Raw genomic sequence first — 72089 nt, forward strand, 5'->3', positions numbered from 1 at the left:
TTACTTTACATAACCCCATGGAGGTGGCGGAACGACATGAAAGCTTAGCGACCTGTTACTCTACTCTGAGAACCAAGGTTACATCCGTAATGTTCTCTTTCGTTTTCGTAACATGTCACCAAACAACCTATGGGAGAGGRTGTACCAAAGAGTTCTTTCTGACAACAGAGTGGGATAACCCCCCATTTAACTTAGTCCAGATGAGTCCCAGGGACGTCCTTGTATCCACACAGGATGCAGCAAAATATAATTACCCAACAGGGTAACACAGAATTTCACCTGTCATATACAACCTTATACACAAGCAAGCTGAAAGCTAGAACTTAAAACATGAGGCTTCAACTGGGTGCAACAGCACCAAGAGAGGAACGCCACTGTTTAGAACGTCCATCTCACTGATGGTTTACATTTACATTACATTTAAGTAATTTAGCAGACGCTCTTATCCAGAGCGACTTACAAGTACATACATTCATACTTTTTTTTTTGTTGTACTGGTTGATAAGTATGTACAAGGTTCACGGTATCGGTCACTTTTCTGGGTTGAGCTAGTGTGCTGTGTCCAGATTCACACCCCCCCCACTGATGTTGTGGGCATAACATTGAGTGTGTAGTACCTCATGAAAGTCATGGGTGTTTCCCAACTTGCATCAGCACAGATAGAGTCCAGGGAGGCCCCTCTYAACAGGGCCCATGAAGTGACCATACCCCTGGTGGAGCGTATAGTTTTGACAATGCACCAATGTACCAGTCTCTGCTTCAAAACAGTGCAACCTTTGGTGTTCTCCACATAACACACAAAAAACTGTTCCGGTTGACAAACAGTGCTTGTTGCAGCAAGATAGGCAGTCAATTCCCTAACTGGGCAAAGGGTATGCAACTCATGACTCTCTTGTGAGGAGTGGGGAGGCAGGTGAAATGCTGCTATGATTAAGGGCTGGTTAGCATGTGATGATGAAAGCACCTTAGGTAAGAATGCTAGATTTGACAGAAGCACTGCCTTTTAGAGCCATTTTCTGCTGAAGTGAGGCTGGAAGGATGGGTAGAAAGAGCATGTAATTATCCAACACGCTTGGCTGAAACAATAGCCAATTGACTGAGAGCTCACATACACTATATATACAAAATGATGTGGACACCCTTTCAAATGAGTGGTTTCGGCTATTTCAACCACACCCGTTACTGACAGGTGCATAAGATCGAGCACAAAGCCGTGCGATCTCCATAGACAAACATTGGCAGTAGAATGGTCTTACTGAAGAGCTCAGTGACTTTCAACGTGGCATCATCATAGGATGCCCCTTTCCAACAAGTCAGTTTGTAAAATTTCTGCCATGCTAGAGCTGCCCCTGTCAACTGTAAGTGTTGTTATTGTGAAGTGGAAATGTCTAGAAGCAACAACGGCTCAGCCGCAAAGTGGTAGGCCACACAAGCTGACAGAACAGGACCGCCGAGTGCTGAAGTAAAAATCTGTCCTCGGTTGCAACACACTACCGAGTTCCAAACTGCCTCTGGAAGCAACATCAGCACAATAACTGTTGGTTGGGAGCTTCATGAAATGGGTTTCCATGGCTGAGCAGACGCACACAAGTCTAAGATCCCCATGCGCAATGCCAAGCTTCGGCTGGAGTGGTGTAAAGCTCGCCGCCATTGGACTCTGGAGTGATGAATCACGCTTCACCATCTGGCAGTCCGACAGACGCATCTAGGTTTGGCGGATGCCAGGAGAACGCTACCTGCCCCAATGCATAGTGCCAACTGTAAAGTTTGGTGTTGGAGGAATAATGTTCTGGGGCTATTTTTCATGGTTCGGGCTAGGCCCCTTAGTTCCATTGAAGGGAAATCCTAATGTTACAGCATACAATGACATTCTAGACAATCCTGTGCTCTCAACTTTGTGGCAACAGTTTGGGAAAGGTCCTTTCCTGTTTCCTGTTTCTGCTTGACAATGCCCCCATGCACAAAGCGAGTTCCATACAGAAATGGTTTGTCAAGATTGGTTTGGAAGAACTTGACTGTCCTGCACAGAACCCTGACCTCAACCCCATTGACCTTTGGGATCAATTGGAACGCTGACTGCGAGCCAGGCCTAATCGTCCAACATCAGTGCCCGGCCTCACTAATGCTCTTGTGGCTGAATGGAAGCAAGTCCCCGCAGTAATGTTCCAACATCTAGTGGAAAGCCTTCCCAGAAGAGTGGAGGCTGTTGTAGCAGCAAAGGGGGGACCAACTCCATTTTAATGCCCATGATTTTGGAATGAGATGTTCAACCAGCAGGTGGCCACATACTTTTGGTCATGTAGTGTAGGTCAAGTGAAGACAGAGGCTCAAATGGTGGGCTCATAAGTGATCATAGGACAACAGCTAACGCCCATGAGGGTATTAAAGGAGCGTTGGAGGGCCGTAGCCTGTGGGCACCTTTAATGAATTGTAATTCTAGAATGCCCCTGATGATGCACCTGCAATCTGGCCATGCCATATACACTTTTAATGTATACTGAACAAAAATATAAACGCAACAATTTCAACGATTTTACTGAGTTCATATAAGGAAATCAGTCAATTACAAAACATTAATTAGGCCCTAATCTATGGATTTCACATGACTAAGCAGGGGCTTTATTACAGACAGAAATACTCCTCAGTGTCGTCAACCGTCCAGTTGGCTTGTCTCAGATGATCTTACAGATGAAGAAGCTGGCTGTAGAGGTCCTGGCTGGCATGGTTACATGTGGTTGTAAGGCCGGTTCAACATACTGCCAAATTCTCTAAAACGACGTTGGAGGCTGTTTATGGTAGATACATGAACATTCAATTCTCTGGCAACAGCTCTGGTGGACATTCCTGCAGTCAACATGCCAGTTGCGTGCGCTCTCAAAACTTGAGACATCTGTGGCATTGTGTTGTGTGACAAAACTGCACATTTAAGAGTGGTATTTTATTGTCCCCAGTACAAGGTATACCTGTGTAATGATCATGCTGTTTAATCAGCTTCTTGATGTGCCACACCTGTCAGGTGGATGGATTATCTTGGCAAAGGAGAAATGCTCACTAACAGGGATGCAAAAGAAGAGAAACAAAGCTTTTTGTGCGTATGGAACATCTCTGGGAACTTTTATTTCTGCTCATGAGACATGGGACCAACACTTCAGTATAGATGGGGACTTCCCTGCAGACATAAGCTACTGGAGAAAAGTCAAATTACAGAACAAATTCCACTTTCCAGCAAAGAGGATGCCCTCTCTGCCTGAACTGTATCAATTACCAAGGAGGGCAACCCTGCAGCTACAAGGCAGTCACGTTCAGGGGCCACATCCACAACTTCAGTATGCTGGGTTAGGGTGCCAAAGCTTGCCGTTCGCTTGTGACAGGAGGTCCTTTCGAAGAGGGGAATCCCATGATTGGGTGGTTGTCAGCTGTACAAGGTCTGAAAACCAGTGATGCTGTGGCCAATGTGGATCAACAAGTAGAACTGACGTGCTCTCGAGACTGATCTTCCTCAAGACCTTGATGGAGCAAGGGAATTGTTGGAAACTCTTCTAGCAGCCCACTGTATCCGCCAGGCTGAAGGATAAGGGCCTCCACTAGAGAGAAGGTATGCTGCCTGATTCTCCACACCCGGCAGGTGTATTGCTCTGAGGGATGTAAGGTGTCTGTTTGCCCAAAGCAGTAGCTCCATTACTACCTGCTGCAGTGCTATAGACCTCAGTCCGCCCTAGTGGTTGATGTGTGCAACCACGTTGTCCTATAGTACTGGGAGGAAGTGACGGAGTGCAAGGTGAACCGCATTGAGCTCCAGTACGTTGATGTGAGGTGTTGTCCATGGTGCTGACCATACAAGATAGACCCCTGACTAGTTCAAGGCTGTTCCTCATCCCTGTAGGGAGGTGGCTGTGGTCAAAGTCACCTGGTTGTAAACTGTGGCTAGGAGAACTCCACTGGGAGTTTGAAGTGCTAGGCACCACCATTGTATTGCTCTCCAGCAACTCATTGAAATTGTCAGCTTTTTGTGTTAGTCTCTTCTGGGACACCAGCACTGTATTGGCCACATGTGGAGCAAGCCCAACGGTACACCATGGACTGCAGCAGCTAGGAGGCCTAGGAGCCTCTGACTCTCTAGCACTGTCACCTGTTTTCTCAGTTTGAATGTTGAAAGGCAATTTGGCAACGACACCACTCTTTCTGGAGAGAGTGTTGCTCACATGATTTGAGTGTACAGTGTCAAGCCGAGGGGCGAGTGAAATAACTGAACACACAATTTTTCGAAGGCAAATCTCAGGTATTTTCTGTGTGCAGGTAGAATGGGGATATGAAAGTATGCGTCTTTCAGGTCCACTGTGGTGAACCAATAACCTGGTTTTACTGACTGAATGATGGTTTTGATTAGCAGCATTTTGAAGGGAAGTGCTGAATGATTATGATTAAGACACCTTAGGTCCAGGATCAGACCGAGGCCTCTGCCCTTTTTTGGCACCAGAAAATAGATTTCGCTCTCTCCCACAGAGGAGGGGAGGGGGGGGGGGGTCTGCTGGATGATCGACCTTCACACTCTGTCGTAAATTACCAGAGAGGGAGACTCTCTCTCTCTACCCTTTAGTATCAACCAAAGGAATGCCCAAAACTCTAACGTCCAAAAAGTGAACACTGGAACAATATTTCTAACATCCGATTGTGTGGAATGATGAGAGATGGTCTATGGAAAACTAATGTCTATTTTGTGATGTCATTAAAAATGGTATAAAAATGGCAATGTCTTAACAATCCTATGAATAGGACTGGAATTTTTGTTTTCTAATGAGATAATTGTTTTTCCTATAAGCTATGCACGTAACTAGCCACGTCCGAGTGAGCTCAGAGATCGTATCAGCATGACGGAACGTCCCCTTGGCCAGAGTGCATAAAAAGCCTTGGTGACTAAATCAACCTTTAGACCAGGAAAGGTGAGGAGGAGAGAGCTACATGTTTTGAAATGGTTGACGCTTTGAACCTCAACACGAGGTGAAGAAATTAACTCACCTTCCTTCAGAGAGACTAAGAGCTGCAGCTCATGTCCATCGTGATCCAAATCCTGAATGCCAACACGAGGAGGAAGAGAGGAGAAGCTCACCTCAGACAAATCACTGGTACAGTTGATTAGCTGTTTTAAGCCAGGTATCGAGAAAAGTGAATTTAAGTGAGGCTATCTTACTACGCTCATCATCAATGGGAATCATTTAAACTACAGACAATTTAGAAGAGGTACATTGTGACCTCTTGTGGACAATCAGAGCCTTACACCAACAGGAAATCCCACCACAACAACTTTTCGAGAAGGCTTGGTTCCGACTGAGATTAACCATGAATGAAGGAATTTCACACGTAAATACATTCATTATTTCTTATACCAAGCGGGCGGTGGTTTGGGTGCAAGGTATATGATTAATGTGAGAATAGTTATAGAATGTGTCTCTTTTTCTCTGTCTCTCTCTTTTTCTCCATCTCTGTGTAATAAGCCATTATATTTTGTCAGTCCACTAGGGACCCTTGTCTCATGTAAGTGTGTATGCGTATTCTGTGTTATTATTTAGTTAGCTAGTAAATAAATGATTAAACCAATTTGTGTAGTACTGAATAATGTTCAAGGCTGGGGTTCTTGCAGATCCAAGAAGGTTACAAATGTTCAGTATGAGAATTGATAAGAGGTTATGATTAATATGTTGACTGTGTTATGGATGTTATAGGTAAAGACCTTATAGAGTTTAATTCGGGAGATGGTAACTCTCTAAACAACTTCTTCCGTCGTGCCCCAAATCCTAATGAGTTAATTGTTACACAATGAATAGAAATCGGGTAATATTAAACATAGCTAGTGGATTAAATAAATAATCAGATTAATGAAGGTAAAGTCACGACACTTACGATTGGCCAACAACAAGCTACACGCGCCACTCTCGTGAAAAGCAAGAGCAGCAGCATAAATTATAACATTTCTCTGTCTCTCTCCATACTGCAGCATCGCGTTTGGATCTGTACAGGTCCTTCCGGACAACTCAGTTATAATTACACATACCCGAGACCCGTGACAATCATATCAGATTCGACCCAGACCCGTGACAATATATATATATAGAATTCTGMATCCGAACCCGCTCAGGTCCAGGATCTAGTCTCYGGTATTCGGGCACAGGTGGATTCGTGAAGACCTCTAGTCTGAACTGTGACGGAGAGATCAGGCAGAATAAGCGAAGCAAATTATTTGTCCATATGGTGGAAATGGTCTAAACTCTTTGCATCTGCACTATGAACTGTAGTTAAGCTGTACATAGGCTTGGCATGGCTAGGGTTCTGTCATTTGGCATGGTCAAAGTGCATTGGAGCTCACGCACAAAGTAACYGGATGGATGTCTCAGTCTTTGAAGAACTGAATTCATCAAACTTGGATGAGGATGCCAAGGCAGTAGGTGTATGCTACACACTGAGGTTCCTCCTTACACACTCTCAAAGATTTCAGACAAGGATATTTTCTGGTCGACTGTCACTGCCAAGTCGGCAGGCTGGGACTGGTCGATGCTAGAGCTGTGGTTCATAGCATCATCATTAGAGTGCACGTAGTCTCTGTCATAATAGTGGGAAAGTGTCACCCGATTCAATAACCACGCTCCGTTCAGAGGTTGGGTTTGGTACCGGCGGGGGAAAGCTGGCCATGATGTGCACGAGGGCAGACTCAATYGTTGCAATACGACTGTCCAGTGACTTAATCTCCTTGGCATCTCAGTGCATCGAGATTTGTGCCCAGGATGAGGGATGGCGTTTATTGGGTGGTGGTTCACGAGAGGAGTGAGTCGAGATTTCAATGTTCTCGGTTTTAATTTCTGACAGTGACTGTAAACATTGACGGTATTTAGTGTCTCAATCACATTYCAGGAAGGAGTTCCCATAGGTAATTTGGCGACCCGTTACAAAAACGAAAGAGAACTGCTTGTAAAAATTAAAAACCTCTTAGGGATCGGATCTCGCTAGCGGGATCAAATTTGACAACATCCTGTGAAATTGGAGCGCTCCAAATTCAAATMACAAAATCGTAATATTAKACATTCATGAACATACAAGTGTCTTAAATAATTTAAAAGGTTAACTTCTTGTTAATCCAACCGCTTTGTCAGATTTCAGAAGGRTTTACGGCAAAAGCATACCATGCGATTATTTGAGGACATCGCCATTGATTTCAGTAATCCACTCCTTCAACATACAAAGGAATCCAAACATCTACCGGTAAACTTTGTCCAAACAAGTCAAACAATGTTTCTAATCAATCCTCAGGTACCCTAATATGTAAATAAATGATAATATTTCAGACGGAAAGAACGGTGTTCAATAGAAAAGGATAATAATGAATAGCGCGCCCTCATTCACGCATGCCAAAAGCCTACCTTTCCTGATGAGAACACCTTGGATAAACTACAACTACTTGTTAATTTTTCAAGAAACAAGCCTGAAACCCTGCATAAAGACTTGACATCTAGTGGAAGCCATAGGAACTGCAAGCTGGGAGCTATTTATATCCCATAGGCTTGCATTGAAAAGGCCTGTGAAAAAAATTCTGGATGGATTTTCCTCGGGTTTTCACCTGTCAAATCAGTTATGTTATTCTCACAGACATAATTTTAACAGTTTTAGAAACMTCAGCGTGTTTTCTATCCAATGCTACTAATTATATGCATATCATAACTTCTGGGCCTGAGTAACAGACAGTTTACTTTGGGCACCTCAGTCAGCTGGAKATTTAGGATACTGCCCCCTAGCCTTAAGTTAATTTTAAGGAAGTAATTTAGCCATTCATTGTACTCATTGCAATCTGTAGAGTTGTTATTTTCTCAAGTTTTCTTGTGACATTCCTGGATTACTCATTATATTAATAAAGTTTGATTAATCAACAAATACGTTAGTCAGTWGAAAAAAGGTTAAGGGTACAAGACTATGTACATACTGTACACTGCTGTTGGCAAAATCACAAAATATCCCATCAAGCCAAGCGGGTAAAGCTTCCCGTTGTCACAGTTCCAAGACCAGTCAGAAACACCCAGCTAACCCTATGCTAATGGCGCCGCTGCATCTCAAAACTCAACTTGGATCCGCGTTAAGTAGCAATGATATCCTTCTCCACCGTCGTCTTACGACAGATATCTCGAACCWGTCATGACTTCAATAAAACAATACATKATTTAAGTTGCTTTCCAGCGAATTTCTMAGTTACATGTTTATATAARTAACAAAAGAGTTTTGAAGTTGAGGGTGCAGTATTTATGAAGATTCGCAATGAGGACGAAAACAAGCATAGTTCAGCTAGCCAGCTAGTTRAGCCCAGTAGCGGTGCGTGAGTAAAATCCCTTGGGAAGCCAATCCAGGAAAAAAAGCCATAATTGTGTTGTTTGCTCTATAACCTGTTAGTTCATATGCCTTGCTACTGTGACATATAGCGTGATATATAGGCCTAAGGCGGAGACAATAAGACAGTGGCAGAAATACATTTAACCACACCTTTGTTTCATCACAAAAATGAGAGCAACAAAGCATATTACATGGAACAAACAGTTACATCAGTGGAGGCCGCTGAGGGGAAGACGGCTCGTAATAATGGCTGGAACAGAGCGAGGGAATGGCATCAAACCATATGTTTGATGTATTTGATACCTTTACCCTATTCTGCTCCAGCCATTACCACAAGCCTGTCTTCCCCAATTAAGGTGGCACCAACCTCCTGTGAGTTACATGACCTACAGCATGATCAAGGAAGTTAATGTTTCCGTCATTTTCGGATCACTAAACAACTATTGATTTAGAACCACAGAGTTACCGCAAGTCGCAAAGAAAACAGGAGCTGCCTCCACTATTCCAGTACCGTTTCAACTTCAACATTTCAACATCATCAAATCATATATGCTTTGTCTAATACAGTGACAACCAAAAGATACCAAAAACAATTTAGTCCAATCAACGTAAGCTAAATATGATGTGACTGTCTATAGTACTGATTACTGTGTGTGTGTGTGTGTGTGTGCGTGCAAGTAGAAAAAACATGACTCACCCTACTTGTAGCGAAACGCCAATGACATCCTTCATGTTGATGAAACGGTCAATGACTCTGTCATACAGTAGGCCTAAACACTTAGTTGTTGTTGTCCTAGGCTACCTGGCTAAAATGTTTGCTCGCTAGCCTAACTTACTCTCAAGGGCAACAATGCGCCAGGCCAGCTAGATTACATTAACCTACTACATCTAGCTACATATTTAACTTCCATCCTCTCAGGCCAGGGGCACAATGTATGAATTTATGTTTGGATCAGAATCGTCATTGTAATCATTGGCCAGTACGGAGATTTAAGTAAAACCAGCACAAATCCCTATCTCCATCAATGGCTAATTTAGGAACYAGACGATTTTAGCTAGCTAGCCACTGGAGAACAACGACACTACACGATGCAACAATTCAYGTTTCTGTAAATMATGTTTTGCTTTTGATATGATTGGTGTGAAGCCAAATCCAAACGGGCTTTTTTTTGGTATGCCAGGACCACCACAGTTGAGCTCACACAGTTTAGCTCAACGCTGATTGCCTATTATTTTATTTGGTATCAAGGGAGGCCAAATACTTGCTGGCTTTCCTTACATTCAATGCTATGGGCAGCAACAATGTCATACCCTTTTTGGCCAGACAGCATCAGATGGGCTACACATACTGAGACAGAGGGGATATATTTTGCTCACTCGGATGCTTTCTCATTTTTACATTTACATTTTAGTCATTTAGCAGACGCTCTTATCCAGAGCGACTTACAGTAGAGTGCATACATTTTTATTACATTTTTTACATACTGAGACAAGGATATCCCTACCGGCCAAACCCTCCCTAACCCGGACGACGCTATGCCAATTGTGCGTCGCCCCACAGATCTCCCGGTTGCGGCCGGCTGCGACAGAGCCTGGGCGCGAACCCAGAGACTCTGGTGGCGCAGCTAGCACTGCGATGCAGTGCCCTAGACCACTGCGCCACCCGGGAGACCATTGAGATACAAGGAAAATTATGAAACACAGAGACAAATAAATGATTTAGATGTTTTTGGGGGGAGGCCTGGTTTCCTTGGCATCTATGGATAGTGAAGGCCGCTGAGGGTAGAACGGCTCATAATAATGTCTGGAACGGAACTAATGGAATGGCATCAAACACATGGAAACCATTTGTTTGATGTATTTGATACCATTCCACCTATTATGCTCCAGTCATTAACACGAGCCCGTTCTCTCCAATTAAGGTGCCACCAACCTCATGTGATGAATACCTGCCACTGGTTTAGCCAGGGAAACCAGTTCTTATTATACCTCGGTAGGAAAACCGGGGAAAACTAGCTCAGGCCATGTGCGTGTGTGTATGCCATCCCACCCATTCCGCTTCTGTCATTAACATGAGCAGTTCTCCCCAATTAAGGTGCCACCAACCTCATGTCATGAATACCTGCCACTGGTTTAGCCAGGGAAACCCGTTCTTACTATACCTCAGTGAGAAAACCAGCTCTGGCCACAAGACTAATTCAGGAGAACTTTTGTTTTATGGCCTTATATCAGGAGCTGGTGAGGAAAGGTTTGATTAAACAATTCAGACTGAAACAAATAAATCAGATGACTTATATGTAAGTATAGCAAATCAATATACAATCCCGAAATCAGCTGTAATTGTCAATAGTAAAACAAAGCTTAAYACGATATTTGAGTGAACTCTGAACCCTAAACACAGAAAATGAATGGTGAATTCGACTGGACACAGTAGACTCCTCCTCGTATTTATTTACACATTTTYGCGTGGTGTCATTGCACAATGGAACAACTGAAGAAAGATGTGAAATTTAATCCATCAWCAACAGCCAATTTCTTTTCACGGGTGTTTTTCTGGTYAGTACTTGTTTACAGTTAARACTGTAGCTCGATCTTTTGAAAGTAGCCAGTTAATAAAGTGGCTGGCTATTAAGGGTGCGTTCGTAAATTCGCTCTGGCTATCTACTCCGATMTCAGAGCACTCTTGTCTGAGTGTGCSAGAGTTCAGAATAACAGGAATTTACGAACGCTCAACACCCGTTGACTATGGCAGGTGTCAGTAAACGTAGGCCAAAAAAGCGTGATTAAATTGTTGCCAGCAGCACAGTCACCAATGATATGGGTAACATAAAAACAGCCTAACCAGCTCTGCTAGGGCGAGTAAAATGGTCAGAGGTCTCTTCTCATTTGGGTCTGGAAGTAGCTGTATTTGGGTCTGGAAGTAGCTGTAATGTAGTGAACATTATGCCACAATCCAGTCCGTGTATTCATTCTGTGGGGTTCCAGTTCCATGTTTTACAGTAGCCAGACAGTAGGAGTGATATGCCATGTGAACTATAACGCCGGCATACTTAGGAGTAAAGTTAAACTAAAGTATACGAACGCCCGGACATCAGTTCTTCTAAACATAAGACATCTAAACAACTGTGGATGTTACATTTGGCGACGAGTGAAACGCACAAGAGGCGAATGCAATTTTCAAGACGAACTACGTGCCTATGTGAGTAAACGCAGATAGCAACAACAGCCTAGTTAACATTGTACATTACAATACCATGATGTGCACACAGGACCKAGTTCAATCGGCTCGAGGTCGAAAAAATGGATCAACAGATTCAACAATTTTCTAGTGGCATTAGACATCGCGGATAACACACAAAGGGCATTACTSTTACACTATGCAGGGTRGGATGTGTACGATATATTTGACACACTGCAAGATACCGGAGCAGCTGATGGCTATGACACAGCTGTAGTCAAGCTCAATGCATATTTCTGTCCAAAAGTCAACACAGAATATGAAACCTACGTTCAGGCAAACAAGACAAAATGAAAACGAAACCTTGGATGCTTACCACACAAGATTGGGGCAATTAGCATACACATGCGAGTTTGCAAACGTTGATAAAGAAGTCACAGATAATACTAAGCTGCAGTTCCGCGCGCCTCCGCTGGATGGCGCTAAAGGATGGTTCAATGGCTTTTCAACAGCTACTTGATACAGGCAGGGCAGATGTCGGATAAACAAGCTGCAGGCATTGAGAATGCTCAATCAAAATCACAAAAATAACTCTCAGTGCGTGTTGTACAAAATAAAAAATATAACAAAAGCCAGGGCTATGAAAGTGACAAACGTCAAAACAATAACTGTGGAGGAAAATTCCCACATGATGGAGGACAAACAAACTGCCCTGCAGGGGGGAAAAGATGTGAAGGATGTGGAAAGTTGAATCACTTTCAAGAATGTTGTAGATCAAACCACAGAGTCCACTCCTCCATGCTGAAAAACTAACCCAATGGCGTCCGAAACAGTCACATGATGACAAGACACAAAAACAAAACACCTCACCAAGCTTGGATGATTATGTGTGTACACTACAGAAACCGTCGCAACCACACATCCAAGTTACCATTATGAACACAACTGTGGATGTTATTAGTGATTTGGGAGCACGTGTTAACATTGTTGATAAAAAAACAGGCTAAGGCAAATATCTTTGCTTATGGCTCACCCGAACAATTTCCACTGAGAGAAATTCACTTCACCAATCCGCTCCAAGACTTAGACGGTGGATACCACTTTCTATGTAATCAAAGGTGACTCTGGCTCACTACTTAGCTGTCAGACAGCAACAGACATTGGACTTCTGAAAATAATCAACCCACTATCCACCCCAGCTGAACCAACTGATGGTTCATTTATAAGCCAGCTTACCAATGAATACCAGGACCTCTCAACAAAAAAAACAACGTACACCAAATGGCATGTGAGGAGTGCTACCCGAACAAGCATAACACAGTGTATGCATGTATGTATATTTATTTATTTTAACAAAGTCATGGAAACTGGAAAGAGGTGTCCGGCTCGTTTTTCAAGTTAAGTCGCCATTGTCTATTACTCCTCAGTTGAGTTGACTTCACATTTGATAGCTAATGTAATTGATTTGTTTGCCAGAGCAAGTCTAGACCGCACAAGCTGTATTATGCCGACAACAGTGCAGTTTGTCAGCCAGGTGTATCTCTACAGCATGGGCATACCTCTGGGTGAAGTGGACATCCCCATGCATGCACCGTATCAAAATATGACTAATTCAGTACCATCCCGTTCTCGATGCTTTGCCTGAAATCATAACCAGTAGTACACATACCCAGTAGTGCTCTCCACTAGTATTGGCACCCCTGGTAAATTTTTTTTTTTATGCTCAGTCTTTCATTCAAAAGTCTAACCTTTTTAATTAAAATAAAAAATGAATTATCATAAAACATATTGTTTAATTAGGAGTTTTGGCAAGGAGAATGTCTTTGTTCTCCATATGCTCTCTCTCTCCATACTGAGAGTTTCCACCAGGAATTTATGACTGTTGTAAAACCTGATGTGAGAGAGGGAGGGAGCCACGATATACACCCAAAAGAGTCACGACGTGACACATTGTTTTTAAGAGTGTTTAATCATGATTTCTGCTGACAGACTTGATAGGCTACATATGTTTTATTATTAAGTTATTGACGGTTCTAAGTTCCCTAGTGGCCAATTTCAAAGCTGCAAAAAAAAAACTTGTTGAGGCGACCCTCAGATAAACACATTTTTTGTGCCCTCTCGGATAAGTGATCATACCTTCTGTAAAATTTAAGAGTTAATGTGTTGATATATGCACATTATAGTAATTAATACCCATGAAATATGCTATTTCTTACCAATTGATAAAATGGGTTTTTCATGCTAGCATTCGTGCCTGCATGTCACACAGTAGCAACATAACTTGCTGATCTACAACAAAATAATATGCATTTTGTCTTATTTTACAGTTAAATTAACCTTGCATTGTTATACAGTGCCTTGGGATGGTATTCAAATCCCTTGACTTTTTCCATATTTTGCTACGTTACAGCCTTATTCTGAAATTGATCAAATAGAACATTCCACAGCAATCTACACACAATACCCCATAATGAGAAAGTGAAAACAAGTTGAGTAATTTTGACTAATTTCTTAAAAATAAGACATCAATACCTTATTTACGTACAGTCGGAAGTTTACATACACCTTAGCCAAATACATTTAACCTCGGTTTTTCAGTTTTTTAAACTCAGTTTTTATTTTAGGTCAGTTAGGGTCACCACTTTTATTTTAAGAATGTGAAATGTCAAAATAATAGTTGAGAGGATGATTTATTTCAGCTTTTATTTATTTCATCACATTCCCAGTGGGTCAGAAGTTTACATGCACTCAATTAGTATTTGGTAGCATTGCTTTTAAATTGTTTAACTTCGGTCAAATGTTTTGGGTAGCCTTCCACAAGCTTCCCACAATAGGTTGGATGAATTTTGGCCCATTCCTCCTGACAGAGCTGGTGTAACTGAGTCGGATTTGTAGGCCTCCTTGCTCGCACACGCTTTTCAGTTCTGCCCACAAATTTTCTATAGGATTGCGGTCAGGGCTTTGTGATGGCCACTCCAATACTTTGACTTTGTTGTCCTTAAGCCATTTAGTCACAACTTTGGAAGTATGCTTGGGGTCATTGTCCATTTGGAAGACCCATTTGCGACCAAGCTTTAACTTCCTGACTGATGTCTTCAGATGTTGCTTCAATATATCCACATCATTTGCCTACCTCATGATGCCATCTATTTTGTGAAGTGCACCAGTCCCTCCTGCAGCAAAGCACCCCCACAACATGATGCTGCCACACCCGTGCTTCACGGTTGGGATGGTGTTCTTCGGCTTGCAAGCATCCCCCTTGCTACTCAAAACATAACGATGGTCATTATGGCCAAACAGTTCTATTTTTGTTCAGCAGACAGAGGACATTTTCTCAAAGTCTGAATCTTTGTCACGGATGTGCAAGTTGCAAACCGAAGTCTGGCTTTTTTTGCGGTTTTGGAGCAGTGGCTTCTTCCTTGCTGAGCGGCTTTCAGGTTATGTCGATATAGGACTCTGTTTTACTGTGGATATAGATACCTTTGTACCCGTTTCCTCCAGTATTTCACAGGGTCCTTTGCTTTTGTTCTGGGATTGATTTGCACTTTGCGCACCAACGTGTTCATCTCTAGGAGACAGAAGAGTATCTCTTCCTTGATGCGTATGAGAGCTGTGTGTCCCATGGGTTTATGCTTGGACTATTGTTTGTTTAGATGAATGTGTACCTTCAGGTGTGTTGGAAATTGCTCCCAGGAATGAACCAGACCTGTGGAGGTTACAATTATTTCAGTGTTGTCTCTTTTGATTTTCCATGATGTCAAGAAAGAGGCACTGAGTTGGAAGGCAGCTTGAAATGACATCACAGGTGACACCTCCGATAGGCTAATTGACATCATTTGGAGTCAATCAGAAGCTTCTAAAGCAAACATAATTTTCTGAATTTTCCAAGCTGTTTAAAGGCACAGTCAACTTAGTGTATGTAAACTCTGACCCACTGGAATGTGATACAGTGACTTATAAGTGAAATAATCTGTCGTAAACAATTGTTGGAAAAATGACTTGTATGCACAAAGATGTCCTAACCGACTTGCCCAAATATTAGTTGTTAACAAGAAATCTGTGGAGTGTTGAAAAACAAGTTTATGACTCCAACTATGTATGTAAACTTCAACTTCAACTTAAGTATTCAGGCCCTTTGCTATTATAGACTGAATTGACCTCGAGTGCATCCTGTTTTCACTGATCATCCTTGGATTTTTCTACAACTTGATTGGAGTCCACCTGTGGTAAATTAATTGATTGGACATGATTGGAAAGGAACAGACCTGTCTATATAAGGTCCCACAGTTGACAGTGCATGTCAGAGCAAATACCAAGCATGAGGTTGAAGCAATTGTCCAGAGTCTGAGACAGATATATGTCGAGGCACAGATCTGGGAAATGGTACCAAAACATTTCTGCAGCATTGAAGGTCCCCAGAACACAGTGGCCTTCATCATTCTTAAATGGAAGAAGTTTAGAACCACCAAGACTCTTCCTAGAGCTGGCCGCCTGTCCAAAATGAGAAATCTGGGGAGAAGGCCTTGGTCAGGGAGGTGACCAAGAACTCGAAGGTCACGCACCTAAAACGCTCAGACCATGAGAAACAAGATTCTCTGGTCTGATGAAACCAAGATTGAACTCTTCGGCCTGATGTCAAGCATCACTTCTGGAGGCAACCTGGCACCATACTATGGTGAAGCATTGTGGTGGCAGCATCATGCTGTGGGGTGTTTTTCAGCGGCAGGGATTGGGAGACTAGTCAGGATCCTTGATGAAAACCTTCCAGGACTCAGACGGGGCCAACGTCACCTTCAACAGGAAATTACCTTAAGTACACAGCCAAGACAAGCAGAAGTGGCTTTGGGACAAGTCTCTGAATGTCCTTGAGTGGCCTAGCCAGAGCCCGGACTTGAACTCGATTGACACATCTCTGGAAGATCTGAAAATAGCTGTGCAGCAACGCTCCCATCCAACGACAGAGTTGAGAGGATCTGCAGAGAAGAATGGGAGAAACTCCCCAAATACAGGTGTGCCAAACTTGTACCGTCATACCAAGAAGACTCAAGGCTGTAATTGTGCCAAAGTGCCTAGAGCAAGTACTGCGTACAGGGTCTAATACTTATGTAATGTGATCCTTTTTTAGTTTATTTATATATACATTAAAAAACGTTTTGCTTTGTCATTATGGGTTGGTGGGTGTTGTAGATTTGGGGGGGGGGGGGTGTAATCAATTTTAGAATAATGCTGTAACAAGATGTGGGAAAAGTAAAGTGGTCTGAATACCTTCCAAAGGGGATACATTTTAAATTTGACGTTTTTACAAGTTTGGTTTGAAGGGTAGCGTAGCACAAAAGCACTCCCTCTATGCAGAATGTAAATGGCTATAAATAAATATGGTTCAACTGGCATTAGATAGACAAGTTCAACTAACAAGAATAGCAGTACAGCAAATGTGAATCAACTTTCAGATAATGAATTGAAAGTGGTATGTGTTAGTCTTTGTGCATGGCTTCTTATTCACAGAGGGCCAGTGTGGGTACAGGGTTGTGTTCTAACCAAACAAAATCACACCTGATTCAACCAATCAGGTCTTGAGTTAAGTCTTTGATTAGTTGAATCAGGTGTGTGTACTGGTTGGCAAGAACAAAAGCCTAAGTGTACATTCATATCTGTGGATACAATTGGACACCCCCCTGTTACGAGTGCTACTTTCATCATGATGAATAGTAATGATCAGTTTATTTGAGTAACTTTAGGGGACATTTTACTTAAATGTCCGTTTGTAAGTTTTAGACATTTGGAAATGAATTATGTAAGAGGTGGGCTTATTTGGAACACACACGGGCTGAAAGCGTACATTCGGTACCCATTAAGCTCAGTCTGGACTTCACATATTTTATCAAATATTTGTATCTCTTGTTAAAAAATGTTGTAAGTAAAGTCATAAAACTTGATCAGAGATTTATCTTAAATTTTTCTCCACTTAATTTTTTTATTTGATTTCCCCCCCCACACACAAAAAAAATATTGAGGGCAGTATGTATTGGACATTTCTAAACTTAGATTTTGGTGGGCTTATTAGGTACACACAAATACTAAAATATAGTTTTTGGGTGGAATTTTCCTTTAAGTGTCAGTGGTCTTTTTAAAGAGAATCTGGATATTCTCTGCTGTTACATGCTCATTTCAGGTATTAAAACCCCAAATATGGTTGTACTTGTATTATACTTGTTTATATTTTTGTTGTCTTTTGAGTCTTGTAAAGCATCTATTACATTTGAGAGCAGTTACATTTCTCCAGCCACATCCTTCAGTTGAAGTGGCGGGGCTGGCCACAGACAATGCTGCCTGATTATCCATTCAGCGTTTTCCAGGGTTAGGAAATACCACAAAATCAGTAGAGCAAAGCAAGCAAACTGATCACAGGTCAGTCAAAAAGTTAAGCATCTATCCCATGTGTCATAAAGCACCACTAGAGTTCAGAGAGAATGTTGCACAGTGTTGATGCACAGTGTTGATGAACTGGTTGTTTTGAGCAAGATAATGTTCTTTCAAGCTGAAAAACAAGGTAACAGTAGCTAGGTTTCCATTCAATTAGCGACAGATTTCCATGCAAATATAAAAAGAATCTGCATAAAACAAGTTGCACGTTTTAGACCAGAGATGTTTCCATCAAACTGACTTTTTGCGGATAAAAGGCTGTGCATGATTACGCAATGCACATAAAAATAACTTTTGCCATTTAAATTGGGTGCACGTTTTGGTTTTTGCCCTACCACTATACAGCAGATAAAAATAATTCAAGCTRGATGATGAGTTGGTTATTTCAATCAGCTGTGTAGTGGCAGGGCAAAAAACTAAACGTGTACCCAGGGAGGGCCCCAGGACCGAGTTTGGGAAACCCTGCTTTAACCAACAGCTCGCAAATCAAATCAAGTTTATTTTATATAGCCCTTCYTACATCAGCTAATATCTCGAAGTGCTGTACAGAAACCCAGCCTAAAACCCCAAACAGCAAGCAATGCAGGTGTAGAAGCACGGTGGCTAGGAAGAACTCCCTAGAAAGGCCGAAACCTAGAGAGGAACCAGGCTATGAGGGGTGGCCAGTCCTCTTCTGGCTGTGCCGGGTGGAGATTATAACAGAACATGGCCAAGATGTTCAAAATGTTCATAAATGACKAGCATGGTCAAATAATAATCAGGAATAAATGTCAGTTGGCTTTTCATAGCCGATCATTAAMAGTTGAAAGCAGCAGGTCTGGGACAGGTAGGGGTTCCATAACCGCAGGCAGAACAGTTGAAACTGGAACAGCAGCAAGGCCAGGTGGACTGGGGACAGCAAGGAGTCATCATGCCCGGTAGTCCTGACGTATGGTCCTAGGGCTCAGGTTCTCCGAGAGAGAGAGAGAAGGAGAGAATTAGAGAGAGCATACTTAAATTCACACAGGACACTGGATAAGACAGGAGAAGTACTCCAGATATAACCAACTGACCCTAGCCCCCCGACACAAACTACTGCAGCATAAATACTGGAGGCTGAGACACAAGACGCAGATGCAGTGCGGGTAGGCTACCTACATTATGAGATTATTATGGATAACAGCGATTTATTATTTGTCAAACGGCAGCCAAGCATCGATCATGTCGCCAGAATAAGACCCTGGATATTTATTGGAAAGGAGCATCAAACTCCTCATCTTGCAAATTCAGCACCCTGTGAAGTTCATCATAATTGATTTAATCTGTATCTTAAACTGCATGCTTTCCCAAGTCGTAGTGGGAGGACCACACAACATATCTCATGACTCCAAATGTACTACGATATTATGGTTATTATATCAATACTTGCGCATAGAGGGTTTCCACTGACATTTCTCGCATAATTAATTTTACCGACACAAAAAGATCCCACCATGTCGAACAAACAAATTCTATTTTAAATTGTACCGGTGTGGTTTGTGGTACTGAGAGGGAAAAAGTACACAGTGTTCCTTGCATTTAGATGTAAAAACATTGTTCTTGCATGCAAATTGATCACGCAACAGTTGCCACCTGTATCATACTAATTCCTTTATCAGTGACACTGCTGAGGGAGAGTGCCTGGGGTCATGTAAAGTTGGCTGACACAACTAAAACAAATGAGCTATTAGTTAACACTTGAACCCTGAATCAGTAATTCGTAATTAAGAAGCTTTATCTTTCAAGGTACATTTTAATTTGTTACTCTTCAACCAAGTTGTCGTAGAGCAGTGCAAACAAACCAGGCCCTCCTACTACATGTATATCCTAATAAAATAAAAAACATAAAGCAGAACATTTAGTACAGTGCATTTTGACGTTGGGGTTCATGGATTAAATGTTGCTCATACACATCCACTTCCTATTTTGTGTTCTCTTTCCTCAATGTGCATTGGTTAATTATTGCATTAGTTAATTGGTTATTGCACTGGCTAATTATTGCATTGGTTAATAGGTTATTGCATTGGTTAATTAATACATTGGTTAATTAACCTGCTCTCTCATTTTTCTTTATAAGTTGGGTAACCCCTTTATTCAGTATTGGAAATAAGCGGAGGCTAGAGGAAGATGACATGTACCATGTGCTTCCTGATGATGCTTCTCAGGTCCTGGGAGAGGAACTACAGAGGTATGACATACTGTGGCCCAGCTCTATTTTGCTCCCTAGGGCCTAGCCCTATCCCCTAGCCTAGCCCTATCCCCTAGCCTAGCCCTGTCCCTAGGACATTGTCCTAGCCCTATCCCCTAGCCTAGCCCTGTCCCTAGGACATTGTCCTATCCCCTAGCCTAGCCCTGTCCCTAGGACATTGTCCTAGCCCTATCCCCTGGCCTAGCCCTTTCCCTAGGACATTGCCCTATCCCCTAGCCTAGCCCTATCCCCTAGCCTAGCCCTTTCCCTAGGAAATTGCCCTATCCTCTAGCCTAGCCCTTTCCCTAGGACATTGCCCTGTCCCCTGGCCTAGCCCTATCCCCTAGCCCCTTCCCTAGGACATTGCCCTGTCCCCTGGCCTAGCCCTATCCCCTAGCCTAGCCCTTCCTCTTAGACATTGCCCTAGCCTAGCCCTGTCCCCTAGCCTAGCCCTACCCCTGGCATAGCCCTATCCCCTAGCCCTTCCCTAGGACATTGCCCTTTCCCCTAGCCTAGCCCTAATCCCCTAGTCCTAGCCCTTTCCCTCTTCATTGTTTACATCCCTTATTGTATTTTTTTGTTTTCAGAGCATTGAGAGAACTTTCCCTGGCTCTATTTGGAGTTTCATGCTAAACACTGAACTTAGCACCATTGTGTATTTAGGCTCTGTTGTGTTTTCTGATCATAGTCTAACAATGTGCTAATCTCTCCAGGCATTGGGATAAGGAGGTTCGAATGGCTGCCAAGGAGCTGCGGATGCCCAAACTCACCAAAGCCATTGTGAAGTGCTATGGGAAACCCTACGCAGTGCTGGGGATCTTTAGTTTCACTGTAGTATGTAGAAATATACGTTTTCCGGTTCTTGAACATAACATTTGACCTATGTACATATAGTACATAGTAAGTGGGTTTTCTATTCATATATGTCAGCTTTTACAGTGTAAATAAGTGGATTTGAGTTCAGGTTGAAATCTCTCTACCTCTTCTCTTGTTCCTCCAATAGGAGGTGATTAAGGTGATCCAGCCAGTGTTCTTGGGAAAGCTGATCCAGTACTTTGAGAAGTACGANTCTCTACCTCTTCTCTTGTTCCTCCAATAGGAGGTGATTAAGGTGATCCAGCCAGTGTTCTTGGGAAAGCTGATCCAGTACTTTGAGAAGTACGATCCTGATGATATGAACGCGCTGTATGAGGCCTTAGGCTACGCTGCTGGTATCTCTCTGTCCACTGTCGCGCTGACCGTCCTCCAAATTCATTATTACTACCACGTCCTGAGGACCGGCATGAAGATACGAGTGGCCATGTGTCACATGATCTACAAGAAGGTCATTATACGCTACATACCTGCATACAGCATTATACAAACTAAAATCTTTAAGAACAATTTACTAGTAAATGTAATTTCCCCCATAGGCCCTGTGTCTCAGCAGTGCAGCGATGGGAAAAACAACCACAGGCCAAATAGTGAACCTGCTATCCAACGATGTCAACAAGTTTGATGAGGTAAAAGCAGGAAGTAAATGCGGTTACTTTGGATGAAATGGTTGAGCACATCTCCCTCAGTTCATTCCGTACGTTTCTGAAGAGTATGGCTGTAGCTTATATGACAGAGGCCCCATATAACAATTGACCCTTCGTCAAATGTACAGGAATGGAATGCACCAATATCCGCAATGCCTTTGAGCCYTCTGTCATCCTGTCCTTGCAACTAAAGTACATAAGTTAAATCCACAGAGAGAACAAAGTCATGGATGAATGGAAAATGCAGATTGCTGCGTAGCACAAATGTTTACAATTATCCGATGCTAAACTCAAACCAGACTGAAGGTATATAACATGGGGAGCCCATGCAGCTTATGAAGACAAGCGTGGCCTGTTGGCCGCTGTAGTAGGTCATGAATCCAGCTCGAAGGCTCATTATCTGTGTTATGCTAAATGCAACTACATAGAAACATGTTACAGCTAAGTGAACCAAGGATCACTGGTCTTTGCAGGTGACCACCAATCTGCACTACCTCTGGATAGCACCTCTGCAGGCTGTGGTGGTTATCATACTCCTGTGGTATGAGATTGGCCCGTCGTGCCTGGCAGGCGTGGCTGTCCTTGTGTTCCTCCTGCCACTACAGACCATGTTTGGAAAGCTCTTCGGCTCCCTCAGGTGAATTACATAAGTTACATGACATGGCTTGAACTTAGTGGGGTCTTCTTGAGAAGTTGACCTCGTCCTTATCTATAGGGGGCAATGTTTTTCAGTGAGTGGCTCCTATGCTTCATTGACTATGTCAGAGCTACCTGTTCAATGGTAACCCATAGGTCAACCTATATGTTAAAATGATGTCCTTGTCTTAAACCCCTTTTCTGTTTTGACTAATGATTTACCTCTTAGAACATTCCAAGCACATGTGAAGAAAAGTTAGCTTCATATGTTGGCTGGCAATTGAACTGTGAACTCATGCTTGGGCAGTTGTTCACACAATCAACAAAACAAGTGCTGGAAGTAATAGCTTTGATTAGGCGTTATGAAACCCTAAAGCAATGCAGACTTCTCTGATTCTACGAAAGAGTTCTTAGTTGAATGCAATTGAAACATTGCCATCGACTCGTTAAACTCAGGAAACGTCAGTAGTTTCTGTTCACAAAGAGATATGACTGAACTGACTGAGTGACCTCCTTTTCTTGCAGGAGTAAAACKGCTGCCTTGACTGACAATAGGATACGCACCATGAATGAAGTGGTGTCTGGAATCAGGATCATCAAAATGTATGCCTGGGAGAAGCCCTTCTCAGCACTGGTCAATGATGTCAGAAGGTAAAAACTAAGAAACGTCCTCTCACTGTCAACTGCGTTTATTTTCAGCAACCTTAACATGAGTAAATATTTGTATAAACATAACAAGATTCAACAACTGAGACATAAACAGAACAAGTTCCACAGACATGTGACTAACATAAATTGAAMAATGTATCCCTGAACAAAGGGGGGATCAAAATCAAAAGTAACAGTCAGTATCTGGTGTGGCCACCAGCTGCATTAAGTACTGCAGTGCATCTCCTCCTCATGGACTGCACCAGATTTGCCAGTTCTTGCTGTGAGATGTTACCCCACTCTTCTACCAAGGCACCTGCAAGTTCCTGGACATTTCTGGGGGGAATGGCCCTAGCCCTCACCCTCGGATCCAACAGGTCCCAGACGTGCTCAATGGGATTGAGATCCGGGCTCTTCGCTGGCCATGGCAGAACACTGACATTCCTGTCTTGCAGGAAATCACGCACAGAACGAGCAGTATGGCTGGTGGCATTGTCATGCTGGAGGGTCATGTCAGGATGAGCCTGCAGGAAGGGTACCACATGAGGGAGGAGGATGTCTTCCCTGTAAGGCACAGCATTAAGATTGCCTGCAATGACAACAAGCTCAGTCCGATAATGCTGTGACACACCGCCCCAGACCATGACGGACCCTCCACCACCAAATCGATCCCGCGCCAGAGTACAGGCCTCGGTGTAACGCTCATTCCTTGGACGATAAACACCAATCCGACCATCACCCCAAAGTGAGAACCGTGACTTGTCAGTGAAGAGCACTTTTTGCCAGTCCTGTCTGGTCCAGCGACGGTGGGTTTGTACCCATAGGCGACGTTGTTGCCGGTGATGTCTGGTGAGGACCTGCCTTACAACAGGCCTACAAGCCCTCAGTCCAGCTTCTCTCAGCCTATTGCGGACAGTGTGAGCACTGATGGAGGGATTGTGTGTTCCTGGTGTAACTCGGGCAGTTGTTGTTGCCGTCCTGTACCTGTCCCGCAGGTGTGATGTTCGGATGTACCGATCCTGTTCAGGTGTTGTTTCACGTGGTCTGCCACTGCGAGGACGATCAGCTGTCCGTCCTGTCTCCCTGTAGCGCTGTCTTAGGCGTCTCACAGCACAACCATTGCAATTTATTGCCCTGGCCACATCTGCAGTCATCACGCAGATGAGCAGGGACCCTGTTCATCTTTCTTTTGGTGTTTTTCAGAATCAGTTAAAAGGCCTCTTTAGTGTCCTAAGTTTTCATAACCGTGACCTTAATTGCCTACTGTCTGTAAGCTGTTAGTGTCTTAACGACCGTTCCACAGTTGCATGTTCATTAATTGTTTATGGTTCATTGAACAAGCATGGGAAACAGTGTTTAAACCCTTTACAATGAAGATCTGTGAAGTTATTTAGCTTTTTACGAATGATCTTTTAAAGACAGAGTCCTGAGTTTACAATAGTAACATAAATTGTATATGTTTATTTCTATTATGGGGCGGCAGCGTAGCCTAGTGGTTAGAGCTTTGGGCTAGTAACTGAAAGGTTGCAAGTTCAAATCCCCGAGCTGACATGGTACAAATCTGTTGTTCTGCCCCTGAACAAGGCAGTGTTCCTAGGCCGTCATTGAAAATAAGAATTTGTTCTTAACTGACTTGCCTAGTTAAATAAAGGTAAAACAAATAAAATATTAGCTGGATACACAAACGGTATGATAAACTAACAACCCTCAGCTAGATGGGATCAATCTCTTTAACGTTCTCATTCCTTGTACTGTCTCAGTCTATTTTGTCCTGATGGTGGTGCTGTGGAGCGATGGTGCATGAACCCCGCCATGGCTGCTTGCAGCTATATCTTTTATATGAATATCCCTTCTGGGTCAATTAAGATGTATTGATTTAAATTGAAAATAACGTTTGCAAGCTTGCAACTGTTGTTTTCAAAGGGGAATATCAAAAACCTGAAAATAAAAAGGTCATTCCACCAAATTAATACCTTTTGTGTAGTGTAACTTAGGCATTTTTGTGCACATGTTCAACTTAAAGGAGAAATCCATCAAAAACCACTCATTCCTTACATTTATAGTGTTAAATAACACTGTGAGAACAATATTTTTTGTGAACAAATGTTTCATTTTGGTGTTATAATAAGGTTGGTAGCAACATGGAAAATCGTTGTGGAAATCGGTTCCAGCTCAAGTCGACTACAAAATCCGCAATGCTCTCTCTCTATGGGCTGGCTAGCTACCTAGCTTTGTAGCCAAGTTAGCTACACACAATAATACCAAAGACAATATCAGCATGTAAAGTAGCTCCTGTAGTTAGCTTTAAAATTGCCTAAACAAACTGCACTCTCAATTTAGGAGTCTACAATCTCACCATGTTCAAACTGCAGATCGATGTGTCTCTCAGATTGGTCTAACATTCGCAATGACAGATATACTTTTGAGGAGATAGGAAACCTTACCCATGCACGTCACTGGGCCGCGCGGTGCATTCTGGGCGATTCTGGGACAAGGAGCGCTCTCCTTCAAGGACTGAATGGGAGTCTATTGGGCGCTAGCMKAAAAAAACACATTAGCATGAATTTCGTCAACAAAAAGTACAACATTACAAATCCTTTCCCGAGATGTGAGGTATTTAACTTATCTGTCATGTCGTACAGCTTTGTAATCGTGACATTACGTACTTTCGAGGAAAATAGACAGGATTCTTGTCATATACACTGCTCAAAAAAATAAAGGGAACACTAAAATAACACATCCTAGATCTGAATGAATGAAATATTCTTATTAAATACTTTTTTCTTTACATAGTTGAATGTGCTGACAACAAAATCACACAAAAATTATCAATGGAAATCAAATTTATCAACCCATGGAGGTCTGGATTTGGAGTCACACTCAAAATTAAAGTGGAAATCCACACTACAGGCTGATCCAACTTTGATGTAATGTCCTTAGAACAAGTCAAAATGAGGCTCAGTAGTGTGTGTGGCCTCCACGTGCCTGTATGACCTCCCTACAACGCCTGGGCATGCTCCTGATGAGGTGGCGGATGGTCTCCTGAGGGATCTCCTCCCAGACCTGGACTAAAGCATCCGCCAACTCCTGGACAGTCTGTGGTGCAACGTGGCGTTGGTGGATGGAGCGAGACATGATGTCCCAGATGTGCTCAATTGGATTCAGGTCTGGGGAACGGGCGGGCCAGTCCATAGCATCAATGCCTTCCTCTTGCAGGAACTGCTGACACACTRCAGCCACATGAGGTCTAGCATTGTCTTGCATTAGGAGGAACCCAGGGCCAACRGCACCAGCATATGGTCTCACAAGGGGTCTGAGGATCATCTCGGTACCTAATGGCAGTCAGGCTACCTCTGGCGAGCACATGGAGGGCTGTGCGGCCCCCCAAAGAAATGCCACCCCACACCATGACTGACCCACCGCCAAACCGGTCATGCTGGAGGATGTTGCAGGCAGCAGAACGTTCTCCACGGCGTCTCCAGACTCTGTCACGTCTGTCACATGTGCGTGTGAACCTGCTTTCATCTGTGAAGAGCACAGGGCGCCAGTGGCGAATTTGCCAATCTTGGTGTTCTCTGGCAAATGCCAAACGTCCTGCACGGTGTTGGGCTGTAAGCACAACCCCCACCTGTGGATGTCGGGCCCTCATACCACCCTCATGGAGTCTGTTTCTGACCGTTTGAGCAGACACATGCACATTTGTAGCCTGCTGGAGGTCATTTTGCAGGGCTCTGGCAGTGCTCCTCCTTGCACAAAGGCGGAGGTAGCGGTCCTGCTGCTGGGTTGTTGCCCTCCTACGGCCTCCTCCACGTCTCCTGATGTACTGGCCTATCTCCTGGTAGCACCTCCATGCTCTGGACACTACGCTGACAGACACAGCAAACCTTCTTGCCACAGCTCGCATTGATGTGCCATCCTGGATGAGCTGCACTACCTGAGCCACTTGTGTGGGTTGTAGACTCCGTCTCATGCTACCACTAGAGTGAYAGCACCGCCAGCATTCAAAAGTTGACCAAAACATCAGCCAGGAAGCATAGGAACTGAGAAGTGAGCTGTGGTCCCCACCTGCAGAACCACTCCTTTATTGGGGGTGTCTTGCTAATTGCCTATAATTTCCACCTTTTGTCTATTCTATTTGCACAACAGCATGTGAAATTTATTGTCAATCAGTGTTGCTTCCTAAGTGGACAGTTTGATTTCACAGAAGTGTGATTGACTTGGAGTWACATTGTGTTGTTTAAGTGTTCCCTTTATTTTTTTGAGCAGTGTACATATACACTGACTTTGAGAAGGGATTGTGTGATGATTAGCTTAGCAACCACATGACACCGTGAACGCGATTGGTCGACAGTCTGCTGGGTGGGGCGTTATACGTTTCTTCAAATCATTGGATTCCTATCTCTTTCTATACTTTCTCTGGCTACGGCACCATGCAATGCACCCTGAACTAAAGAGGCAGGTAAATAGGAAAAATGTGCCAGAAGACCCTCAGTTAAATTACACATTTCTCGAGGTAGGAATATCATTTTTTATTTATTTATATAGCCCTTCATACATCAGCTGATATATCAAAGCGCTGTACAGAAACCCAGCCTAAAACCCCAAACAGCAAGCAATGCAGGTGTAGAAGCACGAATATCATCAATGGCTCATTCGAGAGAAGACATTTGAGTTATGACATGGGCCAGTATTGAAATCTGACATTATAGACCTTTTCACAATCTAAAAGTATTCCTATTAACTTCCAGTGTAGCGAGAGTGACTTTATCACAGTGCTACGTCATACCGGACGGAGTTCTGCCTGCTTGAACGCCAATGACTCGGATACACACGAAACCATGAAATGACCCAGGGAATCGGTAGAACGTCACTCAGATGCACAAAAACAATATAACATTCAAAATGAGTGAACCTTTCCTTTTTTAAGACTTTTATTTTATTTTTTCAATTTCAAGAGGTGAAATAAAATGGACTATAGTAAGTGCCTATTATGTGCCAAATAAAGTAAGTGTTGACCTTAACAAGGTAGACTGTAACGGGGTTGACGATTTCATCTTAAATCATCCATAAATTCCATTAACAGGGGTAATGGAAGCTTGTTGTAACAGGGTTATGCTCAACCCACTCAGTTTTCTACTACAAAACACATTATTATACTCTGACTTGACTATAAGATGTTTGTTTCTTTTAAAACCAGAGTTCAGTTAATGTAACGGAGTTGACCTTAAAATGAGGGACAGACATTTCATGTGATAAGATGAATCACTCACATGAAATAAATAATCATCTTCAGAAATGACTTTGTCAAAGCAACAAAATAACTAGGGCCTTATAATGATGGTGAAAACTTGGAGACATTTTTCGGGATTAACCAGTTAAATGTAATCTATATAATCCCCAAAAGTAATTATTTATCATGAGGGTCATAAACAATAACTAGTAATGTGTACTCAAAGAAAGGCTAAAATCATACCTTTCTGGTAAAAATAGTTATAKATTGCTTAGGTGTAGACACTTGAGGACACAAGCTCAAGTACACAGTGACATTTTTTAATTTTATTTCCTGTTCAACAAAACTGTATGAATATGGTTTGAAATGACTTACTGTATATGCTTTCTAAATATAGCATAATAAAATGATAAAACTATTAATATTTCACGTTCCTTATGACTGTAAAATACATTTCTGTATGTTTATTGTTTGAGAAAATGTTCATATTTTCTAAAGTTCGTTCTTGATCAAAACATCTGCCCCCATCGCTGTGAACGTCTGAGCTCTAGCTTGGCTGAACTCATTAGGAACTCTCATTTCATCTCATATTAATCTTGTCCATCTATGACAAACTTTTTAAAAATTGATCTATTATTTTCCCATGATGAAACCACTCTCTCCTGCTGCGCTACGATGTAAGGATTGCAGGCATGTGCTTTGTCCATGATGTACAGTTGTAGTCGGAAGTTTACACACCTTAGCCAAATACATTTGAGATACGTTTTTCACAATTCCTGACATTTAATCCTAGTAAAAATTCTCTATACTAGGTCAGTTAGGATCACCACTTTATTGTAAGAATGTGAAATGTCGGAATAATAGTAGAGAGAATGATTTTTTTCAGCTTTTATTTCTTTCATCACATTCCCAGTGGGTCAGAAGTTTACATAGGCTCAAGTAGTATTTGGTAGCATTGCCTTTAAYTTGTTTAACTTGGGTCAAACGTTTCAGGTAGCCTTCCACAAGCTTCCCACAATAAGTTGGGTGAATTTTGGCCCATTCCTCCTGACAGAGCTGGTGTAACTGAGTCAGGTTTTTAGGCCTCCTTGCTCACCTACGCTTTTTCAGTTCTGCCCACAAATTTTATATAGGCTTGAGGTCAGGGCGTTGTGATGGCCACTTCCAATACCTTGACTTTGTTGTCCTTAAGCCATTTTGCCACAACTTTGGAAGTATGCGTGGGTCATTGTCCATTTGGAAGACCCATTTGCGACCAAGCTTTAACTTCCTGACTGATTTCTTGAGATGTTTGCTTCAATATATCCACATAATTTCCTCTCCTCATGATGCCATCTATTTTGTGAATGCACCAGTCCTCCTGCAGCAAGGCACCCCCACAACATGATGCTGCCAGCCCTGTGCTTCATGGTTGGGATGGTGTTCTTCGGCTTGCAAGCCTCCCCTTGTTCCTCCAAAAATAACAATGGTCATTATGGCCAAACAGTTCTATTTTTGTTTCATCAGACCAGAGGACATTACTCCAAAAAGTATGATCTTTGTCCCATGTGCAGTTGCAAACCGTAGTCTGGCTTTTTTATGGCGGTTTTGGAGCAGTGGCTTCCTTGCTGAGCGGCCTTTCAGGTCATGTCAATATAGGACTCGTTTCAATGTGGATATGGATACTTTTGTACCTGTTTTCTCCAGTACCTTCACAAGGTCCTTTGCGGTTGTTCTGGGATTGATTTGCACTTCTCGCACCAAAGTACGTTCATCTCTAGGAGACAGAACACGTCTCCTTCCTGAGCGGTATGGCGGCTGCATGGTCCCATGGTGTTTATACTTGCATACTATTGTTTGTACAGATGAACGTGGTACCTTCAGGCGTTTGGAAATTGCTAACAAGGATGAACCAGACTTGTGGAGGTCTACAATTGCATTGTCTGTTTTCTTTTGATTGTCCCATGATGTCAAGCAAAGAGGCACTGAGTTTGAGAGGAGGCACTGAGCTAGAAATACATCCACAGGTACACCTCCAATTGACTCAAATAATGTAAATTGCCTATCAGAAGCTTCTAAAGCCATGACATCATTTTCTGGAGTTTTCCAAGCTGTTTAAAGGCACAGTCAACTTAGTGTATGTAATAATAATAAATAATAAAATGTGATACAGTGAAATAATCTGTCTGTAAACAATTATTGGACAAATTACTTGTCATGCACAAAGTAGATGTCTAACCGACTTGCCAAATCTATAGTTTGTTACCTCTCTAGGATAGGGGGCAGAATTTTCACGTTTGGATGAAAAGCATACCCAAATTCAACTGCCAGCTACTCATCCCCAGAAGATAAGATATGCATATTATTAGTAGATTTGGATAGAAAACACTCTGGAGTTTCTAAAACTGTTTGAATCATGTCTGAGTATAACAGAACTTATTTAGCAGGCAAAACCCAGAGGACAGAATTTRTTTTGTTTTTGAAGTCACTCTTTTCAATGGGTTTCATTGGGAATCCAGATTTCTAAGGGACCTTCTTGCAGTTCCTACCGCTTCCACTGGATGTCAACAGTCTTTAGAAATTGGTTGAGGTTTTTCCTTTGTGTAATGAAGAAGTACGGCKATCTTGAACAAGGGTAACTTGAAGTGTACRGTTGGATAGAGGCGTGTGACCAGAAAGCTAGCTACAGTTTGTTTTCCTCCTGTATTGAACACAGATCATCCCGTCTTTTATTTTATTGATTATTTACGTTAAAAAATACCTAAAGTTGTATTACAAAAGTAGTTTGAAATGTTTTGGCAAAGTTTACAGGTAACTTTTGAGATATTTTGTAGTCACATTGAGCAAGTTGGAACCAGTGTTTTTCTGGATCAAACGCGCCAAATAAATGGACATTTTGGATATATATAAGCGAAAATGTTAGTCGGAACCGGTACAATAACCACATCCTAAGAGGTTTTAAGTGGGTTAAATTCTTCCTAGAAGTCAATGGGTGCACAGAGGGAGATGTCAAAATGCAGAATTCTGGCACGTCAAAATGRAGAATTCTGGCACGTCTTTTTTCTTATAATTTTTGGGGGATTAATTGAACTTTCCATGTGGTCTATACCGTCCGGCAAACAGACCAATAGGCTTCAAGACAGCTTCTCCCTCCAAGCCATAAGAGCGCTAAATAGCCAGACTTGACTCAAAGGTGTGAATACTTATAGATATTTTTGTATTTTATTTTCAAACATTTGTAAAAAAAAAAAAAAAATGAAAAAATATGTTTTGACTTTGTCATTATGGGTTATTGTTTGTAGATGGGTGAGAAATAAAATCAATATAATCCATTTTGTATTCAGGCACAACAAACCAAATGTGGATTAAATGTGGATCCACCGGACGTGATACCTGTCCCAGACCTGCTGTTTTCAACTCTTAATGATCGGCTATGAAAAGCCAACTGACATTTATTCCTGATTATTATTTGACCATGCTGGTCATTTATGAACATTTTGAACATCTTGGCCATGTTCTGTTATAATCTCCACCCGGCACAGCCAGAAGAGGACTGGCCACCCCTCATAGCCTGGTTCCTCTCTAGGTTTCTTCCTAGGTTTTGGCCTTTCTAGGGAGTTTTTCCCAGCCACCGTGCTTCTACACCTGCATTGCTTGCTGTTTGGGGTTTTAGGCTGGGTTTCTGTACAGCACTTCGAGATATTAGCTGATGTACGAAGGGCTATATAAAATAAACTTGATTGATTGATMAAGTCAAGGTGTATGAATATAGTGTGTGCATGTCTGCATGTGTGATTTTATAGTGTTTGGCCCTGTGCCAGGCACCCCTAGCAAGGACTCAGAGGGAGCAAAGCCACATGCACTTCACCAGCTGCCAACAAACAGCTATCYGTTACATCACAGGTCTAGTCCCCTGATCCCTCTGAGACCTGGCTGTAGTCTTTCTGCTTCTCTTTGTTCTTTAACACGAGGATAAGTTGCATTTATTTGTCTGAGAATGTTATTGAATGTTACATTATATGGTAGCTTTTAGTGGAATGTCTGGGGCATTTGGGGAATTCTCCAAACACTATCTCCCATATTCCTGGCTGCAGCAAAGTGCATAATAGCTGTAATAGTAATTCTGCCGTTCTTCTTCCATGTTTCCTCAATGAGTGGAAAAACCTATTAAAATCCTTCAGTATCTAAAGGACATTAAAAAAATCACCAGCAAAATCTGTCAATTTAATGTTTTTTTGCATAGGGAATCGGACAAACACGATTTGAGAAAATGAACTGCAATTTTTAAAGGAACTGGAAGACTGTCTTTTGGCTAGCTAGGTCTTTTTGCGGAAGAGCCTTCTGCAACTGTGGTGGAAAGTAGCAGAGCTACAGCGCTACAAACTAATATGACCCCACTGTGGAAATGGGAGACTCTCATGAACACAATGGTGTACTCTTTCTTTTTTTTCTCTACGACCCCAACAAGTGTCACGGAAATCATCTGAAGGTAAACCATACAAAGGAATGGAAGTATGGAGGTATTTTTGTGCCATCAAATAAGGGGTTAAATAGGTGTCCAATAAAAGTAAATATATCTACTAGAACCTTATTCCTTTATGTACATTTGCCTTTTTTCTGTTGTAATTTACTAATGTGTTATTCACTGCGAATCTATGGGTTACAGTAATAAAAGCCAAATTCAATATTTTATCAAATAACAAAAATATCAACACGGTTTTTTTTTTTTTTTTTTTAAATACACACACCTAAAGGGGTCCTAAAATTCCAAATCAAATGGCTAAATGATCCATGGTATGACCCCCCCCCCCCCCCCCAAACGGCTTGTAAGCTTTTATAGGTTAATGGTGTTAGGTTCTAATTCTCAGAGTAAAAACTCAACGGACACTATGAAAGCTCAAACCAAGTTTATTCTTCCCAGAGGGTCAATACAGTTGCATTAGACAAAGACATTGTTCACACAAGCACTGATATTAAACCCTTTCTCCTAGGCTGAGTCTCCTCCTACACATCTGAACAGCCAAAGCATCTCTGTTGCTCAACAGAACCTTAGTGATATCTGTTCTTCCTCACTTCATCTGACCTGACCTCTACCCCAAAGGGCTCACTCCTCTTATCAATGCCTGCCACGTGATCGCTTTCCCTGCACTCAACACATTCCAAGCTTAATAGTACACACTATATACCTTCCTCCTACAGATAACCATTAACCTCTGGTGTAGACCATCGAAACATAGGCACTCAATATTTCAATAGGATACCTGATAATTAACCCTATCCCAAGTTTAGGAGCTAGAACCCAGAATCCATCAATGGAAAGGTTTAACAGATGTGTACCGGTAACAGAATGTTTTATTGCATTGTTATTATTGAAAGACTTCTTTCATTCTTCCCTCAGGGAAGAGATCTCCAAGATCATGTCAAGCTCATACCTGCGAGGTCTCAACATGGTCTCCTTCTTTGCGGCCAGTAAGATCATAGTCTTCATCACCTTCGCCGTCTACGTCCTCCTGGGGAACACCATCTCAGCCAGCCGGGTGTTTGTGGCAGTGTCTCTGTATGGTGCCATCAAGATCACAGTGACCCTCTTCTTCCCACAGGCCATAGAGAAAGTGTTCGAGACCATCATCAGTATCCGCAGGATCAAGGTACTCTATAGATCATCTGGCACAAAATGGCTGCTGTGCCTCACCTAGGTGCAATGAGTTATTGTGGTTTAGTAAGGTTTGTTTGGCTGCATCATCTCTCTGTTGACCCACAGAATTTCCTTCTGTTGGATGAGATTGAGAGACCCAACATGAGATTTACCCTGGAGGAAAAGAAAGACGCCTCTGTTGAGATCAAGGACTTAATTTGCTACTGGGACAAGGTGAATATTCTGGTCAAATGTTGATATACAAAACAAGAATACGCCTGTCCTGTGTGGTAGTTTCATGTATTGCTATGAAATGTCATTTCTCTCTCTCTCTCTCTCCACAGAGTCAGGACGCTCCATCTCTCCAGAACCTGTCACTCACAGTGAAGTCGGAACAGCTCGTTGCTGTCATTGGACCTGTGGGGTCTGGAAAGGTCAGAGGTCATACATACATAGTACACATACTTTTGTATATATATAGTGAACACCCCTTCAAATTAGTTGATTCGGCTATTTTAGCCACACCCTTTGCTGATAGGTGTATAAGATCCAGCACACAGCCATGTAATCTCTATAAACAAACATTGGCAGTAGAATGGTCTTACTGAAGAGCTCTGTGGCACCGTCATAGGATGCCACCATTCCAACAAGTCAGTTCATCAAATTTCTGCCCTGCTAGAGCTGCCCCTGGCAACTGTAAGTGCTGTTATTGTTATTTGGAAACGTCTAGGAGCAACAATGGCTCAGCTGCGAAGTGGTTGGCCACACAAGCTCACAGAACGGGATAGGCGAGTGCTGAAGCGAGACGTGTAAAAAAATTTAAAAAAAATAAATAAAAAAAAAAGTCTGTCTTGGGTTGCAACACTCACTACCAAGTTCCAAACTGCCTCTGGAAGCAACGTCATCAGAAGAACTGTTCATCGGGAGCTTCATGAAATGGGTTTCCATGGCTGAGCAGCTGCACACAAGCCTAAAATCACCATGCGCAATGCCAAGTGTTGGCTGGAGTGGTGTAGTAAAGCTCGCCGCCATTGGACTCTGGAGCAGTGGAAACACACTTCCCCATCTGGCAGTCCGACAGACGAATCTGGGTTTGACAGATGCCAGGAGAACGCTACCTGTCCCAATGCATAACACTGCCCACATGCACAAAGCGAGGTCCGTACAGAAATGGTTTGTCAAGATCGGTGTGGAAGAACTTGTCATGCCTGTACAGAGCCCTGACCTCAACCCCATCGAACACCTTTGGGAGGAATTGGAACACCACTGTGAGCCAGGCCTAATCGCACAACATCACTAATGCTCTTGAGGCTGAATGGAAGCAAGTCCCCAACATCTAGTGGAAAGCCTTCACAGAAGAGTGGAGGCTGTTATAGCAGCAAAGGGGGGGACCAACTCCATATTAATACCCATGAATTTGGAATGAGGTGTTCGATGAGCAGGTGTCCGAATACCTTTGGTCATGTAGTGTGTGTGTGTGTGTGTATATATGGTAAAATATGTAGTAAGCCATATCAGCCAGCTCACATGTTTACCAGCCCATCTCCCACAGTCCTCTCTGCTCAGCGCCATCCTGGGGGAGCTGCCTCACGACAAAGGGGTGTTGAGGGTCAAAGGTCAGCTGACCTACGCCTCCCAGCAGCCCTGGGTATTCCCTGGAACCATCCGCAGCAACATCCTGTTTGGCAAAGAGCTCCATCCTCAGAAGTATGAGAAGGTCCTGAGAGCCTGCGCCCTCAAGAGGGTAAGACACACTGGATGGAGTTCTCATGGTATTTAACGCTGGGAGCTTTGCAGTGGTTGTAATGGCTTTGTGTTCTGACTGTTAGCCCCTGTCGTCTCTGTTGTCCCTTCTGTGTTCAGGACATGGAGCTGCTGCCAGACGGCGACCTGACATTGATAGGGGACAGAGGAGCCACCCTCAGTGGGGGACAGAAAGCTAGAGTGAACCTGGCCCGGTAAYKCCACAGCTCCACTTCAAYRKYYAGTAGAAATGYMAKATTCTATAGATGAATATCCTCCAGTCTCTATCTGAAAGCCTTGTTGTGTCTCAGGGCTGTGTACCAGGATGCTGATATCTACCTGCTGGACGACCCTCTAAGTGCTGTGGATGCTGAGGTCGGGAGACACCTGTTTGAACAGTGAGTGAACCACAGTTTCAGCTAAACAGGCTGTATTTTTTTTAAACCTTTATTTTACCGGACTCGTCCCATTGAGATAAATAATTACTTTAKAAGAGAGACAAAGTAGCAGCTCAAAGTTTGACCCATTTACAACATAAAACACAACGCACTACAGTTTAAAAATATGCATTTACACATTGAGCAGCAAGATGATTTGGGGAGGTGTGGTGCAACTATGAAATGATGACCTCTTCCTAAATATATGGTGACATGATTCATTTTGCGTATGGTTTCCTAGAAACAAAGGGTGTCTCAACTAACCCTTTGGCTCAACTTACCCCACTACCCTCTAGTACAACTGAACTACATTCTTCCCAGACTCCGATTAGATCTACTTACTGGCTGCTGCTTTAGGGCAGGAATGGGTTTTTGTATAGCATTTACAAGTTAATGGATGTTCAGGGTCATGTGGATTCTCTGACGTTAGAACAGGCCTTCACTAGCAGTGTGAAACTGCACTTAAACTGTCTGTCTCCATGTGTCTGTGTGTCCAGGTGTATCTGTGGTATTTTGAAGAACAAGCCCCGCATCCTGGTCACCCACCAGTTGCAGTACCTCCAAGCAGCCAACCAGATCCTCGTCCTCAAGGAGGTGTGTTTCTGGCAGAATTTAACATTCTACACATGCTTTGTAACCTACGTATGACCACAGGTGCATTTCTGCTTACCTTTTTACTTTGCTGAGCACATAACATGTCTGCTGTCAATCTTTATGAAAGGAATAGTTCACCCAAAGGCATATTCATTTACATATGAATACAGACTCCAGAAGTTGGGCAGGGTGTGACGTGTGTGTGTGTGTGTGTGTGTGTGTGTGTGTGTGTGTGTGTGTGTGTCAGGGTCACATGGTGGCGAGGGGGACATACTCCGAGCTGCAGCACTCTGGGGTTGATTTCACCTCCCTGCTGAAGAGGGACGAGGAGGAGGAGCCACAAACCAACAACAATCCCTCAGTGGTCAAACACGCCTTATCCCAGAGCTCAATTTCCTCCTGGAATTCAGTGGTCTCCCACACCTCCTCCATGCACTCTGTTAAAGATGGAGCTGAACAGCTTCCGGTGGGTCCAAACCCCACCCACTTCCTTTCAAGCTCTTACACACAGTCACAAGGAGGATTTTCATTCTGAAGTATCCCAGATTGTCCCTCCTTTAGTTAACAGGGTATTATGTCCATGTCTCCTCCCTGTCCAGACAGTAGCAGAGGAGAGCCGATCGGAAGGCAACATCGGCGCCACCCTCTACTTCAAGTACTTAAACGCAGGAGCCAGCATCCTGGTTATGCTGGGCACAGTCCTCCTCAGTCTCATCGCGGAGGTATTAACACATCCAAAATGTCAGGCAGTGAATAACCATATGTCACTATTCTCCCGCCTAGCATCTACAGTAAATACAAGCATTTTGACTTCTGATAGATGCGTGCAAAATCAAACTCTGACCAGATTAAGGCATTGGAACCAATGACATTGCAATGATCTAACCAACTATAATATAATTTGTCACCCACAGGTAGCATACGTTCTTCAGGACTGGTGGCTGGCCTATTGGTAAGAAGCATCTATTGTTACAGTAGTACATTATTTGTTTCACAGTTCAGTTGGACCATAGCAATGTGAATGTTCAAATAACAACGCTGACTGTTTGATTGACAGGGCTGGAGAGCAGGAGAAACTCAATATTAACGGCACTGTGATTGTCCAAAATGGCCTCAACATCACTCAAGAATTGGACCTCAGTTTCTACATGGGCATTTATGCAGGTATACAGAAGAGCATTACTAAATATACTGTATATTTACTTCTCCCTTCAAAGAATGGGAATATTTTCCAAGTAAGTATGAGGTTGTCCCCTTACCTGGGAGGAAGCTTGGGAAAATCGTGTAATGACTGACAAGTCACCTTCTCTGTGTTCAGGTTTGACTCTGGCCTCGGTCATCTTTGGCTTTGCCAGGAGTCTGGTGATGTTCAATGTGCTGGTGAAAGCTGCTCAGTCTCTGCACAACCGCATGTTCAACTCTATCCTCCGGACGCCTGTACGCTTCTTTGACATTAACCCAATTGGTGAGAAACCCCTCGCATGCAATAGAATCTGTTTGTGTTGTCTTTTTCTTGTTGAGTACAATACAATTTCTTGTAATTGAGTCCTGACCTCAAAATGCTTTGAAACTGGTTGGGTGAGAGAACAGACGTCATTTCCACATCTATTTTTGATTTACATTTGGTTGGGTTGTCAACTAATGTGAATTCAACAAAAATAAATAAATGTCACTCCTTGTATTTAGGTTAAAAGTTGGGTGGAGAAAAAAAAACGAAATTCCCTTAAATTTGTTAGGAGATGAAAACTGGTCAAGTTGTGGAGAAATGCTAGATGCAAAATATAAGGCAAACAACTTCTATATTTAAAAGGTTTAATAGACAAACGTTCCTCTAAGAGGTTCGCTGCAAATCTCCCCTCCAGAGGAGAGGGCGGAACTAAATACTCGTGCCTTACCTGTTCGCTGTTTCACCCTTCCGTGTCTCGTGCCAAAGCATTAAATCAAGGCTGAGACCTTGGGGTTGAATAGATTATACATTTGAAACGTCTCAATTGCTTAGGACACCCATGGTCAATTTTTATGCCTCAGAGGCCCAGATACCAGTAACTAAGACCTGATTTACGGTGCCCTCTGGCCTTAGTGTACCTACAGTCGTGGCCAAAAGTTTTGAGAATGAGACAAATATTAATTTTCACAGTCTGCTGCCTCAGTGTCTTTTAGATATTTTTGTCAGATGTTACTATGTAATGCTGAAGTATAATTACAAGCATTTCATAAGTGTCAAAGGCTTTTATTGACAATMACATGAAGTTGATGCAAAGAGTCAATATTTGCAGTGTTGACCCTTCTTTTTCAAAATCTCTGCAATCTGCCCTGGCATGCTGTCAATTAACTTCTGGGCCACATCCTGACTGATGGCAGCCCATTCTTGCATAATCAATGCTTGGAGTTTGTCAGAATTTGTGGGTTTTGTTTGTCCACCCGCCTCTTGAGGATTGACCTCAATGGGATTAAGGTCTGGGGAGTTTCCTGGCCATGGACCCAAAATATCAATGTTTTGTTCCCTGAGCCACTTAGTTATCACTTTTGCCTTATGGCAAGGTGCTCCATCATGCTGGAAAAGGCATTGTTCGTCACCAAACTGTTCCTGGATGGTTGGGAGAAGTTGTTCTCGGAGGATGTGTTGGTACCATTCTTTATTCATGGCTGTGTTCTCAGGCAAAATTGTGAGTGAGCCCACTCCCTTGGCTGAGAAGCAACCCCACACATGAATGGTCTCAGGATGCTTTACTGTTGACATGACACAGGACTGATGGTAGCGTTCACCTTGTCTTCTCCGGACAAGCTTTTTTACAGATGCCCCAAACAATCGGAAAGGGGATTCATCAGAGAAAATGACTTTACCCCAGTCCTCAGCAGGCCAATCCCTATACCTTTTGCAGAATATCAGTCTGTCCCTGATGTTTTTCCTGGATTGAAGTGGCTTCTTTGCTGCCCTTCTTGACACCAGGCCATCCTCCAAAAGTCTTCGCCTCACTGTGCGTGCAGATGCACTCACACCTGCCTGCTGCCATTCCTGAGCAAGCTCTGTACTGGTGGTGCCCCAATCCCGCAGCTGAATCAACTTTAGGAGACGGTCCTGGCGCTTGCTGGACTTTCTTGGGTGCCCTGAAGCCTTCTTCACAACAATTGAACCACTCTCCTTGAAGTTCTTGATGATCCGATAAATGGTTGATTTTAGGTGCAATCTTACTGGCAGCAATATCCTTGCCTGTGAAGCCCTTTTTGTGCAAAGCAATGATGACGGCACGTGTTTCCTTGCAGATAACCATGAATGACAGAGGAAGAACAATGATTCCAAGCACTACCCTCCTTTTGAAGCTTCCGGTCTGTTATTCGAACTCAATCAGCATAACAGAGTGATCTCAAGCCTTGTCCTCGTCAACACTCACACCTGTGCTAACGACAGAATCACTGACATGTCAGCTGGTCCTTTTGTGGCAGGGCTGAAATGCAATGGAAATGGTTTTTGGGGATTCAGTTCATTTGCATAGCAAGAACTAACTTTGCAATTCATCTGATCACTCTTCATAACATTCTGGAATATATGCAAATTGCCATCATACAAACTGAGGCAGCAGACTGAATTTGTCATTCTCAACTTTTGGCCACGACTGTAGAGGCCAAATTCCAATAGGGAATAGTCATCCAAAAATAGCATTCTTAGCAGTTGATGACTTTTTAAAAATCCAATAATTTTCCCACGTTGAGTAAATGTCATCACATTGAATTTTTTTTGTTGAAATGACGTGGCAAACAATGTTGATTTAACCAGTTTTTGCCCAGTGGATTACTTTCTCCTGTTCTGTCACAGGAAGAATTCTCAACAGGTTCTCCAAGGACATCAGCCAGCTGGATTCCATGTTACCTAATACCTTTGTTGACTTCAGTCAGGTAAGTGACTTTATTGCCCTAGAGGGGAACATCTATGTATTTTGTCAGGAGGATATAGATTTCCCAATCCATTATCTTTATTACATAAATCTTTTCTTCTCTTCATGTCTCCTGGGCGTATCCYATCTTGCCACAGTCGATCCTGCAGAATATCGGCGTAGTTGTGGTGGCAGCCTCCGTTATGCCCTGGATCCTCATTCCTGTGGTTCCTCTTCTCATTATATTCCTGTTCCTGAGACGCTACTTCCTGCAGACGTCACGGGACGTCAAACGCCTGGAGTCCACCAGTGAGTGACAGGACTGACTGGGACAGGGGAGGCAAGGGACAAATGATAATTGTACATTTTCTCTTAATGTGTACAATTTCCTTTTGTGTCTGCAGGCGTGTGTGAGTTGATGCATTTCCTGTGTTCTGCAGCTCGGAGTCCTGTCTTCTCCCACCTGTCCTCGTCCCTCCAAGGTCTGTGGACGATCCGAGCTTTCAGAGCCGAGGAGAGATTCCAAAACACCTTTGACGCTCATCAGGATCTGCACTCAGAGTCCTGGTTCCTGTTCCTGGTCACCTCTCGATGGTTCGCTCTCCGACTGGATGGAATCTGCGCAGCCTTTGTCACTGTCACTGCCTTCGGCTGCCTCTTCCTCAGAGATGGTAAGAGGATAAATTATTTATTTTTACTATTATCTACTTTGTAGAATAAAAGTAAAGACATCAAATAACATATGGAATCATGTAGTAAGCAAAAAAGCGTTAAACAAATCAAAATATTTTATTTGAGATTCTTCAAATAGCCACCCTTTGCCTTGATGACAGCTTTGCACACTCTTGGCATTCTCTCAACCGGCTTCATGAGGTAGTCACCTGGAATGCATTTCAATTAACAGGTGTGCATTCTTAGGTTAATTTGTGTAATTTCTTTCCTTAATGCGTTTTAGCCAATCAGTTGTGTTGTGACAAGGTAGGGGTGGTATACAGAAGATAGCCCTATTTGGTAAAGACCAAGTCCATATTATGTCAAGAACAGCTCCAAAAAAGCAAAGAGAAACGACAGTCCATCATGACTTTAAGACATGAAAGTCAGTCAATATGGAAAATTAAGAACTTTGAAAGTTTCTTCAAGTGCCGTCGCAAAATCCATCAAGTGCTAGGATGAAACTGACTCTCATGCGGACCGCCACAGAAAAGGAAGACCCAAAGTTACCTCTGCTGTAGAGGATAAGTTCATTAGAGTTACCGGCCTCAAAATGCAGCCCAAATAAATGCTTCAGAATTCAAGTAACACAGATCTCAACATCAACTGTTCAGTGTGAATCAGGACGTCATGGTCGAATTGCTGCAAAGAAACCACTACTAAAAGGACACCAATAATAAGAAGAGACTTGCTTGGGCCAAGAAACACGAGCAATGGACATTAGACCGGTGGAAATTTGTCCTTTGATCTGTAGTCCAAATTGGATATTTTTGGTTCCAACCGCCGTGTCTTTGTGGAACGCGGTGTGGGTGAACGGGTGATCTCTGCATGTGTATTTCCCACCGTAGCATGGAGGAGGAGGTATGATGGTGTTGGGGTGCTTTGCTAGTGACACTTATTTATTTAGAATTCAAGGCAACTTAACCAGCATGGCTACCACAGCATTCTGCAGCGATCCGCCATCCCATCTGGTTTGGGCTTAATGGGACTATCATTTGTTTTCAACAAGACAATGACCCAACACCTCTAGGCTGTGTAAGGGCTATTTGACCAAGAAGGAGAGGGATGGAGTGCTGCATCAGATGAACTGGCCTCCACAATCCCCCGATCGCAACCAAATTGAGATGGTTTGGATAAGTCGGGACGCAGAGTGAAGGAAAAGCAGCCAACAAGTGTTCAGCATATGTTGGGAAAGCATTCCAGGTGAAGCTGGTTGAGAGAATATCAAGTGTGCAAAGCTGTCATCAAGGCAAAGGGTGGCTATTTGAAGAATCTCAAATATAAAATATATTTTGATTTGTTTAACACTTTTTTTGGTTACTACATGATTCCATGTGTTATTTCATAGTTTGTCTTCACCTTCATTCTAAAGAAAAAACCCTTGAATGAGTAGGTGTCCTAAAACTTTTGGCCGCTAGTGTATGTCAAGAAACATAATAAGAATGTTCAATCAAATCTAATCAAAATCACATTTTATTTGTCACATGCTTCATATAAAAACAGGTGTAGACTAACAGTGAAATGCTTACTTACAGGCCCTTCCCAACAATGCAGAAAAAGAAAATAGAGAAATAATAGAAAATTAATAATAAATAACTTGGTCTATGTGCAGGGGTATGAGGTAGATATGTACATATACAGTGCATTCGGAAAATATTCAGACACGTTCACTTTACGTTACAGCCTTATTCTAAAATGGATGAAATATTTTTTTATATACATTTTTGCAAATGTATTAAATTTAAAACATACCTTACATAAGTATTCAGACCCTTTGCTATTAGACTCGAATTGACCTCCGGTGCATCCTGTTTTCATTGATCATCCTTGATGTTTCTACAACTTGATTGGAGTCCACCTGTGGTAAATTAAATTGATTGGACATGATTTGGAAAGGCACACACCTGTTTATAAGTCGGAAGTTTACATTAAATACACCTTAGCCAAATACATTTAAAACTCAGTTTTTCACAAATCCTGACATTTAATCCTAGTAAAGATTCCCTGTCTTAGGTCAGTTAGGATCACCACTTTATTTTAAGAATGTGAAATGTCAGAATAATAGGAGTGATTTATTTCAGCTTTTTATTTCTTTCATCACATTCCCAGTGGATCAGAAGTTCACATATACTCAATTAGTATTTGGTAGCATTGCCTTTAAATTGCTTAAATTGGGTCAAATGTTTTGGGTAGCCTTCCACAAGCTTCCCACAATAAGTTAGGTGAATTTTGGCCCATTACTCCTGATAGAGCTGGTGTAACTGAGTCAGGTTTGTAGGCCTCCTTGCTCACACACGCTTTTTCAGTTCTGCCCACAGATTGTCTATAGGATTGAGGTCAGGGCTTTGTGATGACCACTCCAATACCTTGACTTTGTTGTCCTTAAGCCATTTTGCCACAACTTTGGAAGTATGCTTGGGGTCATCGTCCATTTGGAAGACCCATTTGCGACCAAGCTTTAACTTCCTGACTGATGTCTTGAGATGTTGCTTCAATATATCAACATAAGCCTCATGACGCCATCTATTTTGTGAAGTGCACCAGTCCCTCCTGCAGCAAAGGACCCCCACAACATGATGCTGCCACCCCCGTGCTTCACAGTTGGGAGCGTGTTCTTCGGCTTGCAAGCCACCCCCTTTTTCCTCCAAACATAACGATGGTCATTATGGCCAAACAGTTCTATTTTTGTTTCATCAGACCAGAGGACATTTCTCCAAAAAGTACGATCTTATTCCCCATGTGCAGTTGCAAACTGTAGTCTGGCTTTTTTATGGCGGTTTTGGAGCAGTGGCTTCTTCCTTGCTAAGCAGCCTTTCAGATCATGTCGATATAGGACTTGTTTTACTGTGGATATAGATACTTTTACCTGTTTCCTCCAGCATGCACTTTTCGCACCAAAGTACGTTCATCTCTAGGAGACAGAACACGTCTCCTTTCTGAGCGGTATGACGGCTGCGTGGTCCCATGGTGTTTATACTTGCGTACTATTGTTTGTACAGATGAACGTGGTACCTTCAGGTGTTTGGAAATTGCTCCCAAGGATGAACCAGACTTGTGGAGGTTTACACATTTTTTTCTGAGGTCTTGGTTGATTTCTTTTGATTTTCCCATGATGTCAAGCAAAGAGTCACTGAGTGTGAAGGTAGGCCTTGAAATAGGTGCACCTCCAATTGACTCAAATGATGTCAATTAGCCTATCAGAAGCTTCTAAAGCCATGACATTTTCTGGAATTTTCCAAGCTGTTTAAAGGCACAGTCAAAGTGTATGTAAACCTCTGGCACACTGGAATTGTGATACAGTGCATTTATAAATGAAATAATCTGTCCGTAAACAATTGTTGGAAAAATGACTCAGACCATGATAAAACCAAGATTGAACTGTTGGACTTAAGGAAACTAGGCACCGCTCATCACTTGGCCAATACCATTGCTACGGTGAAGCATGATGGTGGCAGCATCATGCTGTGGAGATGTTTTTCAGCGGCAGGGACTGGAAGACTAGTCAGGATCGAGGGAAAGATAAATGGAGCAAAGTACAGAGATCCTTGATGAAAACCTGCTCCAGAGCGCTCAGGAAAGTCCTTGAGTGGCCCAGCCAAAGCCTGGACTTGAACCCGATCAAACGACCTGAAAATAGCTGTGCAGCCACGCTTCCCATCCAACATGACAGAGTTTGAGAGGATCTGCAGAGAATGGGAGAAACTCCCCAAATACAGGTGTGCCACGCTTCTAGCGTCATACCCAATACGATTTGAGGCTGTAATCGCTGCCAAAGATACTTCAACAAAGTACTGAGTAAATGGTCTGAATACTTATGTAAATGTCATATTTCAGTTTTTTCATTAACAAACATTTCTAAACTGTTTTTGCTTTGTCATTATGGGGTATTGTGTTGAGGATTAAAAAAAAATCTATTTTAGAATAAGGCTGGTATGTAATTGGTACATTTTTTTTTTTAAGTGAAGTGATCAGAATACTTTCCATAAGGCACTGTAACTAGGAATAAAGTTTACAGTGCATTCAGCATATGAGTGTGCAAAGGATAGATAATACATACAATGCTGCTACTGTTTGAGTCAAGAGTTATTGCAAAAAGGGTCAATGCAGATAGTCCGGGTAGCTATTTAACTAAATACTTAGCACTCTAATGGCTTTGGGTGGAAGCTGTTCAGGGGCCTGTTGGTTCCAGACTTGGTGCATCAGTAGTGCTTGTCGTGCGATAGAGAGAAGTCTTTGACACGGGTTGCTGGAGTCTTTGACAATTTTTAGGCCCTTCCTCTGATACTGCCTGGCATAGAGGTTCTGGGTGGCAGGGAACTCGGCACTGGGCCTTACGCACTACACTCTGTAGTGCCTTGCAGTCGGATGCCAAGTAGCTGCCATACCAAGTGGTGATGCAGTCAGTGAAGATGCTCTCAAATGGTACAGTTGTAGGGCTTTTTAGCCTCCTGAGGACAACCAGGCGTTTTCATGTCCTCTTCACGACTGTGTTGGTGTGTGTGGATCATGATAGATCCTTAATGATGTGGACACAGAGGAACTTCAAGCTCTCGACCCGCTCCACTACAGCCCTGTCGATGGGGGCGTGCTCAGCCCTCCGTTTCCTGTAGTCTATGATCAGGTCCTTTTGTCTTGCTGATGTTGAGGGAGAGGAGGTTGTTCCGGCACCACACTGCCAGGTCTCTGACCTCCTCCCAATAGGCTGTCTCATCGTTGTCGGTGATCAGGCTTAGCGCCATCGTGTTGTCAACTTAATGATGGTGCTGGAGTCGTGTGCGGCCACACAGTCATGTGTGAACGGAGTACAGGAGGGGACTAAGCACGCACCCCTGAGGGGCCCCTGTGTTGGATATGTTGTTGCCTACCCTCACCACCTGGGGGTGGCCTGTCAAGAAGTCCAGGTTCCAGTTAGAGGGAGGTGTTCAGTACCAGGGTCCTTAGCTTATTGATGAGCTTGGAGGGGATGATGGTGTTGATCGCTGAGCTGTAGTCAATGAACAGCATTCTCACATAGGTGTTCCTCTTGTCCAGGTGGGAAAGGGCAGTGTGGAGTGCAATAGAGATTGAGTCACCTGTGGATCTGTTGGAATGGTATGCAAATGAGTTGGGTCTGGGATGATGGTGTTGATGTGAGCCATGAGCAGCCTTTTAAAGCATTTAAGGCTACAGATGCGAGTGCTACGGGCCGTAGTCGGCTTTCTATTTCGCAACAAAGCCTCCTTCACTCACGCCGCCAAACTTACCCTAGTAAAACTGACTATCCTACCGATCCTCGACTTCGGCGATGTCATCTACAAAATAGCTTCCAATACTCTACTCAGCAAACTGGATGCAGTTTATCACAGTGCCATCCGTTTTGTTACTAAAGCACCTTATACGACCCACCACTGCGACCTGTATGCCCTAGTCGGCTGGCCCTCGCTACATGTTCGTCGTCAGAACCACTGGCTCCAGGTCATCTACAAGGCTATGCTAGGTAAAGTGCCGCCTTATCTCAGTTCACTGGTCACGATGCTACACCCACCCGTAGCACGCGCTCCAGCAGGTGTATCTCACTGATCATCCCTAAAGCCAAAACCTCATTTGGACGCCTTTCCTTCCAGTTCTCTGTGGCTGCGACTGGAACGAATTGCCAAAAATCCTGAAGTTGGAGACTTTTATCTCCCTCAACAACTTTAAACATGCTATATCCGAGCAGCTAACCGATCGCTGCAGCTGTACATAGTCCATCGGTATATAGCCCACACAATTTACCTACCTCACCCCCCATACTGCTTTTATTTATTAACTTTTCTGCTCTTTGCACACCAGTATCTCTACTTACACATATCATCTGATGATTTATCACTCCAGTGTTAATCTGCTAAATTGTAATTATTCGATTTATTGCCTACCTCATGCCTTTTGCACACATTGTATATAGATTCTCTTTTTTTCTACCATGTTATTAACTTGTTTATTGTTTACTCCATGTGTAACTCTGTGTTGTTGTCTGTTCACACTGCTATGCTTTATCTTGGCCAGGTCGCAGTTGCAAATGAGAACTTGTTCTCAACTAGCCTACCTGGTTAAATAAAGGTGAAATAAAATAAAAATTTAGACAGGGTACCTTGGTGTTCTTGGGCACAGGGATTATGGTGGTCTGCTTGAAATGTAGGTATTACAAACTAGATCAGTTGTAGTTGAAAATATCAGTGAAGACACTTGCCAGCTCGTCAGCGCATGCTCAGAGTACATGTCCTGGTAATCCGTCTGGCCCTYCGGCCTTGTGAATATTAACCTGTTTCAAGTTCTAACTCTCATCGGCTACGGAGAGCGTGATCAGTCGTCTGGAACAGCTGGTGCTCTCGTGCATGATTCAGTGTTGCTTGCCTTGAAGGCATTTAGATCGTCTGGTAGGCTTGCATCACCGGGCAGCTCGCAGCTGGGTTTCCCTTTGTAATCAGTGATCGTTTGCAAGCCCTGCCACATCCGACCAGTGCCAGAGGATTCGATCTTAGTGCTGTATTGACGGCTCGATGGAGGTTGTTGCGGGATTTCTTATAAGTGTACGGCTTAGTGTCCGGCTCCATGAAGGGACAGCTCTAGCCTTTAGCTCAATGCAGATGTTGCCTGTAATCCATGGCTTCTGGTTGTTGACATGCTGTGTAGCCAATTAATTGAGTAAATGTTCTAATCAGGGCTGGAGGCGGGAGCTGTGGGTTTGGTGTTGTCCTACGCCGTCACCCTTCTTGGGAACTTCCAATGGACCATTCGTCAGAGTGCGGAGATGGAGAACATGGTAAGATCACATCAAAGTCCTAACTCTGGTATTGTCACTCCCCCAGCACCACAGGCCCTTTTACAGTATCTGAAAGATTTTACCTGGGAATGAATTTCCACAGGGAAAATAATCAAACACAGAGATCTGTGCCAGTGACCTGTAGAAATAAGATTCATTAGAATCAAAAGGGTTTTAGTTGCATCCTGTCATTCAGGAATCTTCAGCTGAAAAGGCTCACTTAAGAATGTAGCGTGTGGATTATTGAAGTTCTGTAAAGTTTTATAATTTAGTGCTGAGAAGCCATACTAGCATTAGACCAAGGTTAACCACGTTCCCAGTCTCAGAGTAGGCTGGTAAATCAGCTTAGAACCAGGTTTGTTTGATTGACATGGTTATTTATTTACCGTCCTCAGATGACGTCAGTGGAGAGGGTGGTGGAGTACACAGAGCTGGAGAGTGAAGCACCCTGGGAAACCCAGAAGCGTCCTCCTCCTGAGTGGCCGAGCCAAGGCCTCATCACCTTTGACCGGGTCAGCTTCTCCTACAGCTCAGACGGACCTGTGGTCCTGAAGGACATGAAGGCCATGTTCAGGCCCAAAGAGAAGGTTGGCATCGTGGGCAGGACAGGTGCGGGGAAAAGCTCCCTGGRATCGGCGCTCTTCCGCCTGGCAGAGCCAGAGGGCAGGATCTACATTGACGGAGTTCTGACCTCCGAGATCGGCCTTCATGACCTGCGCCAGAAAATGTCCATCATACCTCAGGTAGCTACTGTTGGTGGGTCTTCTGTGGCTGCTCTGTCCCTTAGTCCTTCTGAATGTAGTAAAGGAAAGGCTCCTAGTTCAGATATGGCTCTGTTAGAGCTTTTTTCTACATTTTTCTGTTTGTGGCCCCTCTGTTCTGCAGGACCCAGTGCTTTTCACCAGCACCATGAGGAAGAACCTGGACCCTTTTAGCCAGCACACAGACGAAGACCTGTGGAACGCTCTCCAAGAGGTACTGCTCCTCAGACTCCTATTGATACAGTAACGGGACATACAGGTTAATGTGTGTTTTTGGTGGCATTGAMCAGGGTCTTACTCCAGTAACTGTTTCCTCTCCAGGTCCAGCTGAAGTCTGTGGTGGAGGAGCTGCCCAATAAGATGGAGACGGTTCTGGCCGAGTCGGGCTCCAACTTCAGTGTGGGTCAGAGGCAGCTGGTCTGTCTGGCCCGAGCCGTCCTGAGGAAGAACCGCATCCTCATCATCGACGAGGCCACAGCCAACGTGGACCCCAGGTACAGAGCTGCCTCTCAGACACAGTCTGTCCTTTAGAGCTGATGTGCTTTGAGTGGGAGGCCTCTAGTAGTCAATGAAAGCGTGATTGTTTCTTTATCTTGGTTGAGTCTTTCCTGAACTGTTTGTCTGTCCCACTTGGTTATGAATGCAACATAAGACTGGGAGGCATCTAGTAGTAGAGGAAAGTGTGTGTGTTTCTCTTCCTCCCAGCTGAGTGTGTTGTCTGTGTCCTGGCTCTGTAGAACAGATGAGTTGATCCAGAAGACGATACGAGACAAGTTCAGGGAGTGCACCGTTCTCACCATCGCCCACCGCCTCAACACCATCATAGACAGCGACCGCATTCTGGTGAGAGCTCTTCCCATCAAATAGATGTATATCTGTCACACGCACACACCTCATCAGTCATGTATATATGAGATAAAAAATGAGACTGAGCAGGGTGTGAGATGCACATTTATTCACTTTAAATTTCAGGTTGATCTGAGATCGTATCCTATGTTTGTTTAGTGAAATGAGTTTACCCTGTTTACACTTCTCTGAAGGTGCTGAGTAATTCAGCCAGTGCAGAGTGAAGTAGGGTTACTCTATTGTAAACAGCGCTAGATCAGTGGTTCCCAAACTATGGGGAGCGCCCGAGGGGTAGGCAGGGGGGTCCCCCCATCCCAAAAAATAGTTAAGGAGCGGTCTGAATTTAAACTTAATCCTGGAAGTTGTAATAGTAAAATGCACAAGGTGCAATTTCGAAATTGGGTAGTGAATCAGCAGTTGTCCTCGTCGTGACAGTCATTGCAGACCTTAGAGCTATTTATAACTTGTCATAAATGTCCAGATCATCTAGGCCATGTCAGCTAAAGTTTTTTAGCCTATTGAGTCCCATGGCAAAATGTATAGAATTGCAGTAAATACGCTAAATAAGAGGGTATGAACAGGGCACTTTCCCATAGAAAGACGGAGGGCACGGGATGTTCCACAATGCTGGAAGAGGGGCCTGAGTGAAAGTTTGGGAACCCCATCATTTCACTACAGACCAGTTTAGCCAGGTTGACTTACTGACTTTTGACCCTGCCTTCAGGTGCTAGGCGCTGGTATGATCCAGGAGTTTGACGAGCCGTACGTCCTGCTTCAGAACCAGGAGAGTGCCCTCTACAGGATAGTCCAGCAGACGGGCAAGGCTGAGGCAGCTGCCCTGCTGGAATCAGCCAAACAGGTGAGCACTGACACTGCATCCCAACCCAGCGCACACATTCTCTCAACCTAACTTGATTTCTTTACCAATTCACAATATTTTCATTCAGGCGTATATGAACAACGGCAACAGCCATGGTCCAAAAATGGCCAACGGAGTGGTGGTGGTCTTTGAGACGGTTGTGTGACGGTGCAGAAAGAGATATCTGCCCAGTCACACAAGATCTTTTCCAGAGCTGATGGGTCAAAAGACCAATTAGTGAAAAGGAAAAAACCTAAATGCTATTTTTATGGTAAGATGTTTGCATGCAAAATCAGGGAAGATTTATGGAACTGACTTAAATTATTTTTTATTTAAATAAGCAAAAATGTATTTCCTTATTGACACTTTGCTGATGTGTGTTGCAACAATGGAAGTAGCATTGCATTTCATACTTTGTGCCTCAATCTTTCACTATTTGAACTGCTGCTACTCCTATTGATTTATCTTACTGCACAGGGCACTGTCCTGACATGCTGCACTGTCTCTGCAATCACTTTACTGGGCAATGGAACTAATTGGCGTGTGTATTCATATACTATACGTGCAACGGAAAATTACACTTCACCATTGTACGCACATGAAAAGACATGCTGTCATTAAGCTATAAGGGATTTATGAGAATTTCTTGACCAAAGTGAGTAACCCATGTATGTCTCACGTTGTTTGCATGAGTGATGGTTGTAAGGACAGTCTAGATCATTTAAAAGCAGGAATACCTACCCATCAATGTGAAAATGTATTGAACTACAAACGTATCCCCTAATGAGGCAGTATGGAGAGACCTTAGATTTAAAAAAATTACATTTTYATTCCATTGGTTTTTAAATGTTTTTGTAGTGGATGTAATTGTTTTCACAAAGGKATTCTTATTTTTATGTACCTATAGCAACAGTACCTCATTTTTACAAGTTTCAGATATATTGATTTTCCTTACATAGAAGTTTGTATTAATTAAATTTCACAATATTATTGTACAAACTTAAGTCTCTTATGTTACATCTTCAACGCAAACATGTAGTTGCTTTTCTTTGAGTTTGTTAATACTATCAGCATTGACTAAAGAAAAAGGGACATGATAGCTCCTCAATTTGACACCATCTTTTCCTAGGATGGTTTTGTAAGCCTCTTTCCACAATTTCACTTTACCCTCTTCAAACACACTTACAGTATTTCATTATCCACATTTCCAGATAAACACAGGTAAAGGAGAACCTTGCGAGATGTGGGTAGGATGCATTATATAAAGGCCAAGTAGGCTGCGTTTAGACAGGCAGCCTAATTCTGATATTTTTCCCACTAATTGGTCTTTTGAACAAACAGATATTCTTCAGACCTGAAAAAAATATCCAAATTGGGCTGCCTTTGTAAACGCAGCAGTTTTCCTTATCCAATCTTGTTCTGAGGACYAATGTGAATGGTTGGTTGGATGAAAGCTCAATGGGCAGAGATTGCAAGAGGTGAGAGGCAAATAAAGAACAGCCTTTTAGGGAGGCAGGTTGGAGGTGGATGGAGGGCGTTAAACACGGGTTGTGACAGGCTAGGTTGCCAGTTCGAATCTGACATGTGCCTTTCAACCTTACCCAACATTCCTCACATTTCTAATCTACGTGACTAAGGGACTGAACAGCTTTAAATATGTGAAACAACCAGTGTGGTGGCCTCCCCCTGATGGCACTGTYAAATACAGTTGAAGTTGGAAGTTTGCATACTCTTAGGTTGGAGTCATTAAAACTCGTTTTTCAACCACTCCACAAATGTCTCGTTAACAAACTATAGTTTTGGCAAGTCGGTTAGGACATTACTTTGTGCAAGACACAAGTAATTTTTCCAACAATTGCTTACAGACAGATTTCACTTATAAATGCACTGTATCACAATTCCAGTGTGCCAGAGGTTTACATACACTAAGTTGACTGTGCCTTTAAACAGCTTGGAAAATTCCAGAAAATGATGTCATGGCTTTAGAAGCTTCTGATAGGCTAATTGACATCATTTGAGTCAATTGGAGGTGTACCTATTTCAAGGCCTACCTTCACACTCAGTGACTCTTTGCTTGACATCATGGGAAAATCAAAAGAAATCAACCAAGACCTCAGAAAAAAAATGTGTAAACCTCCACACTGTTCATCCTTGGACGCAATTTCCCAAACACCTTGAAGTACCTACGTTCACTGTACAAACACATAGTACGCAAGTATAAACACCATGGGACCACGCAGCCGTCATACCGCTCAGAAAGGAACTGTTCTGTCTCCGAGAGATGAACGTACTTTGTGCGAGAAGTGCAAATCAACCCAGAACAAAAGCAAAGGACCTTGTGAAGATGCTGGAGGAAACAGTGTTAACTCGAAATTACACAACGACAAAGGTTACCAGTTTAACAAAGTTTACTAATACTTATATGAACACACTACAATCGCCATTTACACTCAGCATAAGGTCCAATAACGACAAGATTCCTGCGCATGCGCACTCTTGACTGATGATAGCCCCGTAATAACAAGAAATATAGGGATGACTTAAAACATGAACTTAACAATCTCCCCTTTTCTTTAAAGTACAAATAAACATCAACATAATGTCCAGTATTATTCAAGATCCCCATTACAAATGGGTTGTTGTGACAGTTTTTATTGTATTACTCAAGCTGCCACTTTCATTACTAAAACCTGTAGAGCACAAGACCGGATGCTCCTTTTTTAGTCAGACAGTCAGCAAGCTGTTTCCTTGTGGTCGACCACAGAATCCGCTGGATTCTCTGTGCTTGAATAAGTTCCTTGATGCTGCTATCTCAAAGTCTTTTTCTCTGTGACAACTTGGTTGACTTCACAGCATCAACTAATGAGTAGTTGTCAGTGACACATAACTACAGGTAGGAAGTGCCGTTTTGTCCCACCAGTGATAACTAGCGAAGCATCACTGAAGACAACTAGTTTCAAAGAGTCATCTTTTCCAACATGCTGAACTTTAAGTCACTTGTGTGATTTCATTTACGAACAACTTTGTTTGCCTCATGAATGGTTTGTACAGTGGCGTGTTTTGTGTAGATGCAAGTTGCAACCATCAAACCAGGTCTCTACTCTGTCTCGCAGCCCATAAAATTTGTCCTAATCTTTGACCCTCAATTGACCAGCTTCAATTCCACATAGAGGGGAATTCCTTTGTACGGCTCTTGAAGAATCCATTGTGGATGGGTTGAAGATTCTTGATATAGCTCTCCTCTGTTGCATCAGTATTTTTTTCATTCAACTGTAATAAACTCTATGCAACATAACAAAAATGATCATGCTCCTCACAGCCAGCCAACCTAGAAAACAGCTTTGAGGTGTGGAATCACAGTTGAAGCAAAGGTCTGTGAGCCACCCCAGATAAAGTCATCAACATGACAGGCAAGTACTCCAGTCACATTGCAGTCTTGATCAAGCCAATAGAAGACTGCAGGATCCACTTGTGACATTTTTCCACCTGTATTCAGCATTGTTGCCTTGACTTTGTACCAGTAGAGTGATCCATCTGCCAGTCCATACACACACTTTTTTAGTTTCCAGTGTTTCTTCGCTTTTAGCTTCGGGCGGAGGTCGGATGCGAATGTCCCTTGACAGCTCTGTTCCCTGCAAAAATCCAGATTTGATGTCTATGGAATTAAGTTTCATTTTTTTCTGGCAGATCACTGACATCAGCAATCTGAGTGACTCCGAGGCCCATGTCGGTGAGTCTTTTGGGAGTTCTTTAGCAGCCAGCTCCTCAAAACCTCTAGCCACTAGACGTGCTTTGGGCACTATTCCAGTTACGGATTCTTTAAGGGTACACACCCACCTTGTTGAGATGCACTTTTGGCCAATGTCTTTGACTTCCTCAAACACTCAATTTTTACTCCAATTACTGAGCTCATCTAGCTTAGCTGAGTCAAATGACACGTCCTTTGTTTCAAGTACATCATCATTTTGAATGTCATTCTGTTTTTCTCGATTTTCCATTGGTTCAATTCTGATATTATCTACAAGTGACCGGTCAGCTGACCCTGTTGTACCAGAAAGTGTAGCTGGTTGAGTACTGCAAGTTGTACCAGTTCTTGTGTTTTGCTTTTCCTGCTCGTCCAATGACGGTTGCTGTATGTGGAATACCACTTTCTCTGTCCATGTATTTAACAGTTTGTCCAGTTTTCAGATTGGAACAACCATGTTCTCTTAACACATGTGGCTGTTGTTGAATGTTTTCCTCATTTGAATGCTCAACAGTATTACCTGTGGCATGAAGGTCTCTGCTCCATTTCCTGTGTCAGTTTCAGTGTCCATATCATTGGATGCGACATCTGGTAGGTTTGTGTCTGTTACTGTGTCCTTTTTGTCATTTTCATTAGGAGACTGATTCTCAGCAACAGCCCCTCTATCTTGTTGATCATTTACTTTCRGCAATCTTGAGTGATGCACCCTGACAATCATGCCTCCGTGCCTCACAAATATCACCACACCATCTTGACCAATGACTACTCCCGGTCCTTTCCACTCTTGACAGTCAACTCGTTTGTAGTACACTTTGTTTCCAGTTTCGTACTTCTCATCATCATTATTCCCTGAACTGCTGAGTAACTTCTGAAGTCTGTCAACTGTATCATGTCCAAACTGTTTGTAAAGCTTGAACAATACTTTGTGTTTTTCTTTAGTGCTCATGTTCTCTGTGTCAGTCAGAATCTCATTTTTGCACAATAGTGGCCTGAGGTAGTAAGTTCAAGAGTCACTGGTTGTTTAAACATCACTGCCTTGTCATTTTTTATGTCTAGTACAGCRTCTGCCTTCTTGAGGGAAGCTTTGCTTAATAGTAAGGGGATATCTGTAGGGACCACCTCTGTTTCAATGTGACACTTAGTCTGACCAATTTTTGCTGGTATCTTAACTCTCTTGGTAGAATGGACAATTCTCCCATCTCCAAATTTGAAAGCTCTGTTGCACTTCTTTCATATTTAGTTCACTGACATAGCTATCAAGCCATTTTGCACCACACACTGTCCGTGTACATGCAGTGTCAATCACAGCAGATCCTAAGGATTCAACTATAAAAATCTCAGTATCAGAAGCAGATTCATTTGAAAACAGTGTAATATTACACTGCTCTATCTCTGTGTTTACATTTTCCTCTGTTAGTTTAACTTGTTCATTTTTATGAGGACAGTCTTTAACCCAATGGTAAGTGCTTTGACAAATTGCACATTTCGATCTCCTTCCATATTTGTCCAGTGGATTTGTGCCGGGAAATGGCGCCCTCTTCTGGTTGTCTTGAGAACGTGACTTGTTGGCGCCTTTTCTGTGCTGCTCGGTGTAATATGCTGCGTCACTCACTTGCATTCCATCTGTTAATGGCGCGACAGACGTCTTTTCACCAAATATTCTTTTTAGTGCCGACTTCATAGATGCAAAAGTCAGCACAGTACAAGCAGTCAAAGCCAACTGTTTCTCCCTACCATCTAGACAGGAGGTATCTAGCAACTTGAACGCATCTGGGAGAACCATGTGGTACTTGCGCATTCTATCGTTCCTCTGTTCGAAATCAATGATGCAGTCTGTCATTGCAACCGAAATATCTCTCGTAACACTGTCAAAGTTTGAATATGCCTCGAACACACGGTCTTTCTCTTCTTTAAGAAATACAGAATCCAGTGCTGTGATCAAAATTCCCATACCGTCATCCTTGTTCAAATCCTCAACGGATATTTCCAGTGCTGTATCTCTCGCTCTTCCCTCGAGCGATAATACCACCGAAAGTGCTTGCTTTTCACGTCCAGATTCCCAGTTCATTTTTCCAACTTTCGTACGACCTCTTCTCGTCGAAGCGAGGTGGCACATTGTAGTTATTAACCATCCTCTGCTACCAATGTTAACTCGAAATGACACAACGACAAGGTTCCAGTTTAACAAAGTTTACTATACTATATGAACACACTACAAGTAGCCATTACACTCAAGGCTAGGTCCATCAACAACAAGACTTCCTGCGCATGCGCACTCTTGACTGAGCGATAGCCCCGTAATAACAGAAATATAGGGATACTTAAAACATTAACACAAGTATCTATATCCACAGTAAAACGAGTCCTATATCGACATAACCTGAAAGGCTGCTCAGCAAGGAAGAAGCCACTGCTCCAAAACTGCCATAAAAAAGCCAGACTACAGTTTGCAACTGCACATTGGGACAAAGATCATACTTTTTGGAGAAATGTCCTCTGGTCTGATGAAACAAAAATAGAACCGTTTGGCCATAATGCCCATCGTTATGTTTGGAGGAAAAAGGGGGCGGCTTGCAAGCCGAAGAACACCATTCCAAACGTGAAGCACGGGGTGGCAGCATCATGTTGTGGGGGTGCTTTGCTGCAGGAGGGACTTGTGCACTTCACAAAATAGATGGCATCATAATTATGTTGATATATTGAAGCAACATCTCAAGACATCAGTCAGGAAGTTAAAGCTTGGTCGCAAATGGGTCTTCCAAATGGACGATGACCCCAAGCATACTTCCAAAGTTGTGGCAAAATGGCTTAAGGACAACAAAGTCAATGTATTGGAGTGGACATCACAAAGCCCTGACCTCAATCCTATAGAAAATCTGTGGGCAGAACTGAAAAAGCGTGTGCGAGCAAGGAGGCCTACAAACCTGACTCAGTTACACCAGCTCTATCAGGAGGAATGGGCCAAAATTCACCCAACTTATTGTGGGAAGCTTGTGGAAGGCTACACGAAATGTTTGGCCCAAGTTAAACAATTTTAAGACAATGTTACCAAATACTAATTGAGTGTATGTAAACTTCTGACCCACTGGGAATGTGATGAAAGCAATAAAAGCTGAAAGAAATAATTCTCTACTATTACTCTGACATTTCACATTCTTAAAATAAAGTGGTGATCCTAACTGACCTAAGACAGAGAATTTTTACTAGGATTAAATGTCAGGAATTGTGGAAAAACTGAGTTTAAATGTGTTTGGCTAAGGTGTATGTAAACTTCTGACTTCAACTGTAGGTACAGGGATAGGTACCAGGTCACAGGTTCTAATCTTGTTGATGCCAGAGGTTTGAATCTGTGTGGTTTGTTTTCTAACCTTACCCCAACCACTATTCCTGAACTTAAACAATCACCTTTGTTTCTGCCCTCGACAGAACATCTAATAAGGAAAACCACATTTATAAATCCTGTGACTTTCACCACGTCAACGAGATGATTTTACAAATTGTATAAATGTTGATATGGGGCTTTATTCCATCTGTATGGCGGAAGTTCCACGCTATAGCGCAAATGAAATGCAATATTCGCGTAGACTGTATTCAAGGTAAACGCCACGGCAGCTTAATCAGAAATAACCTTTGCATTTCAATCAAGCTATAATGGGGGACATAACAAAGCCCTGACCTCAATCCTATAGAAAATATGTGGGCAGAACTGAAAAAGCGTGTGCGAGCAAGGAGGCCTACAATCTGCACTACAGATTGAATCAATTAGAAATGTGAGTGATATTCATTGAAGTAAACTCATCTGACAAGACCTGAGGATCAATGCTGAATATAAACAGGCACAGTCAATTCTATCGATTACAAGTGAGAAAAGCTCCTGTATATGCCATTTCAAGTCCCAGTGCAGTCAAACGTGACTTTCCTAGGTTAGGTTGCCAGTTCGAATCTGGCGTGCGACTTGTTGTTCAATATTCCTCACTAATCACATTTCTAACCATTTCTTAACCCAGTGCAGTCATGCGATTTTCCTGTTTTATAAAACGTTTCCACACTGAGGTTGGAGTAATACTGAAATGATAAAGCCCTTGTAGTGTAAGAGCTGTTTGAAAACACAGGCTGAAATTTCAGGCAATTTTGGCCTTCCATGGTGACGTCACCATGCGGTAAATTGGTTAGACCAATAAGAGTGTTCCAAACCTATCTGCCAATAGTCAGTTTCCCCCCTCACTCAGGCCACTCCCAGACAGTATCAGCACAATTTTTGCCTGAGAAATTGCCCTTTGACAAAATATTTAGTGGGATTCATATTCAAACTAGCTGAGTATTGAGTTTCAGAAGACATTCGCAAGCCCTATTTGATACAGTAAATACTGCATTTGGAGCAGCTGGTGCAAATAAGTTGTAAATGAATAGACAAATCACTGGTGTACAAAGTGTCACATTTTACATGATTGATTTGGTATGGCTAAATAACTTATGTTTTTACATTGACTACACATTACTACATTTTTTATAAATATGAATTATACAAAGATGATTAATCTAAAACTGCTGCTAAAAAATGAAGGCACTAAACTACAAGACGTAGTTTATACTTTCAACCAGACAATAGGCCATGTAAATGAATCTAAGGAAAGAGTCCTCAAATTTTGGCCCTTGTAAATTGTGTACACAAGTCTGGCCAAAAATATTTATCAGTCAAGTCACGATTATACAATCAATTGTCATGTGTCTCGATGGTTATTCCTTTGAAATCGATTGGTTACTGCATGTTTGTTTGATAAATAAAAAAGCGACGTTTAACATTTAGTGTTTCCCCACCACGTACACCATCCCAACTTTCTTAGCTTTAGGAAAAATCCCTACAACTGCATAAGTGGATTTGACTCAACTCAGCCTATGACACACTGGACCAAACCGTTCCACCTCTTTGCAGCTTCCTGTCCAAATGGAGTTTCCGACATGGAGTTTTTGCAGGGTGATAAGGCACTGTTGATCTCTGTAGACTGGAGAATACCATGGGACTGCAGTACCAGCCAACTCCGAGGAGCAATACTCCATGCTTTAAAACAATAGTCAAAGTCTCCTCCAGGCTGTTACAGGGCCGTCTCAAAGATGACCAAGTTGCCGTCCGCTCCGACCCCTCCATTGGTCGTACTGGGACGACTCCGGCTGTTGTATGCCTGAATCAAGACGAGACAACCGGTGTTAGTGTATGCCAACCCGAAAAGCCAGAGGTATGTGGTGGACGCACAAGAACACAACTCCCACACATCTGTGTGGTAGCATGTCACTTTGAACAGAGTGGGAGAGTAAAGTGGACATGCTCTGTTGAGTCAGTGTGCTACTTACCTGTTTAGCTGACTGCAGGAGGGCAACGGCCTCTTGCCTGCCTGTCTGCTGGACCATCTTGAAGAAGATACCGTCGTGGTTCTGAAGTAGGGTGTAGGGCTCGTCGTATGCATGGATCTGACCCGCGTCTAGAACCTGGGAACAGAATGAAGTCATAGTAAGTAATCTATGGTCTATCATTAGGGATACAAAAAGGACCTGACAAGCCCTTGGACACACGTTCAAAAGTTTGGGGTCACTTAGAGATGTTCTTGAAAGAAAAGCAAAAAAATGTTGGTCCATTAAAATATCAAATTGATCAGAAATACAGTGTAGACATTGTTAATGACTATTGTAGCTGGAAACGGCAGATTTTTTATGGAATATCTACATAGGTGTACAGAMTCCCATTATCAGCAAACATCACTCCTGTGTTGTGTTAGCTAATCCAAGTTTATCATTTCAAAAGGCTAGTTTATCATTAGAAAACCCTTTTGCAATTATGTTAACACATCTGAAAACTGTTGTGCTGATTTTAAAGAAGCAATAAAACTGGCCTTTAGACTAGTTGAGTATCTGGATCATCAGCAGTTGTGGGTTCGATTAGGCTTAAAATAGCCAGAAACAAAGTACTTTCTTCTGAAACTTGTCAGTCTATTCTTGTTCTGAGAAATGAAGGCTATTCCATGCGAGAAATTGCCAAGAAACTGAAGATCTCAGCGCAAACTGGGTCTAACCAGAATAGAAAGAGTGGGAGGCCCTGATGAACATTTGAGCAAGAAGATAAGTACATTAGAGTATCTAGTTTGAGAAACATCTTAATCTTTTCTTTTTATTGGCCAGTCTGAGATGGGGCTTTTTCTTTGCATCTCTGCCTAGAAGGCCAGCATCCCGGAGTCGCCTCTTCACGTTGAGACTGGTGTTTTGCGGGTACTATTTAATGAAGCTGCCAGTTGAGGACTTGTGACGCGTCTGTTTCTCAAACTAGACACTAATGTACTTGTCCTCTTGCTCAGTTGTGCACCGGGGCCTCCCACTATTCTGGTTAGAGCCAGTTTGCACTATTCTGTGAAGGGAGTAGTACACAGCTTTGTATGAGATCTTCAGTTTCTTGGCAATTTCTCGCATGGAATAACCTATCAACTTTCTCAGAACAAGAATAGACTGACGAGTTTCAGAAGAAAGTACTTTTGTTTCTGACTATTTTGAGCCTGTAATCAAATGCTGATGCTCCAGATACTCAACTAGTCTAAAGAAGGCCAGTTTTATTGCTTCTTTAAATCAGGACAACAGTTTTCAGCTGTCCTAACAATTGCAAAAGGGTTTTCTAATGATCAATTAACCATTTAAAATGATAAACTTGGATTAGCTAACACAACGTGCCATTGGAACACAGGAGTGATGGTTGATGTTGGGTGATCATTGTGTAACTGGAGAGCTCTCACCAGAATGCGGTCGCTGTCTATGATGGTGTTGAGGCGGTGGGCGATGGTGAGAACGGTGCACTCCCTGAACTTGTCTCGTATCGTCTTCTGGATCAACTCGTCTGTTCTACAGAGCCAGGACACAGACAACACACTCAGCTGGGAGGAAGAGAAACACACACACTTTCCTCTACTACTAGATGCCTCCCAGTCTTATGTTGCATTCATAACCAAGTGGGAAGCTGGTAATTACCAGTTAGATGCTTTCAACTAATTGAGAAAAGACGAGTGGCTAATTGACAACAGGCTGCATCAAACTAAAAGTACAGCTATCATGCCTGTGAACAAGTGTTCGAAAACCATATTGCTTAAAAAAAAATTAAAGTATGATTTTACTGTTTTCATTTAACTGTCAAAAATGTTATCAAGAATTTCCTTAGTAGGTGAGGTCAGCATGTGAGAAAAGTCAGAACTCAGGGATGATAGACGAGTTTCACCACTAGTAATTACTAGTTGGAGGGGCCTTCAAGTGGATTTTCCCAGTCATAAGTGGTAAATACCCCCTTCCCACTTGGTTATGAATGGAGCATATTAGCTGCCTCTGCTGCTCAGCTCTAAAGGACAGACAGGAGGTCCTCCATGGCAACACGTGTGTATGAGAGAGGCAGCTCTGTACCTGGGGTCCACGTTGGCTGTGGCCTCYTCGATGATGAGGATGCGGTTCTTCCTCAGGATGGCTCGGGCCAGACAGACCAGCTGCCTCTGACCCACACTGAAGTTGGAGCCCGACTCGGCCAGAACCGTCTCCATCTTATTGGGCAGCTCCTCCACCACAGACTTCAGCTGGACCTGGAGAGGAAACAGTTACTGGAGTAAGACCCTGKTCAATGCCACCAAAAACACACATTAACCTGTATGTCCCGTTACTGTATCAATAGGAGTCTGAGGAGCAGTACCTCTTGGAGAGCGTTCCACAGGTCTTCGTCTGTGTGCTGGCTAAAAGGGTCCAGGTTCTTCCTCATGGTGCTGGTGAAAAGCACTGGGTCCTGCAGAACAGAGGGGCCACAAACAGAAAAATGTAATAAGCTCTAACAGAGCCATATCTGAACTAGGAGCCTTTCCTTTACTACATTCAGAAGGACTAAGGGACAGAGCAGCCACAGAAGACCCACCAACAGTAGCTACCTGAGGTATGATGGACATTTTCTGGCGCAGGTCATGAAGGCCGATCTCGGAGGTCAGAACTCCGTCAATGTAGATCCTGCCCTCTGGCTCTGCCAGGCGGAAGAGCGCCGATACCAGGGAGCTTTTCCCCGCACCTGTCCTGCCCACGATGCCAACCTTCTCTTTGGGCCTGAACATGGCCTTCATGTCCTTCAGGACCACAGGTCCGTCTGAGCTGTAGGAGAAGCTGACCCGGTCAAAGGTGATGAGGCCTTGGCTCGGCCACTCAGGAGGAGGACGCTTCTGGGTTTCCCAGGGTGCTTCACTCTCCAGCTCTGTGTACTCCACCACCCTCTCCACTGACGTCATCTGAGGACAGTGAATTAACCATGTTAGTCAAACAAACCTGGCTTTTGTASTAGCATGGCGTCTCTAAGCAGCCCAGTACGAGCTCACTACCATCCAGGAAGGCAGGCCCAGATTCCAGCAARCCAAGCCATAGACTGCCCTCTCTGCTTCCGCACAGTAAGTGGTACCAGTGCATCAAGTCTGACACCAACAGGCTCCTGAACAGCTTCTATCCCCAAGCCATAAGACTGCTAAATAGCTAACAAAATGGCTACACAAATTATCAGAGTTGACCCTTGTATTTAATTATGTCTCTATGCTCACTCACAGGACTCTACACACTGAATAATTTTATTAGCAAACACACACACACACACATCATATTAGCTGCTGCTCCTCTGTTTATCATACATCCTGATGCATAGTTAACCCACCCCTATCACTCCAGTATCCCTGCACATTGTAAATATGGTACTGGAACTGACTGACCCCAAATATAGCTTACTCACTTCACATGCTCTTCTTATTTCTATTTCTCATGTGATTTTGTTATTTTATTTTTAGTGCTGCATTGTTGGGTTTAGAGCTGGCAAGAAAAGGCATTTCACTGTACTTGTGCAGTACATTTAAACTTGAAACTAAAAGCACTATAGAGAGCTGCATTAAGAAGCTTCAGAAAACCCTCAGGCTGGATTCCTGAAAGATGTTATGGACGAACATTCCATCCTGGCATGAAAACCAGCATGAGCAAGATGAAAGGCCAAATAGACCAGGAGGCAGTTTCAGAGTGACCACTAATAGTTCTGAGAACTGGGTTACACATCTCAATCAACATTTCCAGACTAAGTTGTCTGGTGGGTTTGTAAAGCATGTAGCATCTCTGAAGGGATTGATTGTAATTACAGGTGTTCCTCTACATATCTGGTTGTCTCACCATGTTCTCCACCTCAGCACTCTGCCGTACCCCCCACTGGAACATCCCCATGAGAGTCACAGCGTAGGACAACGCCAGGCCTACAGATCCAGCCTCCACCTCTAACAAGGCCAGAGGAGAAACAAACAGGATACTGGTTAGACCCAATGCTCAATCAATCATTGCTATTCTAGATCTGGTCTGTTTTCATAACCTCCTTCAGCCCAAGTGTACAGTCTTGACCAAAAGTTTTGAAAATGACAAATATAAATTTTTACAAAGTCTTCTGCCTCAGTTTGCGTGATGGCAATTTGCATATACTCCAGAATGTTATGAAGAGTGATCAGATGAATTGCAAAGTCCCTCTTTGCCATGCAAATTAACTGAATCCCTCCCCCAAATTCCACTGCATTTCAGCCCTGCCACAAAAGGACCAGCTGACATGTCAGTGATTCTCTCATTAACACAGGTGTGAGTGTTGACGAGGACAAGGCTGGAGATCACTCTGTCATGCTGATTGAGTTCGAATAACAGACAGGAAGCTTCAAAAGGAGGGTGGTGCTTGGAATCATTGTTCTTCCTCTGTCAACCATGGTTACCTGCAAGGAAACACGTGCCGTCATCATTGCTTTGCACAAAAAGGGCTTCACAGGCAAGGATATTGCTGCAAATAAGATTGCACCTAAATCAACCATTTATCAGATCATCAAGATCTTCAAGGAGAGCGGTTCAATTGTTGTGCAGAAGGCTTCAGGGCACCCAAGAAAGTCCAGCTGGCGCCAGGACCGCCTCCTAAAGTTGATTCCGCTGTGGGATCAGGGCACCACCAGTACAGAGCTTGCTCAGGAATGGCAGCAGGCAGGTGAGAGTGCATCTGCACGCACAGTGAGTCAAAGACTTTTGGAGGATGGCCTGGTGTCAAGAAGGGCAGCAAAGAAGCCACTTCTCTCCAGGAAAAACATCAGGGAGAGACTGATATTCTGCAAAAGGTACAGGGATTGGACTGCTGAGGACTGGGGTAGTCATTTTCTCTGATGAATCCCCTTTCCGATTGTTTGGGGCATCCGGAAAAAAGCTTTCCGGAGAAGACAAGGTGAGCGCTACCATCAGTCCTGTGTCATGCCAACAGTAAAGCATCCTGAGACCATTCATGTGTGGGGGTTGCTTCTCAGCCAAGGGAGTGGGCTCACTCACAATTTTGCCTGAGAACACAGCCGTGAATAAAGAATGGTACCAGCACATCCTCCGTGAGCAACTTCTCCCAACCATCCAGGAACAGTTTGGTGATGAACAATGCCGTTTACAGCATGATGGAGCACCTTGCCATAAGGCAAAAGTGATAACTAAGTGACTCGGGGAACAAAATATCTATATTTTCGGTCCATGGCCAGGAAACTCCCCAGACCTTAATCCCATTTAGAACTTGTGGTCAATCCTCAAGAGGCAGGTGGACAAACAAAAACTCACAAACTCCAAGCATTGATTATGCAAGAATGGGCTGCCATCAGTCAGGATGTGGCCCAAAAGTGGACAGCATGCCAGTGCGGATTGCAGAGGTCTTGAAAAAGAAGGGTCAACACTGCAAATATTGACTCTTTGCATCAACTTCATGTAATTGTCAATAAAAGCCTTTAACACTTAAGTATTCCATAGTAACATCTGACAAAAATATCTAAAGACACTGAAGCAGCAAACTTTGTGGAAACTAATATTTGTGTCATTCTCAAAACTTATGGCCACGACTGTACTCTGTAATTGTGTTGGCTCTGTGTGCCGTTGTCCCTTACGGTCTCGGAGCAGAAGGCAGCCGAAGGCGGTGATGGTGACGAAGATGGCACACATGCCATCCAGGCGGATGGCGAACCAGCGAGAGGTGACCAGGAACAGGAACCAGGATTCTGAGAGACACTGATTCAGTTATATTCCTATAGAATGGACCGCACAGAGTGGAGACTGGGTAGAATGTACACGTGTTATTAAATATCATTCTCCATCAATGTACTTAGACCCATTGGAGACAAACAAAGCGGAAGTAAGGCAGCATTGAAAGGACAATCACCTGAGTGCAGATCCTGATAAGCGTCAAAGGTATTTTGGAATCGCTCCTCGGCTCTGAAGGCTCGAATCGTCCACAGACCTTGGAGGGACGAGGACAGGTGGGAAAAGACTGGACTCCGAGCTGCAGAGAGACACATGGTTACTGATTACTGTCCATGTGCACGCACACTATTAAGCAAAAAAGGCCACTGGCACTCACTGGTGGATTCCAGGCGCTTGACATCTCGTGACGTCTGCAGGAAGTAGCGTCTCAGGAACAGGAAGACGACGATAAGAGGAGCCAATGGGATGAGGATCCAGGGGATGACGGAGGCCGCTACAGCAACCACACCGATGATCTGCAGGAATATCTACTCAGGAAAACAGGCCCAAAGGGAACAGGTTAACTGGTGATCGAATAGTAAATACCTTGTGAAGATGACCGGCCAAAATGTGTCGTGGCTCACCTGAATGAAGTCCACAAAGGTCCAAGGTAAGGCCGCGTCCAGTTGGCCAATGTCCTTAGAGAAGCGGTTGAGGACTCTTCCTGGGACACAGAAGACAAGACCAGGAATTTAAAGACTTTTCTTTGTCTACAGATATTAATGTTTGACCTTAGGCAAACAATGTAGCGTCTCTCAACACAGAAAATCGTTCCAGTTTGCGCATTGGCTTATGGCTCACCAATTGGGTTAATGTCAAAGAAGCGTACAGGCGTCCGGAGGATAGAGTTGAACATGCGGTTGTGCAGAGACTGAGCAGCTTTCACCAGCACATTGAACATCACCAGACTCCTGGCAAAGCCAAAGATGAGAGTTGCTCCAGTCAAACCTGAAAACACAGATTTTCCATTTTAGGACGTTACATTTTGAAGCACACATTTTGTAAACAGACAGACACACAAAGGGTATGGAGGAAGAAAGAGCCTGCATGACACTATTCTAGGAGTAGCAAAACAACTCCCCGAGTAGGGTTTCCACTGTCTCACCTGCGTAAATGCCGAGGTAAAAATCCAGGTTCAGCTGTTCAGTGACGTTGACACCATGTTGGATGGTCACAGTGCCGTTAACGTTGAGCTTCTCCTGCTCTCCTGCCCTGTCAATCACAGAGGAGACAGAGCTAAAGCAGAGAGCCAGTCCCAACACAGCATGTTAAAAGGGTAACATGACAGGTTGCATGACTGGAAATGAACAGTGAAATTAAAACGTCTTACCAATAGGCCAACCACCAGTCCTGCAGAATATATGCTGCCTGCACACAAAAACATATGTTAGTAGACCTATATCATTTAATGAAGTCATCAGATTGAGTTTCTTCCACACTACTAGCGCTGCGTTTGACCATATAGTTGTCCTGGGGTTATGATGTCATTACCTGAGCTAGGAACTGGAGTAATACAACTCCTATCAACACCAGGATGTTGGCTCCTGCCTTCAGGTACTTGACATAGAGGCCGACGCCGATGCTCCCCTCCGAGCGGCTCTCCTCGACTACTGTCTGGACAGGCTCTGCCTGCAGTTACACACAAACACCATATGATTTATTGGGGGTTATTCATTAAAGCCACTGCAAATAAAATAACATTACGTTGCACAGATATCATGTTAAGTGAGTCATTCTGTGTAGGAATGACTCACTTAAAGCACGAGGGAAGTTGAGAACTTACACAACCCCTGTGTTAAGGAATCTGAGCATGTCAACAAGATACAAATTCACTTGTTTTTTTTTTAAAGGAAAGTACAACATGTACTTTGCTGTGGCTTGCATAGCTTCTACTAAAATTAGAAGGCAACAGTAAACACTGTCCCCCACGAATGATGCAGTGCCCCCCCCCCCCCCCCCCATCTTGGCCAAATAAGTGTAATTGTGTAAATGCCGGATTTCTATGGCAAGACATCATTCACCTAAGTCTCAAAATCGGGTCAGTGCTGTCTGAGATATGACGTGTGATGGACTTTGCTGTCTGGCAAACTTCTACTAAAGTTTGTACGCACTGCCTTGTGGACAAAAAGAGCAAGCACAGGTAACTTTTTCTTCACTCACTGCTTTGCTACAAAATATCAGGGCAGAGTGAAAATGCTCCTAGTGACTGTATCTAAGGACTGACCGGAAGTGGGCGGGACCCACCAGAAGCTGTTCAGTTCCATCTTTAACAGGCGTATGGAGGAGGTATGGGAGACCTCTGCATTCTGCGAGAGGGTGCGTCTGCATGGCGAGCGGCTTTCAGTCTCCGCCCCTGGGGCTTGTGGCCCCTCCTCTTCCCTCTTCAGGAGGGAGGTGAAGTCGACCCCAGAGCGCTGGAGTTCGCTGTACGTCCCCCTTGCACCCATGTGACCCTGAAATAGACACACGAAAGTCACACCCCACAACATCTGGAGTTTGTATGTAATGTATAAGTCTGTCTGCATTTATATAGGTGTCCTACGTGTGTTTACACCAACTTTGTTTACAGTGTAACCCATGGTAACACGTAACCACCCCCGCTTGCAGTGCAGGTCCTACATTAACTTAAGCACAAGGTAGTGCATATGTGCTCCTATGTAGTCTTAAAGTGTGTGTGGAATTTGACAACACCTCCTTGAGGACGAGATCTGGTTGGCTGCTTGGAGGTACTGCAACTGGTGGGTGACCAGGATGCGGGGCTTATTCTTCAGAATACCACAGATACACCTGGACACACATGGAAATAGACACGAGACAGACCCATGGAGACAGAGGATCAGTCTGAGATGACAGCAAACCTGCCAACTCTGTCCAACTTTTTAGAGTACCAGATGCGTGTCGGCAAATTGGAGATTGGCCCTGTTTGAGAGTGACAATCACTAGGGCCAGCTCACAAGTATTGGCTTTTTAGACATGGTTCCTAAACAACAATAAAAGCTAAATCATTTTGAAAAAATGTAAAATATGATCGCATCGACACGGATCAAACTGGCTACACAAAGCTTAAGTAGGCTACCACAAAGGGAACCTGAACGCTGTCTCTTAGAAGAGTCCGCTGTTTCAGCCTGGGTAAAGGTGCCCATTGTATTTCTTGGCAGCGCATACATCATTTCAGATTTTCAAAATTGATAAAATCTCAAATCTAGTGCAAAGGCATTTTTAGAAGCATTTCCTCTATAGCTAATACCAGACACTCACTCATTCTTCATCGCGCAGTCTTCTAAACTCCCGACTCCATTTAATGCCAAGATGTTTATCTTGATTTTTGATCATTACAGTCTATCAGGTTGTGTGATCCTCGTAATGTTACATGGTGGAAAATACAACTAATGAGACGCAGTATTAAATGTATATCACACTCGCCCAAATGCGACCAGTTATTTTCGTATTTGCATTTCATTTCTTTCACTAGCAAATGCGAGTGAACTGCTGACACTTTAGAGCCCACTGAATGTCCAGCTTATGTTTGCTAACGTTAACTTGAAAAAATGCGTTTACCTTTCCACAACACACGGAGTCAAAGGGATTTGTCCATGTGTACGTACAGCTGACAGTCGGCAAACTCAGCATCACATCAAACAGGAGGGGCAGACGCGGGGTAGCTACGTCGAATAATGACGTATTAAATTGCCATATCTGTTAACTCCACACATGTCTGTATTGCAGCTCGAGAATCGGGATGATTTACTCAGTGGATGTATTTATTAAAATCAATTCAGGCCCTATTCATTTCTGCATACTTTTAACTCAATCTCGTACATGGACAGAATTGCATAGTTGGTAGGTAAAATGTGTGCATGTTGGCAGGTCTGTGACASCATCCACACCAAAAACACAGATTTACACTTACAATGCTATTGAAACCTGTTCTAGCCATTATAGCTTTTTATACAGGTGAGCCCTGCACAGTAAAAGTGCAGCCCATCCCTCATCACTGCCCTGCTGGTTCCATTATGAACACTTTCCAGGGGACCATGTCATGTGACAGGAAGAGGTAGAGTACGGCTCTGTTGCCATTGTGTGCTTGACAGTGGCAGCAGCACCACTCCTTTTCCTGCCTTCCTACCCTCACTGGTCCCCACCGGGCCCCTCTGCTGTGATCAGAGGCTTGGGCTGCTTTGATGGAGACCTCAGGGAGGTTGGAATAGAACGCTCCAGACTTTCRGCTACCCTGCCAGATAAATAACCAGCCACCAACAAAGGACTGGGGGACAGGAGCAGGAACAGAATSCTTCATAACGCCCCAGAACAATAGTGGAAGTACRGTACAWATTCCAGTTTATGCTTCAGTAAGTCAGTAGTTCTTCCACTGTATTACATACTTCAGTAAGAGAGGAACACATTGRTGTATGCTTTGCTCATGATCCTTGAGCTAATGTCCTTGCTTAGCCAATGTTACCGTAGCACATCTTGTTTAGACTTGGTGAGCTACCCTGTGGCAATCCCCGTGACCCCTTATAAAGGACAAGGAGAGTGAGGATTACGGTGCTGCAAAATGGATGCACTTGCACAGAAGTCAATTCTACATCTATTCCACATTGGTTCAACATCATTTCATTGAAATGACGTGGACACYACTTGGATTCAACCAGTGTGTGCCCAGTCGGTTCGTGTGTTCTATCGTTTTGCTCTTTTACAGTCATGTTGAGARGGTGTACTGAGAGCAAAGTTCTAGCAGTGTATTATTGTATTGCGTCACTATTCAGTTGTGTATAAAAAAATAAAAACTGTTTAGCTGAAACTGTGGTTCACTCACTGTTCAAACAGGTGTCTCCCYACCTCAGCATCCACAGCACTTAGAGGGTCGTCCAGCAGGTAGATATCAGCATCCTGGTACACAGCCCTGAGACACAACAAGGCTTTCAGATAGAGACTGGAGGATATTCATCTATAGAATTTCTCATTTCTACTTCTACTTGAAGTGGAGCTGTGGGTTTACCGGGCCAGGTTCACTCTAGCTTTCTGTCCCCCACTGAGGGTGGCTCCTCTGTCCCCTATCAATGTCAGGTCGCCGTCTGGCAGCAGCTCCATGTCCTGAACACAGAAGGGACAACAAAGACGACAGGAGTTAATAGGACCCACAATCCCTCAAACAGGAGGACCATAATGACTATGTGCAGGACATGATCTTCCACACACAGAGGGAATGCAGTTTGTACACAGTGAAAGAGGACAGTGTTAGTGTTACAGAGTGCACYGCTGGGGAAGTGACACTCACTACAGATCACTGTGTGTTTGAAGTGTTCTCCATGGCAAGTGAATGTGTGGCTGAAAGTCCAGTCCTCTGATCAAAGAGGAAGTGTGTTTGTAGAGCAGATGTCCGTTTCATGGGATGTGGTTGTGAGCGTGAATCTAGTCTCACATTGTGTTCAATAGGGCAGAGGGGACAGAGCATGAATCTGGTCTCACATTGTGGTCAATAGGGCAGAGGGGACAGAGAGTGTGTATGTGTTCATGAACGAGTGTTGACAGCTCTGATGGAAGGCGTACCACCTAGAGCCCAAGGTGTTGGTTCTCTTTGCAGTCAAAGTTCAAGAGATCCAACGGTCTCAATGGAGCTTCAATCCTTGCATTTAGCAATCTCCCAGCGTTAAATACCATGAGAACTCCATCCAGTGTGTCTTACCCTCTTGAGGGCGCAGGCTCTCAGGACCTTCTCATACTTCTGAGGATGGAGCTCTTTGCCAAACAGGATGTTGCTACGGATGGTTCCAGGGAACACCCAGGGCTGCTGGGAGGCATASGTCAGCTGACCTTTGACCTTCAACACCCCTTTGTCGTGAGGCAACTCCCCCAGGATGGCGCTGAGCAGAGAGGACTGTGGGAAATTTGAAGGGGGAACAGGTGAGCTTGATAAGAACATACACTGAGTGTACAAAACACTAGGAACACCTTCCCAATATTGAGTTGCGCACCCCCCCCCTTTTGCCCTCAGAATAGCCTCAAAATCGTCAGYGCATGGACTCTACATGGTGTCGAAAGCGTTACACAGAGATGCAGGTCCATGTGGACTCCAATGCTTCCCACATTTGTGTCAAGTTGGCTGGATGTTCTTTGGGTGGTGGACCCTTCTTGATACACACAGGAAAACTGTTGAACGTGAAAAACCCTACAGCGTTGCAGTTCTTGACACACTCAAACCAGTCGCCTGGCACCTACTACCATACCCCATTCAAAGGCACTTAAATCTTTTGTCTTGCCCATTCACCCTCAATGGCACCATGTSTCAAYGTTTAAAAATCCTTATTTAACCTGTCCCCTCACCTTCGTCTACACTGATTAAATTGGATTTAACAAGTGACATCAGTAAGGTATCATAGCATTGACCTGGTCAGTCTCATGGAAAGAGCAGGTATTCATAATGTTTCGTACACAAAGAAAGGCACTATGTCACAGTCAGAGGAGAAAACCTCTGTTTACAAATCCTGCAATACCCGTTTCTGATTCACACGGTAGAAAAATAAATATTCCAGTTGCCTTGCTGTCCTCATACAGTGATGTAATAGGCTGGCACATCAAGAAACATGACCTCTGACCTTTCCAGCCCCCACAGGTCCAATGACAGCGACAAGCTGCTCTGACTTTACTGTGAGTGACAGGTTCTGGAGAGACGGGGCGTCCTGACTCTGTAAAGAGTGAGAGAGGGGACATTTCAGGTTAGACTTTATTATAAGACTTGTAACACAGTGAGAGGTTAGCATGTCTTGGGGGTATGATATAACTTTCTCACTCATCATTATTCACAAATCATTCAGGACTAT

General features: G+C 43.3%; 1 protein-coding gene and 1 pseudogene across 1 annotated transcript; one reads left to right on the forward strand and one right to left on the reverse strand.

The window, feature by feature from the left end:
* The first annotated feature begins 10515 nt into the window (after positions 1 to 10515).
* Positions 10516 to 51398, forward strand: LOC111970858 (ATP-binding cassette sub-family C member 4-like). Its single transcript, XM_070445901.1, has 30 exons — positions 10516 to 10664; positions 10769 to 10923; positions 20064 to 20174; positions 20888 to 21008; positions 21274 to 21498; positions 21587 to 21676; positions 22168 to 22331; positions 22856 to 22981; positions 33586 to 33835; positions 33949 to 34056; positions 34167 to 34256; positions 35375 to 35566; positions 35686 to 35780; positions 35877 to 35963; positions 36500 to 36596; positions 36844 to 37062; positions 37196 to 37318; positions 37511 to 37548; positions 37654 to 37760; positions 37915 to 38061; positions 40411 to 40490; positions 40627 to 40777; positions 40873 to 41139; positions 47860 to 47960; positions 48356 to 48703; positions 48846 to 48935; positions 49043 to 49215; positions 49459 to 49564; positions 50292 to 50426; positions 50515 to 51398. The coding sequence occupies exons 2-30, from the start codon at positions 10850 to 10852 to the stop codon at positions 50590 to 50592; spliced, it is 3993 nt and encodes a 1330-aa protein (XP_070302002.1). The 5' UTR covers positions 10516 to 10664; positions 10769 to 10849; the 3' UTR covers positions 50593 to 51398.
* A 7197-nt stretch (positions 51399 to 58595) lies between these two features.
* The window catches only part of LOC111971056 (ATP-binding cassette sub-family C member 4-like), a 39312-nt pseudogene continuing 25818 nt past the window's right edge, over positions 58596 to 72089 (reverse strand).

The sequence above is a fragment of the Salvelinus sp. IW2-2015 genome, linkage group LG12 (genome assembly GCF_002910315.2).
Source record: "Salvelinus sp. IW2-2015 linkage group LG12, ASM291031v2, whole genome shotgun sequence".
Taxonomy (NCBI): domain Eukaryota; kingdom Metazoa; phylum Chordata; class Actinopteri; order Salmoniformes; family Salmonidae; genus Salvelinus; species Salvelinus sp. IW2-2015.